Source organism: Orbicella faveolata, unplaced genomic scaffold, assembly GCF_042242905.1.
Source record: "Orbicella faveolata isolate gen_17 unplaced genomic scaffold, um_ofav_v1 contig_13, whole genome shotgun sequence".
Lineage (NCBI taxonomy): Eukaryota > Metazoa > Cnidaria > Anthozoa > Scleractinia > Merulinidae > Orbicella > Orbicella faveolata.
The window spans coordinates 17,664,511-17,734,954 of NW_028301540.1; the positions used below are offsets into that span (position 1 = coordinate 17,664,511).

Genomic DNA, 70,444 nt, shown 5'->3' on the forward strand with positions numbered 1-70,444 from the left:
TTCCTTGGCCCCATGTGTCGCATAGGATGTGACAATAGCAGAATGGTGTAGAAATTTCCCACCACCTTTTGTACTTCTTGTGCACTCGTTTTTGAAAAACAACACATCCGCTCGAACGGTTAGAGCTGTTCGTGAAACACTGATACTTGTTCGAGCTCGAAATCTTCAGGCCGGCGAGGTTTATTAGACGAAGAATCTAAATGATACACGTCCATGTTTATATATATGATTTATAGCCCGCGAACACAAGAGGACCGATAAAAGCTTCTGCGTTACGAAATTTGTTCCTTACAGGAACATTTTGTCTTCCATTCGATTATTTAGACTTTGAAACCAGCATTAACATACAACTTACATCAGTACAATCACGGATGTTACTCGCATGCAAATTTTGTCAAGGCTTGGAGGGTATAACCATTTCTTAAATAATGTGGCCGCTTGGGGAAAGGATTTTAGACAAAATTTTGGCAGTTACTCAAAGTTTGGCCCGGAATTTGGGCTACTGTGAGATCTTATAAGAAAACGCCAGGCGTCGCATAAAGCAGAACCAAGTTCTGTTTTTTCCGATTATTTTCTCTTGGTACTGAATGATTACTGAAAAGGAAAGTTTCACTCTGAAAACGCATCAAATGTTTTCCGTCAATATTACGTCGGAGAAATTTGAAAGAACGTAACAATCATCGGTCATTTTGGATTTATAGGAAAACTCGGGCAGCGTAATCACATCACTATCGTGACGTCGTCGTTTTCGAAAAACTCCGTTTTCGTGAAGACATTAGGGAATTTACGAAACCACGACGGCAACGGCAATGGGAACGTCACTGAACAACAGAATTAATGAGCAGTACAATGGCTGTGCAGGTGCGTTATAATTCTTGGTACATTTCTTTGCCGTCCTCTGTAAAACAACAACGTGAAATGACCAAATTTTGCGTTGTCTGGAGAACGTGAACCACGACGGCTAGTTTTTTAAATTTTTATTTCAAATTTATCGCTGTGTTCCTGATTTAGTTCTGCGGTAGTTTTGACAGTGATAAACAAAGTAAATGACTTAAGAGTATCGCGAGATTCGTAGGTAAAATATAACTTCATTTTTTAAACGACGTTGTCCTCGGCGTGGGCGTCGTGGTTTCGTAAACTCCCTAATTAGGAAACTTAAAGCCACGATGACGACGGCAACGAGAACGTCACCAAACAAAAAGTTTAATGAACAGAGTAATAGCTGTAAACGAGCGTTATAAATCTTTGTACATTTCTTTGCCGTCCTCTGCAAAACAAGAACGTGAAATGACCAAGTTCTGCGCCGTCTACGGAACGTGGACGACGACGGCTGATTTTTCGAATTTCCATTTGGAACTGAACGCCGTCGTTACATATTTAGCTTAAGCACGTTTTTAGAGCCATTGGCGTACCTAACAGATCTAGACAATCGCGAATTTCGTTTGTAAAATGTAAATTCATTTTTTACTAGGCGTCGTCGTCGTCGTTGCTTAAACTCCCTAGTGAATACAGTAGGCCTAACGGTAGAAATAAAGTTGCGTTTTCAAATTTCTCCGGCGAAGAGTGTGAACGTGACCTAATACTAAAATAGAAAGCAGTTTCCGTGTTTCTGTTGTGTTTGGTATATTCGTTTGGTTCTACTGACTAAGGTATTCTTCTTATCATTTTAGCCAGACGAAATTGCTTTCTTTTCTGGTCCAAGTCAGGGTAAAAAAACAGCGACGTATGAGGACGTGAGGGCCGAGTTGGTCAGTTTGCTATAGACAGCTGTTAGTTTAAGTTCCTTTTGGTTCCCGAGGACTGAAGTTTTCAACTAATCCAAATTTCATAAAAGTGAAAGTTAAATGCCATTTCTTCGTTAAACGGGATAGCCAATAACAATTTGCCATCATAATTTATTGACTATACATGCGCGATTACATAATGTGGGCAGCTGAAGATCAACTTCGACTTTTGAATACATGTAGCAAAATAATATTTATCTAAATAGGCAATGTGATTTCCTTAAAAAGAATTCATATTAAAGAAACGATTCTGTGGCATATTAATCGGCACAGAATAACAGACGAAATTTATAACTCAGAACAACATCAGTTTACCATTCCAAATATACGAACTACCAAAACTAATAAACGTTTTAATTTTATCTGACACCTCTTTGACAAATTTGATTGCTGAAAATAAAGAAGCCTTGTTATATGGTACTCTGTGATTGTAGATTATCTGGGCTGTTCTCAGCAATTTTGAGATCACGCAAAATATTTGTCTTTTTCTAACGTTAACCGCCCGATACCTTTTTTCAAGAAAGAAAAGGCACCTTACAAATGGAATTAAATTTCACTTTTCGGGAACAAAGACCGCAATAAAAATAATATTCACACAGAGTGTGAATTTTAATATAGTTGGAATGAGTTGTTTGCCTTAAATGTTTGCTGTTCGAAGATTCAGACCCTTAAGGTGACAATTTAGCTATAAAATACTCCAATGTTAACAAGGGAATGAGCTTATCTGCTGAAGCATCTGTTGGTTTCGCTGCCATCTAAGTCATTAAATTGGTAGTTGTTATACTAAACAGGATCACTGCAATGCAGCCAAACGCTTCTGAGAGATATTCCAGGTATACAGGACTCATAGCCTTTAGCGCGGGCTTCATGTCGTAAATTACATCTCATGCATGGGGAAAAATTCAAACATCGACCAAGAAGACTGACAGCAGGTTCAGTCAAGGAAATATTTTATCTTCAAGTTTGTTTGAGGATTTTCTTTAATTTGATGGTGAATGATCACGAATGATAATTCTGCCAACTCTATTAACTATGGTCAGATTGATGAACCAAATATCTGTTACGAGAACACCAAGCCAGAGTATATGGCACAGACGTTTTTCTTATTATACATAACCGTAGCTACCGTGCTTGGAAATACTGCCATATGCTGTTCAATTTACCACAATCAACGTCTTCATCGTTTCTCAAACTATCTCGTCGTGTCGCTGGCTTTATCGGATTTAATGGTTGCGTTCTTCCCGCTTCCGATGCGAATCCGTCAAAGTTTACACAATACAAACTGGTGTTTGAATGAAAGCACTAGCGCATTGTGGATCTGGACAGACTTAGCATGCCGCTGCACTTGTTTTGGAAACATGGCACTGGTATCAGTTGACCGGTTTGTAGCAACAAGATATCCATTGAAATATCATTGAATTGTAGCCCAGCGAGGAGGCCAGTTGATGCTTATGTACATCTGGTTTCATGGCGCCGTTATAGCTTCACTTGGACTTAATAACTGGACAAGTTCAACCATTCCAGCTTTTGCTATCGACAATCCTTTAGGATGCCGCAAGACCCCCGATCCAACCTATTACACATTTGCGACATACATACATACATACATACATACATACATACATACATACATACATACATACATACATACATACATACATACATACATACATACATACATACATACATACATATACTTTATTTAACCTCGAATTTACAGAGTAGCTTGTCAGCTAATATCTTCGAGAGAAATAAATATTAGAAAGAAAAAGTAAATAGATAAAATAAAATAAAATGAAATACAATTATAATTCTATATCATTTATATCATTTATACACTTCTTTCCTTTATTCATCATTGGAGCATCATATTCTTATGTTTTTGCCATCTCCTGGAAACATTGGAAATCTTCAAACCGCAGGACGTTACCAGAGTCTCCATCTCTTGCTCAAGGAGACATTGCCAGCAAACGCTTTACCTTGACTCGGGAAATCAGAGCTGCTAAAACATTGGCCATTGTTATCAGCGCTTTGATGTGCTGTTGGCTTCCATTCTTTGTTATTCTGATGGCTTTATTTTGGTGTTCCACTTGTTTCACTTGAATAATACCATTCGTAAACATAACATTTATTCACATTCTTCCTAACATTAGTGGTGCCCTTAATCCTTTTATTTTCTTTATCTTTAGTCGCCGGCTGCGGAAAGCTTTCTGTAAATTTTGCGCTCATGCGAAGAAGAGAATAGTGTGTTTAACTGAGGCTTTCTGTCAATAGGGTGGGTTTTCATACGCGCGGAAGTGCGGGACACTCAAAGTGGATTCAGGTGTATTCCGGTAAGAATTTGCAGTGTTCTGGGGTGAAGGAAACAGTTACATCACTTTTTATGGGTTCAAGTGACATCCCTTTCAAATTTGAGGCAAAAAGTGGCCTTAAAGTTAGAGGAAGGGTAATATGTCTACGATAGGACGTTAGTAATGTGTGAGTGAATTTGAGAGTGATTGCTATACTCTTTTATCATTATTATTATTATTATTACTATTATTATTATTATCGCGATCAATAACGGTCTTCACAAAACTGATTGATGGTCAAATGTTACGTTGTTCAGTCGCTTTAATGAAGAAACCGCTCTTCAAACCTTCGCCAATAATTTAACAGAACCAAGGGTACTGACTGGCAAACAGCCATTATAGCAAATTTTGACAAAAACGTACGTTTCTCAGTTTTATTTCTCGTTGCTTTTCCAGCCACAGTTAGGCGTCCTCAGTTATGTGAACTGAGCAGACCGATACAACTATCCGGAATCCTTCACTTTGCTTTTTAAATTCCTCTGGGGTTTGAAGGAAATACATTCTGGCAGTTGTGCAGCCAAATAAGGACATCGTGAAAGTCAGTGGTTTATTGGGGTATACAATAATTAAATCACTTTTAGTGAAGAGACTCAGATACATCATCACTCTCATTGGTTAAACAGTTGATTACACAGCTCTTTCAAACTTCATTGGAAAACCACTGCTACTGATTCGCGGCACATCACTATGATCCCATACTAACTACCATGAAAAAGATATATATTACAAGAGCTCAGCAAAGACGAACTGTGTAAACAATGTGCCATTTATAACAATGGACAATACCGTGTTTTGGTTTATATATTTTGCAGTTTCTGAGCTTAAAACAGTATTGAAAGGTATTCAGGCAAAGATCTGCTTTCGTAAGAATAGCATGGTCAAATAAAGTCTCTTGAGTCTGAAAAATACAACCAAAGTCCATTTGTGTTGCCAGACTGAGTCGACCAAACGCTATGTACATGTTAGTGTTGAAGGTTGTTCCCTTCAAATGAAATACATCATAATGAACGTCACCAAACTGACACCCAGGCTACCCCACCCAATGCTGATCGCGTGACCAGCATCCCAGAGTGAAAAAGCAGTTGTGTCTTCATGGTGAGACATTGAATTACATCCACTCCACTGACAGCAAGTGAAACAGCGCTTCTCGTGAGCTGCGTGGGGGGAAATGAAAACAAGGAAGCTTAGGATTTGAATAGAATAGAAAACACACTAGAAAGGTATTCAAAAGTTCTATAACTAGTAGTAATCGTAGATTAACGAGTGCGTTCGAGTATTGGTGGGTTTGGTATGTTATAAAAGCAAAAATTCTAGAAATAGCATTTTGTGCCTGAGCTGTTAGGTAGGCCTGAATTTGGCCTCCCTCCAGCAGGAGCGAAAACAAATGAATTGATCGCAAAGCACGTCCATACGGGAGGGTTTGTCCTCGTTTATACATGTATTACGTAATATTAGTTACGACCGGTCAGTAGAAAACGCGGACTGCAGTTGAAAGACCGCATTTAGTCCGCAATCCGCCTTTTATACCTGAGTCCGTGTTTTATACCCAGTCCGTAATGCTTAAATAAATAAATAAATAAATAAACATTTATATAGCGCCATTTTCCACTAATTGTCCATGGCGCTTTACAATACTTTAAAATTAAAATCCTAGTTTAAAATCCTAAAATTAAAATCCTAATCCTTTAAAAACCTAAAATCCTAAATCCTAAAAGTTAAAATCCTAAGAATTAAATACGCTATATAATACAATTAGGCTACAAATAAAAAGTAAAAACTACAAATCAAACGCACGCTTAAAAAGATAAGTCTTAAGGTTAGCCTTAAAAACTGCCTCTGATGATGAAAGTCTGATCTGGAAGGTTAATTTGTTCCAGAGCCTTGGTGCCGCCACGGAAAAAACCCTTTCACCATACGTTTTAAGATTTGCTCTAGGCTCATCAAGCAACCTGTTGTTTGAAAATCGACCAGAAATGCGACCAGAAATGTTAAATCGCAGTAGGTCTTTAATTGAATCAGGGGCCAGTCCATTCAGAGCTTTGTAAGTTAACAACAATATTTAGCTTAGTCCCCATTTTATACCTAAGTCCATCTTTTTTACCCAGTCTGCAGTCTGCAGTCCGCAGTCCGCAGTCCGCAGTCCGCAGTCCGCAGTCCGCAGTCCGCAGTCCGCAGTCCGCAGTCCGCAGTCCGCAGTCCGCAGTCCGCAGTCCGCAGTCCGCAGTCCGCAGTCCGCAGTCCGCAGTCCGCAGTCCGCAGTCCGCAGTCCGCAGTCCGCAGTCCGCAGTCCGCAGTCCGCAGTCCGCAGTCCGCAGTCCGCAGTCCGCAGTCCGCAGTCCGCAGTCCGCAGTCCGCAGTCCGCAGTCCGCAGTCCGCAGTCCGCAGTCCGCAGTCCGCAGTCCGCAGTCCGCAGTCCGCAGTCCGCAGTCCGCAGTCCGCAGTCCGCAGTCCGCAGTCCGCAGTCCGCAGTCCGCAGTCCGCAGTCCGCAGTCCGCAGTCCGCAGTCCGCGGTCTGCGGTCTGCAGTCTGCAGTCTGCAGTCAGCAGTCCGCAGTCCCGCAGTCGGTATTTTATAGTGGCCGTGTAAATCGACACAAACGATGCCTGTTCCGTCGGTATGCGAGACGACGTACTTTTATTACCAAAGCTAGGACAATTATTCTGTTTACGAACACGACTTTGAATCGCTCGGCTTTGGGGGAACAGCTGCAGGGCATTTTCACTTCCGAAACAATGAAAGGGAGGACATGTGAGTGTACCAAAGCAATCCAGTGGGAGTTGAACTCTTTTCCCATGTAAACACTTTCGTTGGGTTTATGTTACATAATTTCCGCACAGAAATCTAGGCCAGCGAAGTGAAACTACACATTTCCCCCTTTGATTTATTCAGCAGAAAGCAGCGTTGGTTTTGGTCGAATAAAAAAGAGAAGAGGGTACACAACACGCAGCCAAACTACAGCTTTCTGTTCGTACGAAAAGTAGCACACATTTCGTTAAGACATGTCTGCAAGGTTTTTAAATGCCATTAACACTGACTTCGAACTTTAAATAAACAACTTATCCGCTACAGTCCACAATAAGCTGCTTCGACACTCGAAAGTCCGCAATACTGCACAACACTCGAAAGAAAGCACATGGACGAACACGGAGATGGCGTTATTCGCCCTGAAGAATTTTTTTGGGTGGTGGCCAAATTGGTGTCCACAGAAAGATACATACAGAAAACTCGAATATCTCCGCATTACCAGATTAGAACTGCGTTAATTCTCTCGAACACAAATAGTTTCTCTCCTTATAAAATTAAGCAAACAAACAAATAATCAAGTCCGTTTTTCAGGTGGCTCAACACAGTTTCTAACACTTAGATGTTGATGGGTCGTTGTAACCACTCTTTATCACTTGATGCTACCATCATGGTTTCAAAAATTTGCCCAATCATTGGTGAACACGTTGTTCTCATTTTCGTGACACAATAGGTTACCATAACAACAGTAACAGGAAATTTTCGAAAATTTAAGGTGGCTCTGAACCCTACCTAGAATTTTTTTTAAACTTTGTTAAAAGTTGCAACTTGTCATGCTTATCAAAAGTTGATAATATAAAACAATTTCACCTTGCCGTTTTTGAATTATAGGCCCCTTAAGCTGTAATTAAGGGCGTTTTTAGGAGGTCATATTGTTGCTATGGTAGCCTATTGCGTCATGAAAATGATAACAACGTGTTAACCAATGACCGGGCAGTTTTTTGAAACCATGATTGTAGCATCAAGTAATAAAGAGTGACTTGACTTATCGTCTGCCTTCGACACCATAGACCATAGTGTCCTTATGGATAGGTTATACACCCGGTTTGGTCTGAGAGGTACTGCCCTGGCTTGGATCAAATCGTATCTGACAAATCGCTCGCAGGCGGTTGTTATCAAAGATGTTCACTCTTTTTCGGCTAAGTTAATCTGCGGTGTTCCTCAGGGTTCGGTGCTGGGCCCGCTGCTGTTCTCCCTCTACGTCACGCCCATTGAAGATAAGATCATCGCCCATGGCCTCCAGTCCATGATATTTGCGGACGACACGCAAATGTACTTGGTTATGCAACGATCTGAACAATCATCTTGTTTGAGTAAGCTAGAGCTTTGTGCACAGGATATCTTATCTTGGATGGCAGATAATAAATTATTATGCAACTCATCAAAAACTGAAATTTTGCATTTTTTCATCTCGTTATCTTCAGCGTCAACCTATAGCCGCGGTGAATATTGCTGGTTCTGAGATCAAGACAAGCGTGAATGCCCGGGATCTTGGGTCACTCTCGACCAGTGCTTAACGATGTCCACGCATGTAAGCAATCTTTGCAAATCTGCTTCATTTGCTCTAAAGCGTATTGGAAATATTCGTCAGTATCTTGACCAACCAAGTACAGAAAAATTCGTTCACGCTTTTGTGTCCTCTAAACTGGACTACTGTAACAGTCTCTTGTATGGTCTCCCTGACAAGGAAATCTCGAAAATTCAACGTGTTCAGAACTCGGCCGCCCGGCTGGTTACAAAAACAAGGAGAGCGGATCACATCACGCCAATCCTCCGCAAACTTCACTGGCTGCCCGTGCGCAAGCGTTTCATTTTTAAGATTTTACTTTTTACTTACAAAATTTTAAACGGTTTAGCACCCTGTTACTTGGCGGAACTTATTAATCTTCGTCAACCGATAAGGTGTCTTCGTTCAAATAATGATCACCTGCGACTGCACATACCGGTGTTTAGGACAAAGACCTACGGGGGACGCGCTTTTTCATCTTGTGCGCCAACACTGTGGAATAGCCTCCCACTTGATGTGAGAAGTGCCCCATCAGTGGATACGTTTAAAACTAAGCTTAAAACGTTTTTGTTTAATAATGATCTTTAGTATTTCTATAATGAATTTTAGTATCTTATGATGAATTTTAGTATTTAATGAATTTTAGTATTTTATCATCCATTGTAATTTAATATGTTTTCCTTATATTGGTTTCGTTATCGTTTTTCTCATTTTTATTCTGTAAGAGCATTGAGATTTTTTAATGTAATGCGTTAGAAATAAATTATTATTAATTATTAATTATTATTATTAAAGAGTGGTTATAACGACCCATCAAAATCTAAGTCCTGGAAACTGTTTTGAGCCACCTTGAGGGCCGATTAACTGATCTTTTCGAGCCATTGCTAAGGGGAATTTATTCTCATATAACCCCATCATTTTTAGTTAGTTCAGAGTTATTTCATATGTTTTAACTTTTTCATGATCAGGCCACACCCTTGGTCATGTGACTAATCCTGAAAAAATGCAAAGGCTCCCAGGCAAAGTGCTTTATCGGGAATTTTTCATTGACTTAATATTTTAAATTTAATCATCATTACGCTAGGCATAGATTTTGTTTCATTTCTAAAAGGTCAGATTTTGAGAGAATTTCAAAATATTGAAAAATTCGTAATTTTCTGAAAAAAGCATGATTTCGAAAAAGGAATGCATAGCTATGTTTCCAACGTCGGCTTTAATCGAAACTCGTCGAAAAAGGCTGGATTTAATGAAAAACTACGTTTCCTTTAAAGAAACCAGTAGTGCGCCCGATGTATATTGAAAGTTACCCTATCAGCAAGTGCGCAATTTTCACTACCAGCGCACTTCGGTAAGATCAAACAAAGCGACACGGAGGTAGTATTTCTCTTTCTTTTGTTCTTGTTTTTCTGTTTATCTCTTATTTTGTCTTTGCTTGTACTTTTTTTCCTTTGCATTTGTGGAACACAACGAGAGAACATCTAAAATGTAAGCGAATTTGCTAGTTATGCTCAGGCTGACGTAAGTAACCAGAAAGTGAATTTTCACCTCCTTAGCAACGCGCGCGAGCGCGCGTACGAATCGTGATAGACTATTATTAATTGTTACACGTTCAACTGAGTTCGTTCTTTAGTATGAGAGACAGTCAACAAGACGTACGGAGCAGGCGGGACTTCCAGCCAAACCAGAAGGCTAAACTAGGCTGGATAGGAAGAAAATGAACTTCCAATCTTCTTGTCTCAGTCCTTCTCTGTCTGCAGATTAGTCTGAGATAAACGAAATGCCACACGGATTTGCCTAGATATTGAGCTCTGTCAGTTGAAAAATGGCTCTAGCTCACCAACGAGCACGGGTACCCCAATTATTTTTCCAGTCATTGTAATCAACTAATCATAAGCTTTGCGTGAGAAAAGACTGATTTAATTTCTATTGCTGAAAATTGAATAAATAAGAAAAATAGCAGATACACTGTGGTCTTTTCTATTTTGCAGTCGGTAACCACGTCAAGAAATTTGGTTCAAATTTTTAATCAAGGATTTAGCTTTCCGTCTGAATCAAACTTAAAACGTTTATTTGTGTCCGACACATTGTATTGACTGTAGGTTAATGCGTGTTCTTATGAGTCCGGGCTCACAAAGATGTTACAATTACTGGGAATGCGCTCTTATGATAAGCATTAAAAAATGCCAAAATGGGGCATTTTCAATGCCTCATTGCTCCTTAATGAGCATGGGCACCCCCCTTTTTTATTTCAAAATTGAAGTTATCATATGACAAATATTCAGTGGACAAAGTTTGAACAAAAATCTATTGTCACTTTTATTTCAGAGGAATTACCTTAAGTGTTTCGCGAAATTGAAGTGGAGTTGACCTCGATTGTTCGAATTAGCACTATGGCCAACTTGAAGGCTGAATTTCATGAGCATTTGACTCGTCCAGGCATTAAAAATGACCAGCAGATGAGCATTTGTTTGCTGGAAAGTGACCTGTCTCACGTTAATGTGGTAAGCTTTGATGAGAATGTGTCTTATTCGACGACCTTGATGAACTCATTTGAGCGAAACGAACACTTTTCAATGAACGAAACCAGGACAAACATCTGCACCATTATATAATATTGTAATTTCATTTTTATAATTTAGTAACATCTAAACCTGGGGCCAGCCGAAATATTGTTTTAAATATACGACCTTGTGCCAGCCTTGCAGGAGTCATTGACTAGCTTATTATCGTTTTACTTTTCAAGTTTGGCTGATTAGATCTCCTGTGAGATCCATCGTTCAATCAAGCTGGACCTTCGTTCAGAGCTTTGCAGTTTATAGTACTTACGTTTTTTCTTGTTGAGTAGTCCACGTTCAACCGACATCGAGTTAAGTTTAGATTAAAGTTGTGCTCTCTACACTTGTCTTGTTTATTTTAGTATATTGATCTGAACTCTGAGTGGGATGTGAAACGCACACAAACTTGGAAGAAAATTCCCAAATACTTGATTTTGATAAGCTTAAACGATTTTTACTCTGTCTTGTGTTTACACTTTTGCTTCCTGATTGAAAAGATAACGAAGGGAAAGAAACCCCCTGTAGCTCGTAGGAGCACATGTTTATGGGTGGACCTTTTTTGGATCAACACTGAAAATGCTTGCAGAAGAGGCTACTTATTTTGATATATTTTACGTGCAATATATAGCTATAGAGACAAGCAGTTCCACATTGGAAAAGAAGTGCTGTCTCATAAGAAACTTTACCTTTAGCGTTGAGTGAAATGCAATGAAAAAGGTCTGTAAGCTCGTACGACTTGAATACGTGCAAATTTTCCCGTTGTGTGTGTTTGTGTGTTGGGGGGGGGGGAGGGGGGAGAGTAGTCTATTAATTTTTTTGGCAGCAGTGTCCTGTGTGACTCAAGAACTCTTAGCCTTTACCACTCCATGTTCAGCTGTAATTTTACCACCCTAGCTATTCTGTAATATGTGTGCAACGAAAGCCAACGAAAAAAGCCTACGCTTTCTGAGATAAGTGCGACCTTGCGTGGTACGAACCCCGCTTGTTTTAACAACCTTTAAAAATACACCAATAATTGCAAGTTCGTCAACATGTTTCATCTTAATTACTTACTTAATCACTTAAGGGCCCATTAACCGATCTTTTCGAGCCGTTGCTAGGGAAAATTTATTCTCATATAACCTCGTCATTTTTAGTTCCTCCGGAGTTATTTCATGGGTTTTAACTTTTTCATGATCAGCAACACTAGTGATGACGTCATCAGGCCACGCCCATGGTCATGTGACTAATACTGAAAAGACGCAAAGGCTCCCAGGCAAACTACTTTATCGAAATTCTTTTCATTGATTTAATATTTTAATTTAAATCCTCATTACGCTATGCATAGATTTTGTTTCATTTCTAAAAGATCAGATTTTGAGAGAATTTCAAAATATTAAAAAGTTCGTAATTTTCTGAAAAAAGCCTGATTTTGAAAAAGGAATGCATAGCTATGTTTCTAACGTTGGCTTTAATCAAAATCCGTCAAAAAAGGCTTGATTTAAGGAAAAACCACGTTTCCTTTAGCATTTAAAGAAACCGGAAGTGCGCCCGATATATCTTGGAAGTAACCCTATCAGCGCGTGCGCAATTTACACTACCAGCACACTTCGGTAAGATCAAACAAAGCCACACGGAGTTAGTTTTTCTCTTTCTATTGCTCTTGTTTTTCTGTCTTTCTCTTATTTTGTCTTTGCTTGTACTTTTTTTACTTTGAATTTTGTGAAACACAAAGAAAAACATCTAAAATGTAAGCGAATTTGGAAGTTATTGGAAGTTGTTGAGCTCAGGCTGACGTAAGTAACCGGAAGTGAAATTTCACCTCCTTAGCAACGCGCGCGAGCGCGCGCATAAATCGGTTAATGGGCCCTTAATCCACGAGTTTGACCATAGTCTGCTTTGATTCTTTTTGCAGTGCGTTTCCTAGACGAAAAATTTATGCAGTCGACACATGTCAATTTAGTATTTTGCGCAGTATGTTAAACGTTTTTTATTGCTGCTTTTATGCCTGAGGTGCTTGTCTTTTCTTCACCTAGGATAATTAAGAGAATATGTATCCATCCATAGACTTTTCATGGAGGCCACGCCATTCCTAATTTTTTGCAGTGGAATCAGTTCCGGTCCCGGGAACATTTGCGGCTCGAGGATCATTTGCGGGCCTGTACAGATCGCAATATTAATGACGTAACCCTCCAGTGCCTGTTCTCTTTTCCCCCTCAATTTACTGGTATCCATTTACGCTCCTTTGTGGAAAAATATTTAACAATAATTCCACGAGCGCGCGTTGGATATGAGTTGACTATAATCATCTTCATATCCAACAAGCGCGTGTGGAATAATTGTTTTTATTAAAAACGCCCCAAAATTCTAGAAAACTAGATTGAAATAAAAATAAACACGCCCAAAAAATTCACGCGTACGCTTGCCATATTTGTAGAGCATGATATAACGGCTCATAACCCATGATGGCTAAACCAGTGAAAGCTCTCGAATTGCATTACTCAATGATCCAGTTTCTAATAATAAATTGTGATTGTTAAGTGTCTAGTCCAAGAGCACAACGGTATTGCAAATAGCTCTCAGAAACACAAGGCAATCGCACCATTAATCATGACTATAATAATAATAATGTGTAAAACGTTACCAAACGTGTGTCGTCTTTACACCAAATACATAGAATGTTCTGAGAAATCTAATTCTCATTTCTCAAGGGGGATCTCGCGGATGATTGTTGAATGAAATGTTTCTCTCACTGAGCGCTCGACCTGTAATGACATCACCGTGGTAAATTTATCAGTGCACAGTAGAAACTAGAATGTAAGGCAACTTCTCCCCTATTACTCGTCTTAAGGTTTTTCTCGATTAAGGTGAATGCAGTTTCCATTGTGTTATGTCTACAGTGAATGAAAATAACACTTAAAGAACATGAGATAGATTTCAAGTCAGCGGGTAGATTCCCCAAAAACCAAACTTTCACAACAGGTATTAATCACAAGCGGGTTACCTGTTAAACTTTCACGATTGCTTGACTTAGCTTTGACTTGTATAAAACGTTACGAGCAATACTGAGTCCAAAGCTGTTTATTTACGCTTGCTTTTTTACAAACAGATTCAGGAATCAGTAGTTTATGCAAAGGTTCCACGCCTCCTACTTAGAGAAAAGATTGCTTCGCATAATCCTGACAGACAAAGTCACTAAAGTGAAAAACTCACAGAAAGTGTTTAATGATTTAACCGACACCATTGAACTTTGTTTAATGTTTATGGTTGGATTGTTTTCAGGTTCACTGATGCTTTTGTCCACTTAACCTTTAACCAGACCTATGAATTATCAGCAGTGTATTATTCTTGTACTCGCTTGCGCCATTGTCGTAATCGTGCGGTCCGCGCCTGACTGGGGCCCACTTCCCTATGAATATTTTCAAGAATTCTACAACAATTATGGCGAACATCTTCAAAATAATATCGATCACATGCGACATGTACACGAGGCACATCACGAAAATCAACACAGGCTGCACGAAAACTACCAGGAAGACTTTTATGACGTCAATGAACAGCAACAAGAAGGTACAGAGAGTGATCACGAAGCGCTTGAACGATCACACGAGGATTAGAGGTCTGCAGGCGTCAAAAAGAAAAGTGTACTCCCGAAAAGGGGGAATAAAAGTATGGCACGTATGAATTTAGTGTTATAGAATTCTTTTCCTTGCTTAAGCCTGAATTTTTAGTTTCTTAATTTTTGTAATTCGGTTTTATCTTTAAAGAGAAGAATAGAAAAGAATAGAAAACAACATTTTGAAGTATATAAAACCTGCAAAAGCCTACTAAGTTAACATTTTTTTTTATACACAATCACCTCTCTGTTTAAAGATAACGTCTCTGTCTTTGTTTTTCAGTAAATCCACGGATCAGAGACAATGAAGCCAGGTCATTCCTAAGAAAAATAACTATCTTACGATAAACAAGAGAAAAGGATAGATCCCTCTCAATTTTGCTTATTTGAAAATAAAGTGTATACAGCTAGTGACTCACAAATTGCAAGTACAGCTATACAACTGAGTGAAATAAAGACGAATGTTTTTTAAAACTGAAATGAAGGATGCATTGTTTTCAGTTTCCTTTATAGCAATGATTTATCAATAAGTGAACTAGCTAGGCAAAAAGTGCTCAATGTTTTTAAAGCAGAGTTTGATGTAGTATACGGAGAAATCAAAGAGGATACATACCGTAAATGATCTAACAAACGCCAGGGGCGTTTATTAAATGTTTGTGGTGTAAGCGGGGAGGGGGGCTTTAAATAGATATGAGGCGCTTATTTCAAGTTAACCGTAACAACTGGCAAAATCCAAATAAAAGTTCACAGTTTATATATCAACGCGGCGAAAACAGTGTCAACGTGTTTGCCGACTGTTTTTGTGTTGTTCACTCACACCAACTTGAGTTTGCCGTGTAAAGGCCGCTTAAATTTGAAGATGGCATTTCTCAAGGGAATTATAATTAGTGGTTGAAAGGTGGCTGACAGCGGTTTCCACCCTTTATCGAGCGCGTCTATTTTAATAGATCAACAGTGCATTCTTTTCCAGTTGATGCAACATTGGCGTTACACATCAAAGGAAAGACAGGATCTTCTATTGCATTGCAATAATGGCGAAACATTGGAGAACGAGTAATGATAATAAATGATAAAAATTCAGGTCACCAGATTCGTTTATGAGTTATAAACACTTAACAATATAGCGTTTTTAACGAGTTATGCTGTTACAACGGTAACTTCAACTTTTGCTTCATGACAGGGACCATAACTTGTTTACCCCGGAAATAATTGGGCATCTGTTTGCCTCTAATATTATGGCATCGACTGAGAGAGGGTGTGTTCTGTCGCACTTTGTAATAATCATCGCACTTTGTAATACCTGTCGCACTTTGTAATAAAACTGTCGCACTTTGTAATACCTGTCGACAGGTATTACAAAGTGCGATGATTATTACAAAGTGCGACAGAACAGGGTGCGATCATTGATTCATCAAAAAAAGAAGTGCTTAAAATGCTGGAAACCCTTGTGAGGCTTCTTAGCCTCGTCACGTGTTACGTTCTTGTCGGAGTCTTGAAGGCGTTTCAGTTGTGGGAGTATTACAAATTAATTTGTCGCTATTTCGAAATCTGTCAAAATATGATATGTGAGTCATTTAGCACAGGCATATCAAGAGATGTTGTGATGTGCGATCATGCAAGGCTGGCTCGAAATTCACGGCCAGCTATTTAAACCCGCCTTTGTTGTACAAACGAATAAAGTGATGTGGCCAAAAACGACTCGATGTGTAAAAGAGTTTTCGGTGATATATGAAATAATAATAATTACACATGTGCAGATGTTCATTATGGAAATTTGGAGTTTTAATGATACGAAAGTGTCGTTATTAATTAATAGCCCGAAAGTTAAAGTTAACTAAACTTCTGGCAAATCGTCTGTTTGTTATCTATTCAACAAGGATTGTCGTAAGTCGCTAACTTCTAGAAAGGTTCTTATTTTGTTCGCCTTTTTTTAAATAACAATTGGGCCTCAATGTAAACTATTGGTTTCCAGTAATTGTGTTCATCCATTAAAGAGTTTATATTGTCGCGTTGCATATGTTAAGAAAGTCGAAGAAATTCCCATTACAAGATAGCTTAATTTGTTTTGTTCTTTCATTTTTTCTATCACTTCAATGTTTGTTATTCAGAATGCCTCGCTGAAATGCTTCAAAGTCTTTTTTAACGACAGAAGTTCTTAAAATGGCTGGGCTCTTCTAGCTTTCTAAAGAATTTATATTGGAGAAGCCATTCAACAGACCAATTAACATGTCTAGATAGCAGCAGACATGTAAAGATTTTAAGGAAAACGACCACTTTTTTAAGTTTAAAAGACATGTTTCGACAGAACTTCTGTCATCTTCAGTTGAATGAATGATTACAAAGCAAGTTGAATAATAAGTAGGCAAAAATGCTAATTAAGACAAATAGTAACAACAGAACGTGAAAAGGTGTAAATTAAAAGGATAATTTTAGATTTACATGGTGTAATTGCTGATTGAGGCAAGGTAGTTCTTTTTGAATATGGATAGCCTCCTTTATCTTGAGTTGAAAGCTGGTAGTGGCGTGATCTAAAATATGAAAGCAGTCTATTGAACACAATGAGCGACAACGTTCAGAATTCTGAAGATGTTTGAAGATGTGAGAGGCCCTATCAACGGCTAAGTGCTCACGTACGCGTGTGGAAAAATGTCGGGAGGTTTCGCCGGCATAACAGGCATTACAGCCCGCACATGTAAACTTATAAACTACACGTGAACGAAGCCCGCCGGGAATAGGGTCTTTCACACCAAAAAGGTCACCTATCTTAAAGGAAGAAAAAACTAATTTGATGTCTAAATCATTACAATAGCGCTTGATTAAGTGTCGAATCTTCTTCTGAGTGATGACAGAAAAATGGCCTATGTACGGCAGCTTAAAGTAAAACGTGGGCGAGGTGGTAAGGGGGTAGCCCCGGGGACAATGATTGCTATGAGCCCCAGTGATGTAACGGTTAACCACTTTTTCAATTAAATGGGCAGGGAAAAGGTTCTTTTTGAGAATTTCAGTAAGCTTGGTTATATCCTCGTGTAACCCCAACCAAGTGTTGTTGATCTTGTAGGCCCTGTCAACAAGAGTCCTAATGAGACCTACTTTGTATGAGTACGAGGTGAAGCTAAAATAATTAGTTAATAACCCAGTAAAGGTTTTCTTACGGTAAACCCTAGTTAGGAAGGAATTAGTGTCACTATTATCAATAAGAACATCTAGAAAGGGTAATTTGCGATTAAGTTCTTTTTCCATAGTAAACCTTATGTTGGGGTGCCTAGAGTTAATGTAGTCAAAAAATATAACAGCATCGTGCTCCGAGTGAAATAAACAAAAAGTGTCGTCAACATACCTACGATAAAATAAAATTTTAGAGCATAGGGCCTCTCACATCTTCAAACATCTTCAGAATTCTGAACGTTGTCGCTCATTGTGTTCAATAGACTGCTTTCATATTTTAGATCACGCCACTACCAGCTTTCAACTCAAGATAAAGGAGGCTATCCATATTCAAAAAGAACTACCTTGCCTCAATCAGCAATTACACCATGTAAATCTAAAATTATCCTTTTAATTTACACCTTTTCACGTTCTGTTGTTACTATTTGTCTTAATTAGCATTTTTGCCTACTTATTATTCAACTTGCTTTGTAATCATTCATTCAACTGAAGATGACAGAAGTTCTGTCGAAACATGTCTTTTAAACTTAAAAAAGTGGTCGTTTTCCTTAAAACCAATTAACATATTATTTGCAGGTGCCATACGTCCATGAGTTTTTGTCGACCTTGAGTCTAAGACGAAAGCCTGTAGATGACCACAAGAATTTTCAAATGACAGATCTTCATATAATACCGAGTCAAAATAATGCCGCTAACATACACTAATACAATTGATCAAATTATTAGTGCATCTTGCATTTTTCGAGCACGCTAGCTTTTAGAAATTTTTAACAGGATATGGTACAGCGAAAGCAACCTGCAAGCGAGGACTTGAAAATATGCAAGATAACTCTATATACGTTTTCTGACTTTTCTTGCACTGAGAACTTTTTGTAACAAAAAAGTCAAACTTCTTCTCTTTACTCAGGTCGTGGTCTTAATTTGTGCTAAGGAAAATTGATCTTCAATTTAAATGTGAAACCGAAATGGCGCTTAAGTGAGTGAAAGATTTTATCTACTTGAAAGATCTTGTTAGTCAAGTTATAGCTGTTGGTAGACTGTCGTAGATCACGCAAATAACAAACGAGGCACAGCTGGGATATCGACTTCACCATCTGCTCAAAGCGCATGCGTTCTTGAAACCTGAAAGCTATGACTCAGAAAGGGAATCGCAATATCAGTGAACGTTTGTCGTCACGCTCAATTCAGAAAGAGAGAAAAATTCAGTGCAGTATAAACTCAGTTTAGGACTAATTTGCGTGGTATTTAGCAAGTTTAATTTTCGGTAATATCAATAACAACCTCACTTGTCGATTTATAACGTTCTGCCCTCTACTCAATAAAACTGAATCGCGCTTCCTAAGCACGCCACTTTCTCGATTTTTGATAAGGGACGCGAGCAGATGTTTACCAAGCACTTGTTATACGCTTTCCAATGCATTAATTGTTTTCAAAGACAAAGGGAATTTATTGATAACCACGCAAACTAACAGTGTTTAAATGGTGTCATCAGTCTTTTCAAATGTTTAATGTTTCTGTTTTCAAGAAATTATTACAAGCTTATGAAGCAAAGAAATCAGAGATGAATACGCATTGTTGAATTTAAGGCGATTGTTTAAGTTGCCAGGTTATGGTCCGTTTTAGCATTCTTCATCTGTAAACCAGTCGGCGTGTCTACTCCAGCCACTTCTTAACATCTGAAGGGCTTTCCGCTCTCTACAATAAGGAGGCGAGAATATTGAAAGTATTAAAATTTGTCAGTTTATATTCCCATCATATTCCCATAGCGATTTTTAGCGCGGCTAAGAGATTATCTAAGGATCTAAGAATTCGATGCAAATTAACCTAAAATATAAAATTTACAACCTGTTGATTCTTATATTAACTGCTTGGAAGAACTTGTTAAGAGTGAGTCTTCAATGTGTTTTATCAAAAACGCTTGTTAAACAAATCTGTTTTCAAAAGGATAGTTCCATGTTTAGAATATGCAGAAAATAGCGTGTTGATGTACTCAAACTTTGTGTTTGGTTTTCGTACGATTTGCCACCATTTCGGAGTCAAAACTTGGAAAAGTCCAAGTAAAAAACAGCTTAAAGTCTTCACCTTCTTGTGAATAAGCGCTCGTCTTCCAAAATGAGGCAGCCATACAGACTGAGTGGGAGGACTTTCAACATCTTCATACTACAAAAGACAAAGATTAAACACAGTCAGATATCTCAGGCATATATACATCGTTTATCTCATATATCGCTTAGCCTACTTTACTTACATTTGGTTTGTTGATATCTACTCAAACTTTTGTTTGGTTTTCGTTTGGTTTGCCATTTGAAGACAAAAACTAAATTTAAGTAGTCCAAGAACAGGAAAACAGCTAAAATCCTCACCTCCTCATGACCAGGTACTTCCCTTCCAACATCTTCATACTGCAATGACAAAGATTAAGCACAGTCAGATATCACAGGCATACACAGCAGTTACAAACGGTCCTGTTTCATGCAAAATACCTTGAAGATTCGTTCGTAGGGAAACCGTCTTTTACCAAAGTTGTCCGGCTTTCTGAACTTTGAACATTTTCGTTGTGCCTCGCTTGGTTGGTTGCACATCAGTAACACTGTAACGCACACCGCACAAAACACAATCCCTTGAGTGTTCATGATGAGTGAAGACTTGCTTGTGTGCCGGCTTAGTTCTGGAGTGAATGGTTTTTGTGTCGCTCTGGTGAGTTTTATAACCTGCATCAACAGGTGATTCCTAACCCATCTATGTTCATTAAAGACAATTACTTTAATGTCCATCATAAAACCCTTTAAACTGTTTAAATTATGCAAGCGGCAGGTCTTTGTGACATAGACATTAAAAGACTATCAAATACAATGTTGAGAAAAACTCCATGTCTTAAACATCTTAAGACTGATTGGAAAAATAATAATAATAAAACTAAACGAACTCAAACCATTAATAACATTTCTCATGGGGTGGTAATTTATGTTTAGTATGGATCATTGCTTAATAAACACTGTAGAGGTGTTATTATGTGCTGTATTCCTTTATACTCCAGGACCTCAATCACGCTTTTTTTAACCTGTCTCGAATCGGACAATATACAAATGTGGCTTGTTTGACTGAGCTAATAAAGCTATCTTCCACGAGAAACTGAAAGCGAAAAGCAAGCCATAAGTTGTCGACAAAGCTCATTTTTTCAACAACTAATTACAATTCCGAGTCAGTCCTATGCATTTAAGGTTACCGTATACCTTCAGGGGTGTCTCGCGTCCAAGCGATGCAGCGCGTCCGGTTTAAGCTGTAGATACCTAAGCCCCTATATTAAATTAAAGCTTATAGAGCTGGCTATCAAACCATACCAAAACTTTTGAAATAAAATGAATTGCCAATTTTTTCACGGCCACTAAATACAAGCGTCCTAATCACCTTTTGGAAGCTACAAGTCAAAGCGAATTTTGTTTTTCGCCAATTTATATTTTTCCTCGGTTTCAGGACAAAAAGCGCTAAAAAAGCGTGTCTGCGTTTTTCCATATTCAATTGTAGTAAAAAGTTACAGAACATTTTCGAAATAGGATTTAAAAAAATGTGAAGTGATCGTACAAAAATCGCTCTCGGAGAAAAAATATTTCGAAATAAACAATTCGCAGACACGTGTTTGTTTTTTATATGTTAATCTAGCTACTGTCCAAATTTGAGGGCAAACAAACAAATTCCGTTTGAGTTGTAACTCTGTAAAGTGTCTGCTTCAAGCGAAAAAATTTATCCGAGAAAACAGCGCTAAGAAAAATATCTTGCTTCGCAAACAAACCCCGCCCACAAACGCCTTCAACTGGGTTCTCAGATCACTGAGCCAATCAGTGCTTGGAAAATTTACTACCAATTAACTCGCGGTGAAATTTACGCGTGAATCTGCAAAAAAACCTAGCCGTTTCGCAATGCGCTCAAGGCGGAGAGATAATTTTTCTGCAGCTGGGTTTTTCTTGAAGCTGGTTTGGCAAAATGGGGAAGACGAAAAAGGATACGAACGCTAGCGTAGCTGGGCGACGAGAACAAACAAAAGAAAGCGCGGCAGAGCAAATGTGCATGGATAATATTCCAGTGGATCTCGATGAGTTAGACGATTCATCGGTATCGATCTCAACAAAAGAGTCACTGTAAACATCGCTGTTATCGCTGTCGAGTTCCCAAATTTTGTACAACCTTTCTCTTCTCTTGACTCGATCTTTTTGCCCGCTTGATACGTCCGTCGCTTCACCCGCGAGGCCAACTTTCGCTTCTTCACTCATTGATGTATTTTCATTCATTCTTCGCTTTTTCGAACTGGTAAACGGACTTTTCCGTGGTCCATGTTTACTTATAACTTAACAGAATTGCATCTAATACGAAAAATGCTTGGATTAACAATGCTGATTAACTGAGTAGCCAGCCAATTCGTGGTATCCATATCGGTAATACTCCCGCGAAAGGTAGTCTCGGTTGATTGCATACACGTTATAGGGCTGTCAATCAAGAGGGAACTTTTACTTCCGGCCATGACGTAAAACATCCATTTCTCCGCCAATATTAGGTTTTTTTCAATTTTGTTTTCAGAAATTAGAGATTACTCTTCGACCATTAGTTTGAACCAAAAATCCAAATTTGAAGAAAATTGCCGATCTGAAGGTATACTGTAACCTTAAATGAATAATTGATAGCCGATAGAATGATATAAAAAACGACATTTTGTTCAACACGTAATACTCAAATTTCTAATTCTTAACCAGTTGAATAAAATAAAAACGAACAACGGAAAAGCTCCATTTTTATGACTCCTCGTATATAACGGACCCATTTTAAAGCTTCATGTTTCAGGCCTGTTCCTGCTGCTTGGTTTACATTGTGTCTTCCGTTTAAAATAAAATATTTCTTGTTTGTGTTATGTTATCATTCGTCTTTGGGATTCAGCTGTAATGAAATTATGAACAAAAATATATCGTGGTCTTCGAAATAGCACTCAAAGATATCAATAAGTCTGTAAGGAATTAGAAAGTTAACCAGGATATTTATAAGCCAGGTCCATTTAAGACCAGAATAAAAGAGAGTGAGGTACTAGAGATGACGTTCATGACCTTCCTTTCTTTCAACAGGTAAGCTCACCGTTATCATGGTAACTACGTGTTTGAAGCCAATATCAACGAAGCTCCTAAGGAACGGACCACCACAAACGATATGGAAATGGAGGGATATAAGAAAAAATTGGGCAAAGGAAAATCGCGCGCGCGCATACAGAAACACACACATATAGGAAAAAAGCAAAGCTAGAGCCTAAAGGCGCATTTAAACGACATTCGTTTTGGGCACGACACTCCAAAATTTTGACACACGGGCCGATAGTTTTGGGCACGGCCTGCTTGATTTACGCGGCAAAACATGTTCAAGTTTTTTCAATATTGATTTCTGAACGGCACCCCTGAAACAAGAACGGGACTCTCAAATTTGTGAGTATTTGCACTTCTATGAGAGCGGTACACGTATGATTTCAGGCGCGCTTTCGCGGGCTGTGCGAAAAAAAAAAAGGCATATCCTCGAGTACAGAAAGCAATTGTATGGCTTATTGTTTTGAGAAAGCGAAAACGCTTGTCGTAATCGAGGGACGAAAGAAGGTCGTTCGTTGCGCCACTCTTATATGCATTAAAGCGGCGACAATACAGCCGGCTGCAAGCTATTTTGACCTGTCTAAATCCTCCACGCTTAAGAGGGGTATGGGTGCATCACACAGAGTCAGCCCATCACCGGAAGTTGCATGGAAGCGAGACCTAAGGGCCAAGGTGGAAAATATGGTGGCTAATATAAGCATTTAAGTCACAAGTGTTGCGCTGCAGCATTGTGTAACAATCCCTCTGATAACCGGAAAGATCTAAGTTTTCACGCTTTTCCGAACGATCGAATTCTAAGGAAAACATGGGAAATAAAGATGAAACGTGGCGACAAAAAATTCGCTTCCAACAGAGCCTTCTATTGTTGTTCGGAGCACTTTGTCGAGACGGACTACAGAAAGAGTTTGACGGGTGCAAGGGGAAATTTTGTTAAAAGATGCCGTTTCTTCCATTTTTACGTGGTCAGATCGTAACGATGAAGTGAGTCAGAGGTCTGAGAGAGCAAAGGGACAAAACGACTAAGCCATTCCCCGGTCCTTTGGATATGGTAACCGAGAGCACGACTGGTACGTTTGAAGCAATGACCGCGTCCAAAAATAATCCCCAGGAAGAGATTTAGTTGCTGAGATTTGTGATCTGAGACAAAGACTCTCTCTATCAAAATTTGGCTTGGAACAATTTGCATCCAGTGACGATGACATCTTCTTTTACACAGGATTTCAGAGTTACAATGCTTTGATTGCATTTTGGACTTTCGTTAAACCATGCTCCGAGTCTCTGCTTAGCTGGAGTAGGGCACGTGCCAACGTGAACAGAAATCTTGCTGACACTGCGTTTCCTTAGTTACAAGGCCAGACAAAAGAAAAGCAACGAAAACGAGAAATACAGCCCGTTGATCAGTTTTGGATGCATTCTCGTCCCCAGAGGCCGCACTCCTTTTGGTCAGCACCAAGAATCTCGACCTCTGGATAGGTCCAGTGAGATTCCGGTTCTGATTGGCTTTGCAAAAACAATAGAATGAGAATGGAACCAATCAGATTTGTCAGACGACTCTGAGAATGCGCAGAGTGACGGGAAGTCCGTGAATCGCGGACTTCCGGTGTTGGACCCGGCCAGAGGTCGCGATTCTTGGTGCTGACCAAAAGGAGCGCGGTCTCTGGGGACGAGAATGTTATAGATGTTTCTGACAAGAGTAAGGCTTGGATTATTCGAGCGTGACCTTGCACACAGATTTGATGTGTCTATAAGTACTGTCTCTGATGTGGTTGTCACACGGGCAAACATTCTTTACATATTACTGGGAAGTTTGCCTGTGTGGCCTTCAAAAGAAAAGATAAAGGAACACTTGCCAGATTCATTCAAGGGGAAATATGAAAATGTGCGGGGAATTTTAGATTGCACAGAGTTAAAATGTGAACTGCCAAAGGAATATCAGAGGCATTCAGAAATGGATTCAGGTTATATAAATCTCACGACACATTCCGGCCTGGTTTGCATCTCACCCAGTGGTTGGATAACATTTGTCAGTCACCTATATCCAGGAAGAATCTTTTACAAAGAAATTGTCGGGGAAAGCGATTTCTGCACAATTTCAAGCACAAGACAGAGATTTAGTTGCTGAGATTTGTGATCTGAGACAAAGGTTTACGGTCACTTCGTTCCATGGTCACTTCGTTCCAATCACTTCGTTCCATCAAAGAGTCACTTCGTTCCACCAAATAGTCACTTCGTTGCAAAGAATAGTCACTTCGTTCCAGAGGCAAACTAAGCTATTAAACTTTTAATCTCAATAGATTTTTCCGAAAATTCGAAGTTAACGAATGCTTGGTCTGTTTTGAATCTTCGTGTACGAACGCATGACGAGCTTTGACCCGCAAAAAAAAATATGCAAATTAGGCTGAGTGTGGATTCAATCCACACTCAACTAATTAAGTCCAGTAACACGAGCCCGTGGTTCGCACATCTCTTCATCGCAGCGTGAAAGAGAACTGATAACTTACGACATTTCTGATGACATTTTATTCACAATAATGACGTGTGAAAAACTTAACACAACCGTTTGGCTTCATGCCCGTATAGCTGGCCAGCCTCAAATAGCCTAAAGACACGTAAACATCCACGCAATCAGCGAGAGACTTGACAAAGTGCCCTCTGGACTTGAAAGAAATAAAAACTTATCTCACCAAAATATATATACAAAATAGACATAATTTTAAATATAATGAACTAGAACCGACTTAAACTGACGTAGAACGTTAAAGAACCGAATTAAAACGCCGTGAAACTGGCTAAAGGTTCTGATTAGTCTGATGGGCTGAGCCCGGCATGTTTCGTCAGCATAAAACCCACGAAACTTATCGAATCGCGTAAGGCTAGAAACACTATTTTCAAAATCTTTATAAATATACAAATTATTTTACGTATTATGAACTAGAACCGACTAATTAGTTCCGCTGGGCATAATATTTATTCAACATTGAGCCCGGCGTGTTTCGTTAGCTTGAAACCCACAAAAACGTTTCGGATCGCATGAGGCTACATGTAAGTGACCTTAAGGTGGGAACTGCTTGATCCTACACGGATAAAAAGGAAACGGCGAACACCAAAGTTAATGTCTAGTTGCCCGAGAAAACAAAAAGAATCTAAAACTAGTGTCAACAGTGCAGCAAAAGTTCCTCCAAACTTGGCCGCTTAGCTGGATTGTCTAAAATAGCTTGCTTTGCTGCTTTCAGCGAAAGCGCTGTTGCAGTTGGCAACAAATTTAAAATGGCAAGAGCAATCCTTCCAATACTAAACACATCGGACTGTACACTCTGTCGGCTTTCTCCGCGGACGATTTCCGGTGCGATGTGAGGATATGAACGCCGGTACTGCTCTTGTGCAGACGCAGACAAGGACATTAGTGCTTTAGGATTGGAAATGAAACGCGCTTTCCCGAAATCAATGATTACTGGATTCCAATCTTTCCCACGTTTTTCGAGTACAATATTGTTTGACTTTAAGTCGTTGTGCAAAATGTCCTTGCTGTGGACATGGCTAAGGGCCTCGATAATGCCTCTTAAGATGCGAAGCCAGCATGGCTTGTCCAGCTCCACTCTTTTCATGGCCTTGTAAAGCGTTAAACTTTGTATCTTGTCCCCATGGAACTGAGTTACAAGACGAAATGGCGTTGACTTCGTGATAACTCCAAAAAGCAAGGGGAGTCCACGGTGGTCACCCAAGTGACTTATCATTCGGGCCTCGTTTAGAACCTCGCGTTTCACATCTTTGTCGGGCCTTGATCGTCTTGACTTGAATTCCTTCACTGCCACTAAAATTCCTCTGTAGTGGGCAAGATGGCATGTGCCGAAGGTACCAGAGCCCAAGAACTTGTTGGCATTGACTATCTCCGTGGGATTAATTTGTTTGATTAATTCATCTGACGTTTGTTTCACGTTGGCGAATTCTTCATGTCCAGCAGCTTTATCCATCCGTACCTGGACTTGCTCCTGTTGCTCTAGAGGACGGCTTACCGATGGCTTATCGGGCTGAATGAGGGCAGCTGCAGGATTGGGTTCCCCGGCTTCACCAACAGCGACAGGACTTTTTTCTGACGCGGCTTGCTCGACTGCGTGCTTGAGGCGTTTTTCTTCCGCCTTTTTGTTTCGCCACCGCTTCTTTGCTTCAATTCTAAGAGCTTTGAATTTGCTTTTATCCTTCATGTTCTTTCTCTTGTTTCTTGCCATTTTTCGCACTGAAAATATCTTATACTGATGGAACAGATCTAATCTGGTTGCGAAATCCAGATCTCGCGTGGGACGTTTCGCTTCCGGTTAATCGAGTTAAAAAATAGCAATATTTTGCATTACGTCACCTTCTATCATTTTGCCACGCAGTGCAGAGAGTTATGTCTGTTTAGTTGATGAGCCGGAAATGTGAACAACAGAAGAAATTTGACGTCAAATGTACCTGTGACCAGTAAATACCGCCATTCATTGAGAAGCCCTTCCGGTCAGGAGGTTAATTATTCAACAACATTTAAAACTTAAAAACATGGTGAAAGCGGTGTACAAGACGCATTGCGATCTTTGCTCCGGCTCTTTCAATACTACAAATGCTCTTCAACGACACAGACTTGTCAAGCACCGTGGAGCGCGATCGGTTTCCTTTTTGCCGTTTTATAAAGCACAAGAAGTCGTGCAGCTTCCTTCAAACAAATTGAAAGGACGTAGGTCTACAGCCTATAAACTGTGGATAGCAGGCATCGTGGAAAGCATAAACTCCTGCTTGCATCCCAAAGCCAAAGGTAAGTGTTATCTTTCCTGAATGTTTACATAAAACCCTAGTAAAGTCAATTGAAAGCGTTTGTGGAAAATGCCGTCATCTCGCGGATGTTGTTCATAAAAGGCTCATTGTTCTAGCGCTCGCGAACGAATAAATGGACGACATTGTAAGAATATTACGGTTGCACCGACATCCCCTATGTTAAAGGAGCTACGTCACGGTTTGCGCATATTGAAAAGTTTAGCCTCAATTTTTCAAATTCGTCGTTTGTAATCCGTGTCAATCTTCTCTATCCTTAGCCATCCTTGTTCCTTTATGGTTTATCATTATCTCTTTGGTGTTTTTCTATCTTATTAAACTGTTATTTTCAGATTTACTACCATTTAAAGGTAATTTTGTATGTGGCCAAAATAACTCAGAATACCGTGACTGAGCTCCTTTAACATTTTAAAGATGGGCAAGGAATCAACGCAACATTTGAGCGTGCTACATCCACAGAATACCAATGAAATAAAGCCAATAATGTTCTTGCAGACCCACATTTGCTTAGCAAGCGTAAAGAACGATTACCAAAAAACATAACTGTTACCTACTCCCCCCATGTCACTCCCTTACTCTAAGAATCTAATTTGTGGTTATTAGGAAAATGGTGTCGAGTGGAAAGATACGACGTACCACTAAATTACTTTGAAGCTTTGCTTGCGGATATGCCCAACGCATTCCCTAACAGTGTAAGAGATAAGCGGCACTTGCGCCCACCGGTATGGAAGGAAACCTGTCAAGTATTACACTACAGAGATTACCACATACGTGATGTAGTAGCCGCCCTAGAGCAGAAAAGTGGTTTAACGCTCAATTTAAAAAAGTCTTACCTTGGAGACAAGGAGATTACTGACTGTACCCAGGAACAAACAGGAAGAGACGCTCTTGCGGCGGCCAAAGCAAAGGCTCACGGTCGAACGGCAAACCAAACACCGACGCAGCAAATCCAAATTGTTGTTGGGTATGGCGAAGGAAGAGCAACGCGCGAATTTGAACTGATATGGTGGCCAGAAATGTTCTCGTCATCTAAACATGGAAAACTAACCCTTCGATTTTATGTTTCCAAAGTAATTATTTGATAAACTTGTTTGCAATTTGATGGCAATGTGCTGGTTTATTCTCCAGCTTAGTAGACAGCTGCGGGTATTTTTTTACAATGTTATGTGACGAATAAATTTGAAAGTACAACGAAACTCTCAATAATGTACATTTTTCGCTGACCGTTTCTCTGAATATATACATGTATGATAATAGAAAGCTTTTTTCAACTGCAATGTTTACGATAAACCAGTTAAGTGGAAGGACTACTAGAAAAACAGAATGGCTTCAAATAAAAACAAGAGAAAAACTACATTATGGCTTTAGATAACGACACTCCAAATACAACTGACTATCCAAGAAAGACAGAAATATGTTCAATCTGTTTCAGATAACATCAGGTGAACTGGGACTAGGCAAGAACGAAAGAAAGAATAGTTTCAAGTTTAAGCAAGAGTAAGAAATAGTTATCATGATTACATTCTGCCCTCAGATAACAACAGCCCAAATGCAACTGACTACCCAAGAAAGACAGAACTAGGTTCTGCCCTCAGATAACAACAGTTGAATTTGAACTGACTACCCAAGAAAGACAGAATTATTTCTTGTTAGTACAAGGGAAAAAATTACATTCTGTCCTCAGATAACAACAGCCCAAATGCAACTGACTACCCAAGAAAGACAGAACTAGGTTCTGCCCTCAGATAACAACAGTTGAATTTGAACTGACTACCCAAGAAAGACAGAATTATTTCTTGTTAGTACAAGGGAAAAAATTACATTCTGTCCTCAGATAACAACAGCTCAAATGCAACTGACTACCCAAGAAAGACAGAACTAGGTTCTGCCCTCAGATAACAACAGTTGAATTTGAACTGACTACCCAAGAAAGACAGAATTATTTCTTGTTAGTACAAGGGAAAAAATTACATTCTGTCCTCAGATAACAACAGCCCAAATGCAACTGACTACCCAAGAAAGACAGAACTAGGTTCTGCCCTCAGATAACAACAGTTGAATTTGAACTGACTACCCAAGAAAGGCAGAATTATTTCATGTTCGTAATAGGAAAAAAATTAAATTCTGCCCTCAGATAACAACAGTTGAATTGGAACTAAAGTTCGTTTACGAAAAATTTACATTCTGCTTTCAGATAATAGCTCAAACTGGATTCTCTACACCCACCAACAGTTTAGTAATGCTGAGGGTAAAAGAAAGCTACACTCTCCAATTAAGAATTTGTAACATTAGGTTTTTCCGGTGTATGTCCATCTCGCTAAATCTCCACTGGAACTTGTTAATGCAGGAAGACCCTCTGTAAATAAAATCGTTTGCTGCCATAATGACTCCAATCCCACAGCTTCCAGTGCCAATCATTCTGGGATCTACTGGTTCTTGTGATGGCATTCCAAAACGTTTAAAATGTGTGCAATGTTGCCAGAACTTCGTTTGTAGGGTAGGGTGGGATGGATGCATTTCAAAGAACAAGTCTAACAGCTCTTTGATTGAAGAAAGTGCTGTAGGAGGGGCAGCACGCGCTAGGCCATCATCAAAGTACATCTCCATATTTGCCACATCAACAACACTTAAGCCCCAGTGGTTTGGCAGATGAACTGGTACTAATATTTGCTGTAAGTTGTCAAACAAAAGTAAGTCAGATGCTACGTCTGCAACCCGTGTTCGCTTGAAACTCCTGTCACTTGACTTCATCCAGTCGTAGAATTCAGAAGGGAAGTACAGGGTGTCATCATTCCCATTTTCTCTGGCTTCTTCCAAATACTTTCCAATACAGATGTCTATGACAAAGCTATCGATGTACCTCTCTCCTGTTAGTTCAGAAAAAGAGGTGACATCGATGCTTTTCCTTCCAAATCTTAATATTGGTGTGGTAGCTGAATGATGCCATAGAGCATCTTGAATTAGGACCAGATCTGCCACTGAGCACTTCAACTGGGAGAGCCAATTTGCTTCAGATGATACTTTCCATTTAGTACCTGCCAGGGAGCAGAACTTCCTTAGAACGGACAAGCCATCTTCTGAAAACTGCCCTGTTCCAACAATGCTTATACCAGATGGATGCATTCCTTTTCTTCTCTGATCAACAAGCAGCTTCTGTGCCTTCTCAATGACATTTTCACAGGGGCGTTCCTTTAGAGTGTAAGGATCTGAAGCTGACATCTCACCGTAGACTGGCTGCAGAACCGAGGCTGAACTTCTGGACACTGGTGGTAACAAGGTGAATAGGGCTGCCTCTTCAGCTCTTGTTTTAGCTTTAGCTATAGCAACACGAAGATCCGACCCCGAATCAAAGGAACGCTCTTCCGTCACAGAGTCATCCTTCTTTACATTTATGGGCGTCTGCTCACTTTGTTTCATTTCAAAACTCACGTCCATAGGTGTTGGCTGACTTATGTCTGTGGGGCTGCCATTGTGCAAGCAAGTACTAAGATTAACTGCTGGAGGGTGCTTTGATAACTTTGTAGGGGCATTAGGCTGTAAGTCTGTATTCAGATAAGCTCCTGGGATACAAAAGTCATCATTGGTGCCTTCTGGGAGTGGTCGTTCATTTTCCCTGCTGTCTGACACATGCTTGGCATATTCGCGTTCCCAGTAAACATGATCATACTCACGGAGCCTCGATATCACATCATTGGTCACATGGGTTCCATGGTCTTTGTTGTAACTGTATGAAAGAAAGTCACTGCCAAACATTTGGTTGAACAGGCCATTCATCGTTAGTATCCATTTCTTTGTCTCCTCCGACCATGTTGTTGTACTAATACTCTTCCACCCGCACCCACGGTAGCAGAACTTTTTCTTGCCTAAAGAAGCAGAGAGGACGATTTTACATTAGTTAATTAAGGAAAGATATTCCCTACTAACTGTCTGTCTTGATCAATCGTGTTCTTGTCACACAGACATCAGTGAGATACCAATATGCTAAATTTAATAGGCTGTGCCTAAGCACCCAACTGCGTTGCATGTGGATAATCTAATAAAGAGAGGTTAATAAATGGAAAACCATGCAATTTACTTAATAATTTATGATAAACACTGAGCTTCAACCTGCACTCTGATAAGCATTTCATGAATTTTATTCATTTTATTTTAGCTTCTCAGACCTCCTGTTAGTCATGAAAACTACTCAGTAAAATTTCTTTTCCTGAGGATGCAGAGACAGGAACTGTAGAAAAAAGGAAAGACCCTCTTCCTCTAGTTGTCACCATGTTAACTAAAAGATGACTATTATATAACAAAGACACATCAATAATCGTTCAGTTGATCAATTTCCAATTTGGTTTGGTTAGGTAAAGGTTTCTCAACATTAATAACACAGGCGTAACAAAGGCATAAATTCCAATACATCTCCTCGGGCTGTTATTTTTTCACTTTTGTCTAAACATTAAAAGAGTAACACCTGCTACATCCAGCAAAGTGGGCATTAACTAAGAACTGCATGTTGTGGTTTCCAAGAGAGAAAGTAAAAAAAAATGTAACATGCTACAACTTGATTACATGTAAGTCTGCAATTAATTAATTGGTTTATTGACTAGTAACTTGCCTGAATAAATGCAGTCGCTTGCTTGATGGAATGCATATCGTAGGGACAGAAGCATGGTTGCATACCAGTGGGTGAGTATTTGATTCACTGAAAGATATTCAGTAAATCACTTTCTAGACACAATAATAGAACTGCACTAGCCCACACATGAAAACTGTAATATTACTGTAATATTACTTAAGTGAAACATTTGGCCGGAACACACAGACTGAAGAGTGTGCATGCAGCAGTTGTCCTTATTGTATTTTAAGAACCCTTTTAGATTTATTCAGTTTCTATTACAACACTTACAAGATTGGCCTGGTCCAGAGGAATCATGATTGGTAGCCTTGGAATATAGCTGTCTATGCAACTTGTGTGACGACTCAAATCCTTGACCAGAATATTTGTACATTAAACGAAAATGTCTAAGAAGCATCGCACTGTGGTCCACAACAAGATGTCCATAGTCACCAGTGCCCAAGTGTTGGCCAAATAACTTCTTTAGTAAGAAGCCCCATTCTTTGCACTGAAAAAAGCACAAACAAGATAAAAAACGATCATTGATATATTTATGGTAAATGAGTATATTTTGTAAGTCAAGGTTTAAAAAAACAAAGTATACCTTTATGTCATGGATGTCTATAAGTTCTTCATCTTCTGGTTTAAACACTTTGTCCCGCATGGTCAAAGCAATTCCTCGCCAATCACAGCATACCTGAATTATAAATGTGTGATTCATAAAATAAAAATAAAAGTGTAATACATATTTGATAGGTCATTTAAGAGCAAAACTGATTATTGATTAAATTTATCAAACTTTCACAGAAGCATCAACACAGTTGAATACCTGATAACGTTCCATTAAATTTGTTAGCAAAAACATTTATGTGATGTTACAGCTAGTTTGATAAGAATCTCAATCTAGCTTGATAATTAAGGTTGCACTATGGTATTACTGAAAGGGAAAAAATTCAATTTATACCACAGGGAAGATCTATTTCTATAGGTGTCTCTATTATGGCCACCTTTTCATACAGATTTGTTAGCTTAAAAAATAACTTATCATGTACCTTGCTGAAGAACTCAATCTGAAGCTCTCCCGCAAGCTTGGAGAAGTTATCACTGACATCTGCTTGTGGCTTTTTCTCGGATCTTTTCCTCTTTTTCTGTTTTGGCCCCTGAAGTGTTCCTTGACATTGATCTAGTGCTAAGAACTTTTCCTCCACTTCTACAAGTTTATTAGCCCAGTATTCTTTATGCTCCTCCAGAAATGATTTAAGTTCTAAAACAAAAAAACAAACACAACATAGCTTAAAACAACAACACCAACAGATGAGGCAAGTTACAAATCAGGTACCTGGCACTGACACCTTAAAAATGGATGTAGTTAAAATTACCTGTTTTGTCTACAAGATTGACTCTTTCCTGTTTAGACCCATGATCACGCATAAATACTCCATTCTCAAGAATATCTGCTATGAACTACAAAATGTACAAATATAAGTATGATATTGATTTTACTTTAGCCTTCTTCATTTAATTGCCTAACATGTGGTAACTACAAAATGAAAAAAGGAGCAAAATAGTTGTCAGTATACAAGATTCCTTGCCCTCAAAACTACATGGATTTAATTCATACATCGTCTGAACTTGCCTTGGCCAATCATTTGAATATTTGACTTAGCGATACCAACACTGGACCAGATTGAACAGTCTAGTTTTCCCAGGTTATATAGTTTTGTCTAGGGATCCTTCTTGATTATGAGGAAAATAACATGTCAACTATAAAGATTATAATGAGTTCAGAAACAGCTGTCTTCCTTTTTCTTATGCTACATGTTAGTACTTACTGATTTCCTTTGCTCAAAGAAGGTAACATAGCTCAAGCCACTTGCTTTGCTGAGCCAGCACATTCCTCATAATATGCCTTCAGTTTCTCGAGTGGCAAGGATGTCTCCACAATCTCTTCAAAGTTTTTCAGAATTTCCCTTTCAGTAGATCCTGGCATGAAAATAATGTAAATAAAAATGGTTAAACAATAGACCAATTTCGAGATATTAATATTCAACCTGAAACAATAGACCTCTATTGTTTTAGGCTGAATTGTAATATATAGAAATTGGTCCATTGAGCCTCCTTGAACACTGTGATTGTTAGTAAATATAATGATACTGCATCAATTACGAGTAACTTGGAATATACATGTTCAATATTCATCTTAAACATTTCCTTGGGCCTGCAATCAACACTTAAAAACGGAAACGCAAAGCATGTAATTCATAGTCTGATAATTCATGTCAGGCCAATTATTATGTGTACCTGAGAATGACGCTACTTGTATGTTGTGCTTTTCTATTGCAGTCTGCTGCCCTTTTCTTTCTTTAATGGTGATGCGTGGAAATCCTCTACAGTTTTCAGGACCATAATTAGACAGGACTTCATTCAACCTTTCAAGGCTTCCAATGTGATACGCAAACAAACCAAGAGAACCCAAAAGCTGTTCACAATTTCGCATTTCGCAATGCAAGGAGCAGAGATTTATGTTACATAAATCTTCCTCCAGAAGAAAATTTAAGTCATCACGAAGACCTGAACTCCTTCAAAAAAAGTAACAAAAATTAAAAAAAAAAAAAAAATAATAATAGTAATAATAATTATAATGATAATGATAATGATAATAATAATTTTTTAAATTTTTTTTTCATTTGCCAAACAAACAAAACAAGAATAGAATTTGAATACAATGATTAATAAATAACACTAATTAATATACAAGATTACAAAGAAGATACAAAACCACAATTTATATATTAAAGGATACAAAGCAAAATGGGGCTTGTGCGCTTAGGTGAGGGAACCTATTAAAAACTGCCGGGCTCGTAAACTTCGGTTCCCTCTCAAGAAACACCAGATAAATAATAAAATTAAGAAACCTGTCAGATAGAGACATTGGTTTCCAGACAAGAGTTCCAACACCTTTGAGGCTATATTTGCCAAAAAAGATTTGGCAGTCAGTTACATTGTTCTTTTCCTGTCTGGGATTTCCATTTTTTTTTAATTTTTTTTTTTTCAGATTCCAAGTGTGGTGGTATTTGGCAATACCAGGACTGATTGCAGTTGAAGCCCTAAGTAACACTCAATCTTGCTAGTAAATTAACCCTATTTGAACTCCCACACAAAATCTGTATCTAAACATAGTTATTATAATAACATTTGTTTTCTTTTTCAAGCTTCCAACAGTTAGAGGCAAAAGTCATTTTTATGTTGTTGTTTTTTTTCATTGGACATCTGATTACATTTCAAAAAAGAAAGAATTCAGAATAAAATTACCTTCCAATGTTTGCTTTTGATCGTAAGCAGTCTACGCAAGCTTCATCTGGATCAGCTCCATGGGATGTGCATGCCTTTAATAAACAAAGATAATTACAGTACATGGATAGTTGTGAAGCTCTAGCGTCTTGTTCTGCACACATAAAGTTGTCTACAGGTGATAACGCGTGGCTGCACTAGTAAATGCTATTGAAAATATTTCATGGTTATGTTGAAAAAAAGACTACACCAAATGTACATGAAACAGCTTTAATAATATTTCTAGAAATGTGACAAATGCGATACAGTGTTAATCTTGTTCGGGTAATTATTATTATTAGTACTATGCTTGCACAAGGAAGATTTAAGTTTCTATAGCACTAATGCAGCATCCTACATCAATACTTATGGCCATGTATCATAATGGCTGGTTGTCTCTTAACTAAGATCATCTTCTTTAGATGTCCAACGCATAAAGATACTTTGTTCATGTTGTTGCAGACTTCTTATGTCAAAATTGTATGGACTGATGATGATGTGATCATCATCATCATCATCATCAGGATTTTGGCAAAGTAAAACTTTCTGGATGCTGTACAGTTTAAAAATAGCACCACAGTCTGCAACAACAAAATCTGTGAGCAGAAAAAGAGAAAATCAAACTATTTCAACCCATTTTTGAGGAATTTTAAAAGCTGGACTGGGAGTCAGTGATTTTCACATTATAATGACATCAAACATTTATATTTACCCTTATGGCATCACAAAAGCTGCAAAATTCGGAACCATAGCCTTTTCCACCAAGAACAAAGTCTTCGTTATTTTTTTTGTTCAGAAGAAGACACAGTGCTTTGTAATCTAGTGTCACTACAACAAAATTAGAACATTTATTACAATTTTCTCCCATCGTAAGGATCAATTGCTATTTTAAAGAATGATTAAAGACTATTGAGCTTAATCATTTTGTTTCAAATGTAAACTGAAGAAATCCAGAAAATAATAAGCTCATATATTCCAAAGCATACTAATGAGAAACAACAAGAACAACAGGAATACTCAAGCCATAATGTTAAATATACTAACTTATCAAGCAAGATCTGAAAAATACCTGTGAACTTGACACTGTATCTTTTGCCATCTACCACAATGCCATGCTTTTTAATGTGGTTCTTTTGGGAATTGAGATTCCTAATAAGCTGTTTTAAGTTTCCTCTAAATATGAAACAAGAAATTGTATAAGATCATATCTAGTATGTAACTATTCTAATCATAAAGCACCAATAAAAAAAAGCAGTAGGATCAATTAAAAAAAAATTAATTTAAAAATGATTTGGGTTGATTGTTAGTTTCAATATAATTAACTTGGCCTGCCACGACTAGCCTTTTTTTAACTACAGACCAAGAAAACAACCCTGTAACTAATAATGTCAGTATAAATAAATGTTCCTGTTGTTATTTGTTAATTAATTAATTTTTTTTTTAATCATATTCAGGACTTCAAAATTAATTCAACATGATCTGGCATTTTAATGATTTTCAACCACTTAGGAAATTTCTTTGTAAAGTATAGTAATATTAGGATTATTGTGCATGTACTTCACTGAGTAATTTGTAGTACTAAGTTCCCAACCTAGCCGAACCTTTCATAAAAATTTGCAAGGCTGAGACCTTTTATTAAACCTGTTGACAGCTGATCTAGACAAATTACAGAGTTAGCCCAGTTTTGCTGGTACATTAGATACTTGGAAATATATTTCAATATTACAAATACATAATAAACATATCATTAAATGTAGACTCAAGATCTTACTTAAATTTCAAAGTTACAAAAGCTTGATGTTCTTCATATGTACAGTTTAGTATGTGTCTATGTCATTTAAACACAAAATTACTACTTACCTTTTCTCTTTACAATTTGCGATGGCAAGTGGGTAGATAGACAGTGCACTCTCTGAGCTCTTGTTGGAAAAATCGATAGGAGCAACACCAACAGCCACCTGATCTTTCCCTTTGGGTCAAAAAGAAACAATAGCCAGGTCCAAGCTTAGATATAAATAATCAATGCAATGCAATGTAATTTTTAAAAAAAAGCCTAAGTGACGGAAATAATTACCCAAACGCACAGCTAGCTTTGGCTGAAAACCACAGTTGGCAACAGATTTGACAATGTTACACCCAATAATCCCATCTTAAAGAGGTTACAGTACATAATGGGATATGCACAGTGGTCACTGAAAATTTGCATGGAAGTTGGAATTCATGTCAAATTACAAACAAAGTTTCAGTTAAAAGTAAATAGGAGCCTAATATTCCAAAGACAAATTAACACGCAGAAAATGTAACATTAATGGTCATTGAATACCTCCAAGGGGACGACCATCAAGCTTGATATTGAATTCCATGCCTTCTGTGTCAGAGGAGAACAGGCGTTGTTCTCTTATAGCCCAAACAAGCACTCCACTCAAGTCAACATCACAGGCATCAAAGTCTGTGTCCATCTTGGTGATCTTCAGGGTCTTCCTCACCACAGAGAAGACAAGTTTTTTCACTGCCTTGATTTCATTTTTAGTAAGAAGTACAGGAGTGTCCTCAACTCTCTTAAGAAAAATAAAGGGTAATAAAAAATAGGTCAGCCTAAACAATAAACAATGACAGTCTATTGCTTTGGTTGCAATAAGTGCTTAATACTGCTGCTCAAATACCAATTCAACTTGATTGGCTGAAGTACCACAATTAATGCTTGTTTTGTTTTGTTTGTCTAAAATTGATTGTTTTTTTGTTGGTAATTGTTTTAATTACTTTGCTTTTTAGCTTTGTTTTGTTTTGATTTTTGTGTGTGTGTTTTTTTTCTTTTTTTTTTTTAATAGTCTGTAACTCAAAGACTCAATTTTTCAACAGGAATCTAACCTATGGTCTATGGCATTCCTAGCCCAGTGGAGAAATTATTATCACTTGTATGTTTGACAGCAAATAAACAAACTAGGTAGTTATTTTCAAATTAGCCAGAGACATTGAACACATAATCAAGAAAATATGGTAACAGAAGGCAGGTTTTAGGATCAAGGCTAGAATGTAGGAGGAGGGGTGCTCCCTTATATGGGATGGTATGGTAACTTTATTCATCTATTGTAAATCCTTCAGCGAAGATTACAAAATAAAGAGATCAACTAATCATCCCTAACTAAACTAGTAACCAGTGAATGATCGGTGTATTTAGAAAAATCATAATAGAATTTGGAATAAACTTACCCCACTCTTCCCGAGCTGAGTTAAATTCAACAACGTCTGCCACGCTGAATCTGGAAGCCTGGTTTGGAGCTTAAAATACAAAAGTGCCCAGTCTGGGACTCTCATGCTCTCAATGATCCTTTGATAAGTGGAGGATGATAACAGTTCTGAAAGGCCTCTCTTTGAACCCTTAGCATCCATGACCATGTCCACAACTTCAGATATGGTATCCCTCACATGTTCTTTCTCCGAGTCATTTCCAAATAGGAAAGTGTTCCCTAGCACACAAGAGATGGAATCACGATACTTCTCGCTTACATCGTTTAGGGATGACATCACTTCTCTACACTGGCTGGCTATTCTTCTCTTTTTGGTTGTTGATCCCAGTGGACTATTCTTAGTATCTTCAATGGAAGCTGGTGATGATGTGGGGGAGGTTCCAGCAGACGATGGTGTCGAACTACACGATATCGTGGACTCTAGAGATGGTGAATCGCGTGTCCATGAATGTGCCGGATTTCTTTCGTTAATCTGAGACTCGAGTTCAATAATCTTCGAATGAAGTGTTTTTAACTCGGCCTCTAGCGACTCGATTTCCAGTTGCCTCTGAGCAAGCAAATCAACTACTCGTGTTTTCCCGCCAGAATTAATGTCTTTCACGTTCGATGGTTCCAAGTCAAAGGTAATTGAATTTACCAGTTTTAAGACAGACTGGAAGAAAGGCGAACTGATTAGACCGTCAGGTGGAATTTCCCTCTGTCTTAGAAGTCCGGCACACAGTCCAAATGAAGATGCTACGAACATATTACGTGGCTGTCTGTTCCATCTCGCGGAATTGGCGGGCTTGAGTTCGCGCGTTACGACGAGCTTGACTTCGTCGGGAAAATTGGTAAATATACTATTTCGAGAAAAGTCCGATGGCTTCACTCCACCACACAACTCTTTAGTAAGCACATACCATACTTTCTGCGGATCAAGAGAGTCGCTTGTAACTCTGGCGAGCGAAGACCACTCGAACTTCGATGCTGCCGGCGCCGGCGGAGACGGATCTTCCTCCATGCCGGTGAAGCCAATGACATCGAAATAAAATACATGGTGCTTTAGCAATTTGAAATTGCCGCCAACGTAGATTATTACCAGTTTAGTAAACATTTAACCAATCATTGTCAAAGAGTCACGGTGCGCTAATAATTTCGAACCGTAGTATGGATTATTTAGCATTGTGTTAGAACTGAGAAAATAATCAGCCGGCAAACAACTCATAATGTTCTGTCGACAGATACGCGAAGGCTTAATTGACAACTCTTTACACTCCGCAGATCAGGAGGCGGATCATTTTCTTGCATCCCGCTGAGAACTTTTTTCGCGGTCAAAGCTCCTCATGTACTCCGCGGCACAGCTAATAAATGTGGCATCGACGTACCAAGACTTTGAACGGGCAAGGAACTCGAACTGCTGATCGGTGGCGAAAACTAGGTGTCTCCGACTCCGCACTCTGATGTCAGCAAGCAGGAACTCTGATGGGATATGGTCTGCAGCAATTTCAAATTCCAAGTCCTGGGGATCTTTTTGGTCTGATGCGAAGGTTAAAACACTTTCACTGGGATATTTCTATCGAATCGACACCACTTTGTATCGAATCGACATGGAGTTTAGTAGCTTTGTAAAATTTGTAAAATTTCCCCTTGGAACGAAGTGACTATTCTTTGGAACGAATTGACTCTTTGATGGAACGAAGTGACTTGGAACGAAGTGACCGGATACCGAGACAAAGACTCTCTCTATCAAAATTTGGCTTGGAACAATTTGCATCCAGTGACGATGACTTCTTCTTTTACACAGGATTTCTGTCAACTAATTGAAACAGAGGATCAGTACCTTGCAGACAAGGGTTTTGAAATCCATGACCTGATAGCCCTCAGAGGAGGGAGACTGTACATTCCTCCCAAGAGGTTTTCTGCCATTGACCAGTTCACAGAAAACCGATGTTTCGAAACCATGAGTATAGCTAATGTTCGTATTCATCTTGAAAGAGCAATTAAGCGAATAAAGACGGCATATATTTAATCAAGTTCTACCTCTTTCAACTTAGGGGTCCATAAATCAGATATGGACTGTTAACTCTACCTTATACAGTAAACACCCACATATAAGAACCTAGATTTTTCCAAGTTAGGCTAAATAGGTTCTTATAAGAATGGTATTTACAGTAGCTTTAGGCTATCTAGGTTCTTAAATTGGTTCTTATTTCCACAACTACTCAATGATACGTGTGGTAAGACTGATTTCCTTTGATGAGGATGCTGATACCTGTATATTTCAATCATCGTCAGTTAATGAAGAGGAGATAAGTCGATGACATGATTCGTAGCACAACTAAGGCTTTAATTAAACTGGTATGACGATAACAGAACGAGCGAACTTTCAGACACGAGTAGAACAGAACGAGGGCCGAGGCCACGCATGCCTATAACTAGTGTACCGCTGTCCGGTACTGGCCTGGCGTCCTTTTCTTCTGCTCTCAAACTATATAAAAAGGGGACGAGTTCCTTGGGTACATTGCAAATATCGAGTTAGATCCAAATAAGTAACAGTAACGGATATAAAATTTATAAAGAAAATAAATCGAGTTTTTTGAACCAAGGGGTTGCATAGTTGGAGTTCATAACACAGAGTCAAAAGCTTAGAGTTTATTGTGTCCATAACCTAATTACGGTCCATAACAAAGTCATCATATCGTGCGGGACGGCGTCGCACGCGTGTGGATCTGCGGGGAGAGGAACGGGTATCAGAGTCATTGCCTGTGATGGGGGAGTCTAAAACTGGATCAGGAGGATTGTCTTGGCAGGGGTCGTATGGGTCAGCAGGAAGGTTCACATCAGGAACCTCCTGAGTAGCAGGTGTAGATATTGCACTTGGCATGACGGGTGGAGATGGAGGGGAAGGTACTGGTTGCGCGGGAAGAGCTTCGTCGGATAAGGAGTCAGTATCACTGTTGACTGCTGATGATCGGAAGTCTCTTACTTTGGATGGGACCCTGTAGCAATCAGATGTCTCCACGCGGTAAGATGTGCTTCGAAGTTGAGAGCCAACAAACTTTCTGATGTTGCAGAAAGAGCCGGTTACTTCTACGACCAAATGGCGATCGCGAGCTCTTGTCTTGTTACGATCAAAGAAGAGGTAGACTAAATCAACGACGGTGATGTGATTAGCCGGGCGGCGCCTCGTGATGGGGGCCTTTGCCTTCTCGCTGTAGGTGTGGTTGGCGATACGTTGTTCGTTCTGCTTAACGATGATGCTTTGGTCGGGCAGTGGTATTTGATGGTTTGAGAATTGATCCCGCTGTGTCCACATCTCTCTAGAGGAAAGGCCACGTGAGCGGATGCGCGCGTTGAGGTTGGCTGTGGCTATTGCTAGTGTCAAAAGGGGCACGGGGCCTCCAAGGGGGTCGTGTCCGAGTAATTCGTTTTCGATCTGTTGAACCGCTCTCTCGGCCACAGGATTCTTGTTGCGATTTTTGGCATGTCCGAGGTCTATGGTGATTCTGTGATGCTTTAGTTGTTGATCTTCTGTCAGTGCCTTGAATCCTGGGGCAGGATCAGTGCGTACGACGACTGGCGGTCTGTCTAGTGGACGCATTTGGACACATAGGCGGATAATAGCGTCACGTAGGGTGTGGCGTTGCTCATCCTCTTCTAGAGTCGTGGCTGTGAAAGAAGTCACGCATTCACGTAGCACTAGTATGAGCTGTCTCGATCGTTTGATAATGTCTGCGGCGAACGAAACACCAACGGTCTCGGGTGGAAGGGAGGTTGACTGATTTTCGCGCGCTTTCGGAGTTTGACGCAAGGCGGTACACTGGTGGCAAGCTTGAGTCACTCGGCCTATGGCTTTGTCTATATCTAGAGCATACAGATAGCGTTTTGTGACAGCCTTGAGTTGATGACTTGATGGGTGACTGAGCTGGATTTGTAACGCGGTTAAGAGTTCTCTAGTACCTGCCGGGGAACAACAATGTATTCACGGGTGGGAGCGAGAGGCTCCTTACGCTTAACAACGAGTAAGCCGTCCTTGGCAATGGTAGCGATATGAGGTACCTTTTAACGTCCCCCATGTTAGTGAGCTTTTTCGAAGGACGCGTTCCCTGTTGTGGATGCGCGTAGGTTCGTCGCAAATCAGGACATTCCGACTGTGTGGCCAACCAGGCAGTGCGACTGGTGAACGGGAGGTGCCCATTGCCACTGAATATGTCTTGGATTGACGTGCGTCTGATATCAGAATCTTGGGTGAGTCTTGTGAAGGCGCAGACTTGGCAGGCCTCATCCTCACACGGAGCTGCATTGCGACGGGCAAAATCTGAAGGTAGTATCGCGGAGCCAGATACATATCTTACAGAAGCCTGGTAACGGCTCACGGTAGAGAGAGAGGTAGATACGCGGGGGTTTGCTGAGAACTCTCCTCTGCAGAGTTGTTCATACGCCTGTACGCAAGGTATGCTGTCGGTCAATATGCAGGCCTTATGATGCTACTGTATCAGGTATGGGCTGAAGTGTTTGGTGGCAACGGCGATTGCTAGGGCCTCCACCTCACATGGTAACCACGTTAATTGTGAGCCTCGCAGTTTGGCGATAAAAAAACCTGCTAGGCTTAACTTGTCATTACGGGTGACGTACAGTGTGGCGCCTATTCCAGGTTTTCAAAGTGCTCCGTCTGTTACCATCCACAGTTGATCACTCGGGATGGGGAGCGAGATGGTATGAGCAGTAGAAAGGGCTGCCTGGGCCTTGTGGAATGTCGCACGGAGGTCGTCTGTCCACTGAATAGTCTCCCTAGATTTACGGCCAGCGAAAGTGTCGTCAAGTTTTGCAAGGAGTGTAGAGCATCCTGGGATGACGCGGGAGAGTACCTTGAAAGCTCCGATGAGTGACCTCTTTCGGGTGACAATGTCGGGTTCGAGGCACGAGGCAAGAGCGTCGATACGGTGCGGGCTAGCACTTAAAGTGCCAGAGTTCCAAACCCAGCCTAGTATCGTTGTGGACTGAAGGTTGACGATCGTTTTGGATGTGTAAAGGCGAAGATCACACTTGTGCAGGGCCTGTAGAACTTTCTTCCAGTTCAATAGGAGTTCACCCGGAGAGTTTCCGCCACATTTTGCTCGAAGCCTTGATTCAGTTGGGACTGGAGTTCATCTCCTAATAATTTCCCAGTGATTGGAATGTGGGCAAATACAAGGCACTATATTCTTTGTACAAGCAAGGCATTATTAAATCACGACATTTCTGGAACAAACTCTGATTACTGTGACCCAACAGTGTGATAGCATCTGTATTGAAGGTCAGAAGTACCTCCATATTTGAGGTGATATTAGAGTTTTTCGAGTCAGCAAGTGTAGCCATAATTTTGCTGGCTGAGCCAGTCAAGATAGCCCCAACTTTCGTGACTGCCTTTTGAATGGCCGCTACGCGGAGATCCCTCCGTTTAGCCTGATGAGTAAGCTTGTCCCAAATTTCAGGGTTCACTGTTGGTACAGTGACCTTGTCACAGTTTGATGCGCGGCCATATTTGTCAAGTTTCTCCTTGTACTTCCCGTCACCAAGTTTAGCTGAGAAACGTTTGTTGACAAATTTTGCCAGTTTGGCGGTTACGGCCTCAGACGTCTTTTCTTCGGCATCATAGTTCTGACTAATGTTGCCGAAAAAGCTTGTCGAGGGGTCCTCGACCCCGCTTAAAATTTTCGGTGGCGCCGGCTCTTGTTGAGCACGAGTGGCCTGAAGCGATGTGCTAGAATCTGCTGAGTCCGCCGATTCATCCCCAGACGTCTCATCGCTGAGCTCATCGCAACGAGCAGTCGTGACTTTTGTCTTTTAGCATTAGAAGGCGATGCTGTGTCAGCATGCATTCTCTTCAATGCATTTCCCATTGAGGAAATGTTTCCCACCATCGCCGCCATGGTCTGATTCATGTTGGCGATCATAGCGGCAAGCGAATCGCTTGAGTTCTTAGTCTTCTCGGTGTTTTCTGCTGCGTTGGTCGATTCCATGTCGTCTCTTAAAAGGGCGTCTTCATCGCGGCAGTAATATTAGTCTTGTTCCGTGGGCATTGTCGGATAAAAGGACACCATTTCTCTAACTTTCTTACTCCTCGACTCAGTTGTTTTCTTGGTGTTTTTCGTTTGAGCTTTTTACTCAATTTCATCCAGTTGCTCGTTGTCTAGGTCCGAGTTTTGACTAGAAAAAAGCTGAAAATTTGGGACTTCAAAACCTCCAAACGTCAATCGTTCACTACAGAACTACAAAGTGAGCAAGTGCAAACTCATCCACAAATATTCGCGCCAAGTGTAACATTGAAATGGTATCCTCAGGATCTCATTGGCCGAGCGAAGTTGTTTGACATCTCTGCAGCCAATCAGAATCAGGGCGGCAAATACATTTTCAGCCCGCGCATTCCCGTTTGGCCCGCAAAATGGCGTGTTTTACAAAGGGCAGTTTGTCATTTGGCCGCGCGTATTGATAATAATGTGCCTTAAAATGTTCGGATTATGTTTACTATGGCAAGTGTCCTGAGAAATGTGTCGGTCACTTCGCCAACGCTTCACCGATACTTGGCTGATACTGCGCCGATACTTCACCTACGTTCAGCTCCAGCTGTATTAACAGTCTACTGTGTACCATACGCTGGAGAATAAAAAGCGCGAGTTGGACTTTCTCAGGGGAGCGCGAGAGAGAAAACTGATGAGGCAAGAATTGGTTTTAACCAGAAGCCATTGTCTAACTTGATGTCAATTTATCGTGATAATGTCATGAAGTCGTAGCATGCTGACAGAAAAAATTCGGAAAGAGCGTCTGTGTGTCAGCATTGATAATCATGTTCGAGGCCACGTAATTTTTTCCGGAATGTGTGTAAAATAACCTGATTGGTTGATCGATCGATTGTGTTCTAATGAAGTGTCACGGTTGTTAATTGTTGAACTCAGTGATTTGCGTTTTACTGGAGGTGATCAGCTTTTTACTACGGCAAGATTATTCCGCGAGGACATGAACGGTCTCGTGCAAAGATCACATGCAGAGTACAAGTTCCTCTGTTCTCGTCAGGGGCGAGTCAGCTATTTTGGGTTTTATTATGCAAGGAACACGATTGTCAACGGCAAAAAAAGTAGATGCTTTCTACGATGTTTGTTTTCGAAGAGGGCGGATGTGATACAGATTATTTAACAATTATTCTAAGAGCGCGTGTTAGATATGAGATGGTAGATAGCTACGCCATATGGGACAGAAGGGAAATCCCTGATTACTGGAATCAGGGTGTCATCATTAAGATACCAAAGAAAGGAGCTCTGTCTGAATGTAGCAACTGGCGTGGCATTACATTATTATCCACTCCTAGTAAGATCTTAGCGAAAGTCATCATGAAGCGCCTATCATAAGCTGTGGACCTTAAACTCTGCGAGGAACAGGCAGGTTTCAGGGGAAGAAGGGGTTGTATTAATGATATTTTCACGCTGATTTAACAGAGTACCGAATGGCAGCGAACTCTCTATGTGAACTTTGTAGATTTTGCACAGGCCTTCGACAGCGTACACCGGCACAGCCTCTGGAAGATATTATGAGCGTATGGAATCCCCTCCCAACTTACTGAGATCATCAAAAGCTTCTATGACAACTTTACCTGCTGTGTTGGTGATGGTGACATCTTATTTGAAGTCCACACTGGTGTCAGACAGGGTTTTGTCATGTCCACAATGCTTTTCAACCTTGTTGTGGGCTGGATCATGCAGCGCACCACTGGGGATCAGATCAGAGACATCAGATGGACACCCTTTTCCTACTTGGAAGACCTGGATTACGCTGATGATCCAGCCTTACTATCACACACCCACACGCACATTCAAGAGAAGACACAGCGCCTTAAGAGTAAATGTCAGTAAAAATCAAAGAAAATTCTAAAAATGTGGCCACGGTCGAAAAATCGATTTTGCTCATAATTTGCCAGTTTGAAGGCCTAGGTAAGTAACTGAAGGAAATCAAGTTAGTTTTTTGAAATATCCAATATAACGGCAGAAATTCACGAAAAACGGTTATCGCACCGAAAGCTTAGATTTCACTTCGCGATAATCCGAAATTTTACACTTTTCAGCTTCTTGCTTAACAGTCGTTTACATCGCTGTGCAACGTTCTCAACTTTAAATGTATACATTGATTCTTCCTTAATCAAGAGATAGTGATTGTTTTTATTTCTTGTGTTTTCTGGCCGAACTGAGCCCCGATTAAGTAGACATACTTTTCTAATTAAAACAAAACTCAAAAGTTATGCAAATTCAGTGAGGAAAAACGCTGACCGGTAGTGCTTCAAATTGTCTGATATTCTAGCAAAAGACAGTTTAGTCAATGAATTGTAGGCCTACAGTTTCATTTTTGTGGGATCTACCAGCAATTTTGCATGAACGCCGATCAAAAATCGAGAAAATTGCAATTCAGCCCCTTTGAAATTTGCAATGTAACGCAATACGCTAAAATAGGTAAGACCATTTTTGTTGGCTTGAGACAGGACAATCAAAGCCTATGAAGGTCTTTTACATTTGAAAAGCTTTAAAAGTAGTATTTAACTTACAAAAAAAAATCGCCGACAAGAGTTTAAAAAAAAAGCGAAAAAGAAACACCAAACTTTTAAATCGCACTCTCCATCTTCTCGCTGCCCAGTGTCACGCTCGAGCGATTTTTCAAGGGAAACAAATTTGAAACCATTTTTTCACCGTTCAAAATGAGTCAAATTTTAATAACAAGATCTTTGTTGTTGATGTGCGAAATCATGCATTAACAAGAGAAGATTGCCCAGTTAATCTGCCGAACGAAGTAAAAAAGGTCCCAATAGTATATACATATTGGAACGATGTTAGGGATTACAAGCTTTATGCCGTCGCCAGCCAGTAGGAGGCTATCTATTCCCACGAAAGTGGAATACGGTGGAATTTGTGCCGGCACGCAGTTACGGTCATACCGCTCATACAGTGTAACAAGAATATCAAAAGCCACTAAAAGTCCTTCAGATTTTATCGCATTGAGACATACATGAAGAATATTTTTGGCGAATGTGTGCGTTTCGAGAAACCGAGAAACTTCTTGGAATCGACAATCTCATTGATTAGGTCAGGAGTCCATGACCGGCTCCTGATTAGGTACAGGTCCAGAAGTTGATTCATGTCACTCAAGGATCTGTGGAAATTGCACACACGGCAAATGGAAATTTATTTAAGTCCGTGAATTTACTAGAAGATTCAGAACAGTTCTTCCCTGTGGGCTCAGAGAACCAGAAACTCTCCTCAATGATAACAACACATATTCCTCCTTGACTTGCACCTACTGGCTTGTACTTTAAAATCAGTCTGACCTGATAAAAAGCAACACGCCAGTCCTTGTGCTAAAAATTTTCATCATTGAAGGAAGTCGAGGTAAGCAAATACTTTAGGAATAATAAATAAATAATTTCCGTAGTTTTAACGGTCACACCCTCAATGACTATCCAGAAGCAAGGTAGTCCTGCTCTCGCCCTCTCCTTGTCACGCAACGTCGAGAGGGAGGGTTCCTCTCTCTCGGCTCTCTCCCGACGTTTCGTGACAGAGAAAGGGCCAGAACTGGACTAGAAGCAAGGAAAAAAAATTGACGCGCGCAAGAATGTCACCAATGTTGCACGCAATTTGCTTAATTACGTTTGGCCACCTTGTTGCAGCATCCAACATCTTACAGGATACTTGTGTTTTCGAATTATTTCTTGTTAATTTATTTGAACTGAAAAGCTTGTTAAACCAGGGTCGAAGAAAGGCTCGTCAACTGAATGAGGCAGTAGTTGGTGGTATAAAACGATCCACAAGACTACATGATAAAGCATGATAAAGAGTAGGTAGCACTAATTTTTTCAGAAGTGTAAACCACAACGTAGGTTAAAGATATACCGACATGTCATTGGCTACAAAAATGCTTCATGCTTCAGTGCTAAATAGCAATGAAAACCAACCGTGGCGTCACAAATTTGGTTTGTAAACAAGGCAATTTTTATCAGGAGTTTTCTCTCATCCCCACCCCAGCGTTATCAATGCAATTCAACTCTTTTCTCTTCCTTTCTCGCCCTGCAAGTTGATCATGAAACTGATACTGACGTCTCTTTTTCCACCCCGATCAATGAGCTGAATGCAAAGGTAGGCTTTTTGTACTGGACGAAGCTGCAAAGGAAAGCAAACTGATAACTGAATATCGCATAATTTGAAAAAGCGATTGAAGGTTGAGTTCTGGAGAAAGCTCCATCATCTTCTACAGATTTGACGCAGCTTCCAAGTCCGTCACGTACTCGCTGCATAGTAGCACCGTGGATTGCAGTGTAAAGCTCTAGTACGCGTTGTTATTTGAGAAAGCTGAACAGCGCGTTTTAGCCGTCCCGAATATCCTTGCTCCTGCAGATTCGAATTTCTTCTGGGAGGAGTTATCTAAACGCAAAGGGAATCTAAGAGCAACTGGTGGGGAAATACTTTGAACGCTTCAAACACTCCGTCACTTATCCCGAAGCTACATAAATTACTTGACCTTCGCCACAGATTGTCATTTCCAAGAATGTAGCATCGGCCAAGTGTATCATGCGTGACACAAAACAGGGAGAGTTAGGGAGCGATTAAGTTTGGTTCTACTCGTGTTTTTTAGCTATTACAGGCAATTTCTAAGTTAAATATTATTTCTAAAGCGTTTCAAACGTTAAAGACATTAATAGGCTTTGATTGTCCTGTCTCAAGCCAACAAAAGATTTTTACCTATTCTAGCGTGTTTCGTTACATTGCAAATTTCAAAGGGGCTGAATTGCGATTTTCTCGATTTTTGATCGGCGTTCATGCAAAATTGCTGGTAGATCCCACAAAAATGAATCCGTAAGCCTAAAATTCATCGACTGAACTGTCTTCTGCTAGAATATCAGACGATTTGAAGCACTACCGGTCAGCGTTTTTCCTCACTGAATTTGCATAACTTTTGAGTTTTGATTAATTAGATGAGTATGTCTACTTAATCGGGGCTCAGTTCGGCCAGAAAACACAAGAAATAAAAATAATCACTATCTTGTGATTAAGGAAGAATCAATGTATACATTTAAAGTTGAGAACGTTGCACAGCGATGTAAACGACTGTGTAGCAAAAAGCTGAAAAGTGTAAAATTTCGGATTATCGCGAAGTGAAATCTAAGCTTTCGGTGCGATAACCGTTTTTCGTGAATTTCTGCCGTTATATTGGATATTTCAAAAAACTAACTTGATTTCCTTCAGTTACTTACCTAGGCCTTCAAACTGGCAAATTATGAGCAAAATCGATTTTTCGACCGTGCCCACGATTTCTTTGATTTTTAGTGGCAATTACTCTTAACACCTTTGCAAAGCAAGTTGGCCTCAACATCAGCAGCAAGAAGACCGAAATTATGGCACTGAATACTACCAACAAACGACCAGTCCAGATTGATAATGAAGAACTTCTTTACAAAGACAGATTTACCTAACTCGGCCGCATCATCAGTAGAGATGGAGGAACTGAGCTGGACATCTAAAGCCGTCTCAACAAGGTCAGAAACTCGCTCAACATGATGAATAAGGTATGGTGCTCCTCCACTTACAGTACTCGTACCAAGCTGAAACTCTATCACAGCTGTGTCCTCACAACTCTCCCGTATGGTTCAGAATGTTGGTACTTCACAGAGAAGGATTTATCAAAACTCTCCACATTTCACACCAAGAGTCTTCGGCGTATCCTACGCATCTTCTGGCCTAATATGATCTCAAATAAAGATCTCTTTGAACGATGTAGAACTGAGCCAATGGCTACCATCCTGATGAGGAGACGCTGGAGGTGGATTGGCCATGCCACCCGTCAAGAAGCTTCCTTTGCGAAAACTGCTTTACATTGGACGCCAGAAGGGAAACGCAATAGGGGTCGCCCCAAGATCACGTGGCGACGGACAGTGGAGAAAGAAATCAAAGAGATGGGGAAGACCTGGGGAGGCATCAAGCTTATGGCAAGGGACCGGCAGATGTGGAGGGAGTACGTTGCTGCCCTACATGCCACCTAGGCGTAAGGGGCATGAGTGAGTGAGTGAGATAGCTACGCCGAGTTGGCTATAATCATCTCTTAAAATTCATCAAATTTTTCACTCGCAGGCGATTGGTCTAAACGCGTCACGTGACTGAATATTACCAAAACCGGGGGAATATCCGAGTGATATTCCCCAGTTTTTAAAACCGCGCGTGTTGCGAAAAATATTTGAAGAATAATAAACACAATAGCCCCCATTTTGTGCGAAAATATGCTCGGATATTTGTCCTTGGACGTTATCTGTTTCTCAAAGCTCACAGTTTTCCTTGAGCTTCGCCCTCGGAAAACTGTTCGCTTCTCGGAACAGATGACGTCCGCAGACAAATAATTAAAATTAATGCGGATATATTATGAGTTCAATGAAGATAATTGGCAGATGTTTTATTCTCAATTAGTTTAATTTGATTTTGATGAAAGGTTGTTAATGACTATTTTGTATCCTCACACTGTTACTCAGAGTAGGACTAATGCTTGTTCGTGTGCTTCTCTGAGGTCCCTCTCGCCATCCTCGAGCTCTAGCTCTGATTATTGCCAAGGATTATTCAGCCGGGATGATCGAGCGTCAAATGTTTCCTACAGAAAATTCACGAATAGCAAATATATTACTCAGTGAACTATTAAAAACTCACTTTTCTCCTATAATCACAGACTTTTGGACGCATCTTCAAGTTTGTAGCTGGCCTCCCGACCCAGGCTATGGTTGGCCCGGCCCAAAGACAACATTTTACGAAACAACCGACAACTGAAATGGAAAAGCATGGTAAACTAGGAAAGCCACAGTTAAACAGCCTTACTCTTCAGTTCTTCCACGGGGTTAAGAAGAATACTTAAATATACTGATAAATATCGCCAAATTAAGGAAACCATTCCACTGTTTGCGAACAATTGAAACCATGTCTTCAGAACAATAACAGTTATTGCTTTTAAAAAGAATCAATCAGGGTAAACTACTTTGAAAGTGAAGAATGATCATCGCAGTTAATTTTCCAATTTAAGCAATTGGAAAGAAGAAGCCTGAAAAAAAATCTGGGCTTCAACGGGATTCGAACCCGTGACCTCCTCGATACCGGTGCGATGCTCTACCAACTGAGCTATGAAGCCACACATTGGGAGCGAGGTCAATTAGTTGAGTTCATATCTTCCCGTGAGGAGTGAAATGATGTGAAGTTTATATGAAATAGTTCATATATGAACTGCGGTTGTAGATGAAAGTGAAGAATGATCATCGCAGTTAATTTTCCAATTTAAGCAATTGGAAAGAAGAAGCCTGAAAAAAAAAAAAAAATCAGGGCCTCAACGGGATTCGAACCCGTGACCTCCGCGATACCGGTGCGATGCTCTACCAACTGAGCTATGAAGCCACACATTGACCTCGCTCCCAATGTGTGGCTTCATAGCCCAGTTGGTAGAGCATCGCACCGGTATCGCGGAGGTCACGGGTTCGAATCCCGTTGAAGCCCTGATTTTTTTTCAGGGTTCTTCTTTCCAATTGCTTAAATTGGAAAATTAACTGCGATGATCATTCTTCACTTTCATCTACAACCACAGTTCATATATGAACTATTTCATATAAACTTCACATCGTAAACTACTTTGTACCTTAATTACTTGCCCGAAGCATGCTAAAATAAGGGCATATTTCAACCAAAAGGAATGAATAAAATAAACTTGTTTCAAAGTCTTTACCTCAACCCTATGCCTCCTTCTTCCTTCTGGGGGTTTGTTGTACCGCGGCGGAGAAGCCGCTCTGACATTACCAGAGATTTTCTGTTTCGCCTCTCTTCTCCCTTCAGGAATTTTGCGAAAAGAAGCATCACTTGGCACAACAGATCCAGAAAGAACCAATGTTACAGCGATTAGAAATATGACACATGGGTGTGTACAGTCCATGGCTGAGTCGGGGTGAGTCACTGCTCTACTGTGCTTTTACATCTCCTTTTTAAGGTTCTCGATGTATATTATAATTATTTTTGGTGACATAAAAGTACATTTCATGTGCAGTTTCAGCTGTTTTCAATTTGAAAAGTTTACCAAACATGGTGAGATCAATATCAACTAATTAGGAATGCCGTCTATTAATTAGGAAAAAGCATTATCATTGTGCACAAGTTAATTGCAGCTGGAATATACCAATTATTAAGTCATTTCACCGAACATCTGTTGGCTTTGTTACTATTTTCGAAAAAATAAAAAGGACAATTCGCCCATAAAAGGTCATTTATTTAACAATCGCAGAGCTGTCAATTTTTAGGAATTTCTTTTGGAAAAGTGGATTAAAATAACCCAAAGGACACTTAAAACCCTTAAACTGGAATAAATCACCATTTTTCGTACAACTCTACATTTTCGGCATGCAAATATTTGCTGATAGTCTTTCTCACGACCTCTTGAGCTTCTCTCTAGTCACCACTTTTTTTCTCTCATTTTCTACCAAAGAAGTTCGTAACTGACCGGTGAAGGAATCGCATATTCGAACCCGGATTTTACAAGACTTCAGTAATGTCTTTTGCGTGACTCTGACATAATTTCTCGACACTTGACGTAGTAGATAAATTAGGCTGAGTGGGCTGCCGGCTAATTATAGGAAAAGCCATTTTTTCTAATTACTGAGGCCCGCCTCGGCGGCGTAATTTACCTGGATTTGCATTGCGTGTTTCAGAAAGGTAGAACTGTAAGGATAAAACTCGATTCAGTTCAGGGAAACAGTCTAATGAAGCGAAATACCGGAATTATGTCCAAATATTAGTGAACTTTAAAATGCTACAAGTTAGGTTATTGTCTAGGTACCGGCCTCCAAAGGAAAAAAAATTTATCCTGCGTTAATAGACTAAATGGAGCCGAGAATTAACGCCAAAAGAAACTTATAGTTAATCTTTATTTAAACTGAAGTAATGGGCAAATGTAGTCTTTCTCTTCCTGTGTAAATTAAAAGCAGTACGGTTATTAATTGTTCCTTGGCCCCATGTGTCGCATAGGATGTGACAATAGCAGAATGGTGTAGAAATTGCCCACCACATTTTGTACTTTCTGTGCACTCGTTTTTGAAAAACAATACATCCGCTCGAACGGTTAGAGCTGTTCGTGAAACAGTGATACTTGTTCGAGCTCGAAATCTTCAGGCCGGCGAGGTTTATTAGACGAAGAATCTAAATGATACACGTCCATGTTTATATATATGATTTATAGCCCGCGAACACAAGAGGACCGATAAAAGCTTCTGCGTTACGAAATTTGTTCCTTACAGGAACATTTTGTCTTCCATTCGATTATTTAGACTTTGAAACCAGCATTAACATACAACTTACATCAGTACAATCACGGATGTTACTCGCATGCAAATTTTGTCAAGGCTTGGAGGGTATAACCATTTCTTAAATAATGTGGCCGCTTGGGGAAAGGATTTTAGACAAAATTTTGGCAGTTACTCAAAGTTTGGCCCGGAATTTGGGCTGCTGTGAGATCTTATAAGAAAACGCCAGGCGTCGCATAAAGCAGAACCAAGTTCTGTTTTTTCCGATTATTTTCTCTTGGTACTGAATGATTACTGAAAAGGAAAGTTTCACTCTGAAAACGCATCAAATGTTTTCCGTCAATATTACGTCGGAGAAATTTGAAAGAACGTAACAATCATCGGTCATTCGTATCAAGAAAACCGGCTCAACATTGATAACAATAGGCATTGTTATAAGACCTAAAATTGGTCTTATATGGTCATTTTGAACAATGGCGGTATAAGCTTCCAAATGCCCGCGGGAGTTTTTGAAATTTCCGATTACCATACGAGCGCGAAATTTAAACGATCGGAAAGACTGAATGGAAGACAAATTCTCCCGAGGGGAGATGGTATTGGTATAATCCTGTCGGTACAAATAGTTGCGGTGGGGTGGCTGGTAGGGTGACGGCAGTACACATGTATTTAAAAGTGAAAGTAAAAGCTGCCGACAAGTAAGGCATCTTTTTGCTTTAAAATTGCTCTAACCTGATAAACTCACCACGCGTGGGAGTGAAAGTGAAGTTCGCATTTGGCTAGATTGCGAACAGGCTCTCTTTCGCTCTAAAACCCATAAGATCAGTGTAGGATGAACGCGAAAATAGCGAGCGCGATAATCGAGCGGCAAAGCTGCTCGCTTCGCGCTCCCGCTGTTTCCGCGTTCGACCCACGGATTGAAAAGCAGGAGGAGAGACTGCTTTCAGTCGAGCATTCGGCCACAGATTAATAGCTCTTAACAGCGCTTCGCCCACCCCCAAGTGCAGCTTAATTGTTCTGCCGAAAGTTTTCCGAATAACGGCGACGATTTTGGTTTGGCTTCGGACGAAGTCCCTCAGGGTTACCAAGAACAAAAGGCTATTCAGTTTTGCTTAACGTGTGATGTTGAGCCGGAACAATAGACCATTCCTTGATACGTTTGGATTTATAGGAAAACTCGGGCAGCGTAATCACATCACTATCGTGACGTCGTCGTTTTCGAAAAACTCCGTTTTCGTGAAGACATTAGGGAATTTACGAAACCACGACGGCAACGGCAATGGGAACGTCACTGAACAAAAGAATTATTGAGCAGTACAATGGCTGTGCAGGTGCGTTATAATTCTTGGTACATTTCTTTGCCGTCCTCTGTAAAACAACAACGTGAAATGACCAAATTTTGCGTTGTCTAGAGAACGTGAACCACGACGGCTAGTTTTTTAAATTTTTATTTCAAATTTATCGCTGTGTTCCTGATTTAGTTCTGCGGTAGTTTTGACAGTGATAAACAAAGTAAAGAGAGATTCGTAGGTAAAATATAACTTCATTTTTTAAACGACGTTGTCCTCGGCGTGGGCGTCGTGGTTTCGTAAACTCCCTAATTAGGAAACTTAAAGCCACGACGACGACGGCAACGAGAACGTCACCAAACAAAAAGTTTAATGAACAGAGTAATAGCTGTAAACGAGCGTTATAAATCTTTGTACATTTCTTTGCCGTCCTCTGCAAAACAAGAACGTGAAATGACCAAGTTCTGCGCCGTCTACGGAACGTGGACGACGACGGCTGATTTTTCGAATTTCCATTTGGAACTGAACGCCGTCGTTACATATTTAGCTTAAGCACGTTTTTAGAGCCATTGGCGTACCTAACAGATCTAGACAATCGCGAATTTCGTTTGTAAAATGTAAATTCATTTTTTACTAGGCGTCGTCGTCGTCGTTGCTTAAACTCCCTAGTGAATACAGTAGGCCTAACGGTAGAAATAAAGCTGCGTTTTCAAATTTCTCCGGCGAAGAGTGTGAACGTGACCTAATACTAAAATAGAAAGCAGTTTCCGTGTTTCTATTGTGTTTGGTATTTTCGTTTGGTTCTACTGACTAAGGTATTCTTCTTATCATTTTAGCCAGACGAAATTGCTTTCTTTTCTGGTCCAAATCAGGGTAAAAAAACAGCGACGTATGAGGACGTGAGGGCCGAGTTGGTCAGTTTGCTATAGACAGCTGTTAGTTTAAGTTCCTTTTGGTTCCCGAGGACTGAAGTTTTCAACTAATCCAAATTTCATAAAAGTGAAAGTTAAATGCCATTTCTTCGTTAAACGGGATAGCCAATAACAATTTGCCATCATAATTTATTGACTATACATGCGCGATTACATAATGTGGGCAGCTGAAGATCAACTTCGACTTTTGAATAGCAAAATAATATTTATCTAAATAGGCAATGTGATTTCCTTAAAAAGAATTCATATTGAAGAAACGATTCTGTGGCATATTAATCGGCACAGAATAACAGACGAAATTTATAACTCAGAACAACATCAGTTTACCATTCCAAATATACGAACTACCAAAACTAATAAACTTGCGTTTTAATTTTATCTGACACCTCTTTGACAAATTTGATTGCTGAAAATAAAGAAGCCTTGTTATATTGTACTCTGTGATTGTAGATTATCTGGGCTGTTCTCAGCAATTTTGAGATCACGTAAAATATTTGTCTTTTTCTAACGTTAACCGCCCGATACCTTTTTTCAAGAAAGAAAAGGCACCTTACAAATGTAATTAAATTTCACTTTTCGGGAACAAAGACCGCAATAAAAATAATATTCACACAGAGTGTGAATTTTAATATAGTTGGAATGAGTTGTTTGCCTTAAATGTTTGCTGTTCGAAGATTCAGACCCTTAAGGTGACAATTTAACTATAAAATACTCCAATGCTAAGAAGGGAATGAGCTTATCTGCTGAAGCATCTGTCGGTTTCGCTGCCATCTAAGTCATTAGATTGGTAGTTGTTATACTAAACAGGATCACTGCAATGCAGCCAAACGCTTCTGAGAGATATTCCAGGTATACAGGACTCATAGCCTTTAGCGCGGGCTTCATGTCGTAAATTACATCTCATGCATGGGGAAAAATTCAAACATCGACCAAGAAGACTGACAGCAGGTTCAGTCAAGGAAATATTTTATCTTCAAGTTTGTTTGAGGATTTTCTTTAATTTGATGGTGAATGATCACGAATGATAATTCTGCCAACTCTATTAACTATGGTCAGATTGATGAACCAAATATCTGTTACGAGAACACCAAGCCAGAGTATATGGCACAGACGTTTTTCTTATTATACATAACCGTAGCTACCGTGCTTGGAAATACTGCCATATGCTGTTCAATTTACCACAATCAACGTCTTCATCGTTTCTCAAACTATCTCGTCGTGTCGCTGGCTTTATCGGATTTAATGGTTGCGTTCTTCCCGCTTCCGATGCGAATCCGTCAAAGTTTACACAATACAAAAGCACTAGCGCATTGTGGATCTGGACAGACTTAGCATGCCGCTGCACTTGTTTTGGAAACATGGCACTGGTATCAGTTGACCGGTTTGTAGCAACAAGATATCCATTGAAATATCATCGAATTGTAGCCCAGCGAGGAGGCCAGTTGATGCTTATGTACATCTGGTTTCATGGCGCCGTTATAGCTTCACTTGGACTTAATAACTGGACAAGTTCAACCATTCCAGCTTTTGCTATCGACAATCCTTTAGGATGCCGCAAGACCCCCGATCCAACCTATTACACATTTGCGACATACATATATACATACATACATACATACATACATACATACATACATACATACATACATATACTTTATTTAACCTCGAATTTACAGAGTAGCTTGTCAGCTAATATCTTCGAGAGAAATAAATATTAGAAAGAAATAGTAAATAGATAAAATAAAATAAAATAAAATGAAATACAATTATAATTCTATATCATTTATATCATTTATACACTTCTTTCCTTTATTCATCATTGGAGCATCATATTCTTATGTTTTTGCCATCTCCTGGAAACATTGGAAATCTTCAAACCGCAGGACGTTACCACGGAGTCTCCATCTCTTGCTCAAGGAGACATTGCCAGCAAACGCTTTACCTTGACTCGGGAAATCAGAGCTGCTAAAACATTGGCCATTGTTATCAGCGCTTTGATGTGCTGTCGGCTTCCATTCTTTGTTATTCTGATGGATTTATTTTGGTGTTCCACTTGTTTCACTTGAATAACACCATTCGTAAACATAACATTTATTCACATTCTTCCTAACATTAGCGGTGCCCTTAATCCTTTTATTTTCTTTATCTTTAGTCGCCGGCTGCGGAAAGCTTTCTGTAAATTTTGCGCTCATGCGAAGAAGAGAATAGTGTGTTTAACTGAGGCTTTCTGTCAATAGGGTGGGTTTTCATACGCGCGGAAGTGCGGGACACTCAAAGTGGATTCAGGTGTATTCCGGTAAGAATTTGCAGTGTTCTGGGGTGAAGGAAACAATTACATCACTTTTTATGGGTTCAAGTGACATCCCTTTCAAATTTGAGGCAAAAAGTGGCCTTAAAGTTAGAGGAAGGGTAATATGTCTACGATAGGACGTTAGTAATGTGTGAGTGAATTTGAGAGTGATTGCTATACTCTTTTATCATTATTATTATTATTATTACTATTATTATTATTATCGCGATCAATAACGGTCTTCACAAAACTGATTGATGGTCAAATGTTACGTTGTTCAGTCGCTTTAATGAAGAAACCGCTCTTCAAACCTTCGCCAATAATTTAACAGAACCGAGGGTACTGACTGGCAAACAGCCATTATAGCAAATTTTGACAAAAACGTACGTTTCTCAGTTTTATTTCTCGTTGCTTTTCCAGCCACAGTTAGGCGTCCTCAGTTATGTGAACTGAGCAGACCGATACAACTATCCAGAATCCTTCACTTTGCTTTTTAAATTCCTCTGGGGTTTGAAGGAAATACATTCTGGCAGTTGTGCAGCCAAATGACGACATCGTGAAAGTCAGTGGTTTATTGGGGTATACAATAATTAAATCACTTTTAGTGAAGAGATTTTAGTGAAGAGACTCAGATACATCATCACTCTCATTGGTTAAACTGTTGATTACACAGCTCTTTCAAACTTCATTGGAAAACCACTGCTACTGATTCGCGGCACATCACTATGATCCCATACTAACTACCATGAAAAAGATATATATTACAAGAGCTCAGCAAAGACGAACTGTGTAAACAATGTGCCATTTATAACAATGGACAATACCGTGTTTTGGTTTATATATTTTACAGTTTCTGAGCTTGAAACAGTATTGAAAGGTATTCAGGCAAAGATCTGCTTTCGTAAGAATAGCATGGTCAAATAAAGTCTCTTGAGTCTGAAAAATACAACCAAAGTCCATTTGTGTTGCCAGACTGAGTCGACCAAACGCTATGTACATGTTAGTGTTGAAGGTTGTTCCCTTCAAATGAAATACATCATAATGAACGTCACCAAACTGACACCCAGGCTACCCCACCCAATGCTGATCGCGTGACCAGCATCCCAGAGTGAAAAAGCAGTTGTGTCTTCATGGTGAGACATTGAATTACATCCACTCCACTGACAGCAAGTGAAACAGCGCTTCTCGTGAGCTGCGGGGGGGAAATGAAAACAAGGAAGCTTAGGATTTGAATAGAATAGAAAACACACTAGAAAGGTATTCAAAAGTTCTATAACTAGTAGTAATCGTAGATTAACGAGTGCGTTCGAGTATTGGTGGGTTTGGTATGTTATAAAAGCAAAAATTCTAGAAATAGCATTTTGTGCCTGAGCTGTTAGGTAGGCCTGAATTTGGCCTCCCTCCAGCAGGAGCGAAAACAAATGAATTGATCACAAAGCACGTGCATACGGGAGGGTTTGTTCTCGTTTATACATGTATTACGTAATATTAGTTACGACCGGTCAGTAGAAAACACGGACTGCAGTTGGAAGACCGCATTTAGTCCGCAATCCGCCTTTTATACCTGAGTCCGTGTTTTATACCCAGTCCGTAATACTTAAATAAATAAATAAATAAATAAATAAACATTTATATAGCGCCATTTTCCACTAATTGTCCATGGCGCTTTACAATACTTTAAAATTAAAATCCTAGTTTAAAATCCTAAAATTAAAATCCTAATCCTTTAAAAACCTAAAATCCTAAATCCTAAAAGTTAAAATCCTAAGAATTAAATACGCTATATAATACAATTAGGCTACAAATAAAAAGTAAAAACTACAAATCAAACGCACGCTTAAAAAGATAAGTCTTAAGGTTAGCCTTAAAAACTGCCTCTGATGATGAAAGTCTGATCTGGAAGGGTAATTTGTTCCAGAGCCTTGGTGCCGCCACGGAAAAAGCCCTTTCACCATACGTTTTAAGATTTGCTCTAGGCTCATCAAGCAACCTGTTGTTTGAAGATCGACCAGAAATGCGACCAGAAATGTTAAATCGCAGTAGGTCTTTAATGTAATCAGGGGCCAGTCCATTCAGAGCTTTGTAAGTTAACAACAATATTTAGCTTAGTCCCCGTTTTATACCTAAGTCCATCTTTTTTACCCAGTCCGCAGTCCGCAGTCCGCAGTCCGCAGTCCGCAGTCCGCAGTCCGCAGTCCGCAGTCCGCAGTCCGCAGTCCGCAGTCCGCAGTCCGCAGTCCGCAGTCCGCAGTCCGCAGTCCGCAGTCCACAGTCCGCAGTCCGCAGTCCGCAGTCCGCAGTCCGCAGTCCGCAGTCCGCAGTCCACAGTCCGCAGTCCGCAGTCCGCGGTCTGCGGTCCGCGGTCTGCGGTCCGCGGTCCACAGTCTGCAGTCTGCGGTCTGCAGTCCGCAGTCCCGCAGTCGGTATTTTATAGTGGCCGTGTAAATCGACACAAACGATGCCTGTTCCGTCGGTATGCGAGACGACGTACTTTTATTACCAAAGCTAGGACAATTATTCTGTTTACGAACACGACTTTGAATCGCTCGGCTTTGGGGGAACAGCTGCAGGGCATTTTCACTTCCGAAACAATGAAAGGGAGGACATGTGAGTGTACCAAAGCAATCCAGTGGGAGTTGAACTCTTTTCCCATGTAAACACTTTCGTTGGGTTTATGTTACATAATTTCCGCACAGAAATCTAGGCCAGCGAAGTGAAACTACACATTTCCCCCTTTGATTTATTCAGCAGAAAGCAGCGTTGGTTTTGGTCGAATAAAAAAGAGAAGAGGGTACACAACACGCAGCCAAACTACAGCTTTCTGTTCGTACGAAAAGTCGTACACATTTCGTTAAGACATGTCTGCAAGGTTTTTAAATTCCATTAACACTGACTTCGAACTTTAAATAAACAACTTATCCGCTACAGCCACAATAAGCTGCTTCGACACTCGAAAGTCCGCAATACTGCACAACACTCGAAAGAAAGCACATGGACGAACACGGAGATGGCGTTATTCGCCCCTGAAGAATTTTTTTTGGGAGCGGCCAAATTGGTGTCCACAGAAAGATGCATACACAAAACTCGAATATCTCCGCATTACCAGATTAGAACTACGTTAATTCTCTCGAACACAAATAGTTTCTCTCCTTATAAAATTAAGCAAACAAACAAATAATCAAGTCCGTTTTTCAGGTGGCTCAACACAGTTTCTAACACTTAGATGTTGATGGGTCGTTGTAACCACTCTTTATCACTTGGTGCTACCATCATGGTTTCAAAAATTTGCCCAATCATTGGTGAACACGTTGTTCTCATTTTCGTGACACAATAGGTTACCATAACAACAGTAACAGGAAATTTTCGAAAATTTAAGGTGGCTCTGAACCCTACCTAGAATTTTTTTTAAACTTTGTTAAAAGTTGCAACTTATCATGCTTATCAAAAGTTGATAATATAAAACAATTTCACCTTGCCGTTTTTGAATTATAGGCCCCTTAAGCTGTAATTAAGGGTGTTTTTAGGAGGTCATATTGTTGCTATGGTAGCCTATTGCGTCATGAAAATGATAACAACGTGTTAACCAATGACTGGGCAGTTTTTTGAAACCATGATTGTAGCAGCAAGTGATAAAGAGTGACTTGACTTATCGTCTGCCTTCGACACCATAGACCATAGTGTCCTTATGGATAGGTTATACACCCGGTTTGGTCTGAGAGGTACTGCCCTGGCTTGGATCAAATCGTATCTGACAAATCGCTCGCAGGCGGTTGTTATCAAAGATGTTCACTCTTTTTCCGCTAAGTTAATCTGCGGTGTTCCTCAGGGTTCGGTGCTGGGTCCGCTGCTGTTCTCCCTCTACGTCACGCCCATTGAAGATAAGATCATCGCTCATGGCCTCCAGTCCATGATATTTGCGGACGACACGCAAATGTACTTGGTTATGCAACGATCTGAACAATCATCTTGTTTGAGTAAGCTAGAGCTTTGTGCACAGGATATCTTATCTTGGATGGCAGATAATAAATTATTATGCAACTCATCAAAAACTGAAATTTTGCATTTTTTCATCTCGTTATCTTCAGCGTCAACCTATAGCCGCGGTGAATATTGCTGGTTCTGAGATCAAGACAAGCGTGAATGCCCGGGATCTTGGGGTCACTCTCGACCAGTGCTTAACGATGTCCATGCATGTAAGCAATCTTTGCAAATCTGCTTCATTTGCTCTAAAGCGTATTGGAAATATTCGTCAGTATCTTGACCAACCAAGTACAGAAAAATTCGTTCACGCTTTTGTGTCCTCTAAACTGGACTACTGTAACAGTCTCTTGTATGGTCTCCCTGACAAGGAAATCTCGAAAATTCAACGTGTTCAGAACTCGGCCGCCCGGCTGGTTACAAAAACAAGGAGAGCGGATCACATCACGCCAATCCTCCGCAAACTTCACTGGCTGCCCGTGCGCAAGCGTTTCATTTTTAAGATTTTACTTTTTACTTACAAAATTTTAAACGGTTTAGCACCCTGTTACTTGGCGGAACTTATTAATCTTCGTCAACCGATAAGGTGTCTTCGTTCAAATAATGATCACCTGCGACTGCACATACCGGTGTTTAGGACAAAGACCTACGGGGGACGCGCTTTTTCATCTTGTGCGCCAACACTGTGGAACAGCCTCCCACTTGATGTGAGAAGTGCCCCATCAGTGGATACGTTTAAAACTAAGCTTAAAACGTTTTTGTTTAATAATGATCTTTAGTATTTCTATAATGAATTTTAGTATCTTATGATGAATTTTAGTATTTAATGAATTTTAGTATTTTATCATCCATTGTAATTTAATATGTTTTCCTTATATTGGTTTCGTTATCGTTTTTCTCATTTTTATTCTGTAAGAGCATTGAGATTTTTTAATGTAATGCGTTAGAAATAAATTATTATTAATTATTAATTATTATTATTATTAAAGAGTGGTTATAACGACCCATCAAAATCTAAGTGCTGGAAACTGTTTTGAGCCACCTTGAGGGCCGATTAACTGATCTTTTCGAGCCATTGCTAAGGGGAATTTATTCTCATATAACCCCATCACTTTTAGTTAGTTCAGAGTTATTTCATATGTTTTAACTTTTTCATGATCAGGCCACACCCTTGGTCATGTGACTAATCCTGAAAAAATGCAAAGGCTCCCAGGCAAAGTGCTTTATCGGGAATTTTTCATTGACTTAATATTTTAAATTTAATCATCATTACGCTAGGCATAGATTTTGTTTCATTTCTAAAAGGTCAGATTTTGAGAGAATTTCAAAATATTGAAAAATTCGTAATTTTCTGAAAAAAGCATGATTTCGAAAAAGGAATGCATAGCTATGTTTCCAACGTCGGCTTTAATCGAAACTCGTCGAAAAAAGGCTGGATTTAATGAAAAACTGCGTTTCCGTTAAAGAAACCAGTAGTGCGCCCGATGTATATTGAAAGTTACCCTATCAGCAAGTGCGCAATTTTCACTACCAGCGCACTTCGGTAAGATCAAACAAAGCGACACGGAGGTAGTATTTCTCTTTCTTTTGTTCTTGTTTTTCTGTTTATCTCTTATTTTGTCTTTGCTTGTACTTTTTTTCCTTTGCATTTGTGGAACACAACGAGAGAACATCTAAAATGTAAGCGAATTTGCTAGTTATGGAGTTGTTTTTATTTTCCGCGCTCAGGCTGACGTAAGTAACCAGAAAGTGAATTTTCACCTCCTTAGCAACGCGCGCGAGCGCGCTTACGAATCGTGATAGACTATTATTAATTGTTACACGTTCAACTGAGTTCGTTCTTTAGTATGAGAGACAGTCAACAAGACGTACGGAGCAGGCGAGACTTCCAGCCAAACCAGAAGGCTAAACTAGGCTGGATAGGAAGAAAATGAACTTCCAATCTTCTTGTCTCAGTCCTTCTCTGTCTGCAGATTAGTCTGAGATAAACGAAATGCCAAACATTTAACGTTTTGGAGGCGGCGTGGCCGAATGGTTTAGGGGGGTGGATGTGAAATTTGGAGGTCTCTGGTTCAAATCGTTGATAGTATTGAATTTAACCCCTCGGCCTCGCTTTGTAAATAGCCAACTGGTTTACCTCCCACCAACTGACATTCTTTTAAAAATATTTTTGGTCTATTTTCAACATTTGTTTGTTTGCTTACAGTGTCCTCAATTAGCACAACATTGCTAATTTGATGCTTAAACAAAGACATTCGATTTATTTCACTTAGTTTAACAGAAAATCCCATTTATAAGCTGTGAAAGTGAATTCAAGTTTGTCGCTCATCACAGGAATGTCCAATGTACAGGCTACAATACATGACAACTTTGTCTGGTTCAGTCACAAGTCAGCGTAAGCTGGGCTCATAAGTGGTATATTTCATAGTAATTTATCTAACATTCTCAAACTCATTAATAATTCATCAAGTTTAAACAAAGGAAATCATGTCCGTGAAGTTGTTTAGATATCTGATCTTAATTAGCATAGATTCTTACGATTTTATTTCTTCGTTTTCTCCCTAGTTTTAGTCTCGATTGAGAAGATATATCAAAAACTCAAGACAGTATTTGACCACATTTCCAAACACCTCGACGTTCGTCAAAAATACTCCGCTGCGCGTCGTATTTTCAACTCTCTTCTCGGTGTTTGGAAATGTGGTCAAACACGGCCTTTCGTGTTTGATATATTACATCTAAGACATACCTTTACAAGGTTTTGCTCTGGCCTTTTTACACTCTTTGTGATTTGCGCAGCCCATATGATAGTGAACTATCTTATCTCTTTTGGTACTCTTCGTGAAGCAGATATTAGATAAACCATTGTCGCATCTCTTTAGCGTGCGTTTGTGAACACATTCTTCGTACGAGGAGTTCTTCGGACAGTGGTGGCACATGGGATACATTTCATGGGCGGGGTGCTTGACGCTACCGTGTTGATACGAGAGGTCTGGGTCATCATCCTGCGGACTTTCCGAGGGATGTTTCCCCTCCGCTGAGGAGAACATGAAAACTCATTTCAACATGCATTTTGTTGTATTGCAGTCCGAAGCTTGTCGCATTTCTGCAATACTGGTCTTTAACTCTTACTTTAAATCAATAACAAAATCAGCGCACATGCATGATGAATACACCCTGTCGTTTTCTAAAAAACAAGACTTCACGTACTACCTCCTATACCTGTTGAATATACGAAAACTCTCAGTGGTGAAAGGAATTTTGCCATTGCGAAAAAAGTTATTCTTCTGTCAAATCGGCAGCTATTACGTATAGGTCAAGTGAGCCATACCATTCCCAAAACTAGCGCAAATAGTAAATCGCGTAGATAGTATACCTAGATTACATTTTGTTTGTTTGTTTGTTGTCTATACCTCTGAAGCTAGCAATAACTTACAGAAAAGGTTTATAACTCAGTAAAGTAAGCTGCCTGATTGATAACTATTCGCGAGGTCAAGAAAGCGTGGTCCACTATGAAATGGTGCAAGAATTATGTCAGCTCTGTAATTGTGTTTGTTTTACTTCTTAATAGTAAGTCTTTTGTTTTTGACCATCGAAAGTGTCAGTCCAAATTATTTCCCACAAATCTCTGTCTCACCAATTTTCTGTTTAACAAATATCGTGCAACTTATATTCCGAAGAAAAGTTAAAATCATTCTCGTGCCCTTTGATAATTACCTTGAGTGCTATTTGACTTATCATGTTCAGTTGCATTTTTAGACTTCCCCTTGTCGTCTAACTCAACAGTCTGTTGACGTGGAAACAGGAAGAATGAAATGGTATAGGGGTGAGGCTCCTCATCTGTGACGTCACTTCCGGTCGTCCGTTCTGCTTGTTGTGCGTCAACGACTTGTGAAACGAAACAATGAAATGTTACGTCGGGTCTTTTAATCTGTCAATTACGACTGTTGTATTCTTACAAAGTTTACATGGTCCACAATCAGCGTCACAAGTCGTTGGAACACTAGTAACCTGCTTTTCTTTGCTGTGTTTGTATCAGTCACAGAGAAACGAGGAGAACTAGTAACAAACAGCATTGGTTTACATTTTGATTAAAATGCCTGTCCTGTGGGCGAGTGGATACCCTACCTTCCCCTTCCCCTTTCTCCCTCCTCTAGCATCGTGAAAAGAAAAAGAGCGAGAAGCGAGAGCTAGTGTTTCAACAAATTGTCACAGATTTGCACTTGGGAATGTCAGGCGTTTTTACTGGGGTGCTTCTCTCCTAAATTTCAGACAGTATTAAAGCCTGCAGTACAATCATTTTTCGGTTTTTAGCGGTCAATTTCAGCGTTTATTCATATCAGTTAAAACAGGGGGCGAGTCAAAACGACTGTATTACGCAGGCGCCAAGATAGTAGGACAAGGTTCCTTTTTCAATCACTTGTTTTGGCAATTTCGAAGAATCGTACCCATACCTGAAAAACGGAAGATGTTAGAAACTGAAACTTGTAAGAATCAATTTTTCTACCTATCGACTGGGGTAGGTGTGCTATAGGTGACTGCTGTCCCGTGCAAAAGAGAAATTTATGTTCATCCACCTTACATTGGACGGTTTTTACAGCGCTTACAGCTGCCGCATCATCATTTTCATCATTATTACGTTTTATGCAGGGGCGGGGCAGAAGACTTTTCGTATAGGCATCATCCAACAAAAAATGACGTCACATCCGGTTTAAACTGCGCTTCGCGGCTCGTTTCACAAAGCGAGAAAATGGCGTTTCGATTACTCGTGGTTTCCCTCTATTTGTAAACCATCAGTTTCGTTTCATTTTATATTGAGTATGGAAGGATGTTGCAGACACATTACTTCGACTTTTGAAGCAAAAATTTCGGGAAAAGAGAAAAGTTTATTATTGTTTTGAAGCAAAATAACGGAGAGCCTTCCGTCATCGTCGGGCGAATTTTACACATTTGTAAAACTGGTGTTGTTCCGACTTTTGGTTCTTGTTGTTCGTGATTTAGTGATAACAATAAGTGCAATAGCCTATAATGTTAACAACAACCTGGATGAAGTATTGCTGGTCATAGTTTGCACTGTGTACTACGGGAACATAATTAACAGAAGCCGTTTAGCTCCGAAAGTCGCTGTCACCAGAACTTTTGTTAGTCTTGGCTCACGTGTATTGGTAGAAGAGACAAGCTGGATCGCATGCTGAAGGTCAGTATCCCACATTCCTACATCTCTCGTTGAAGATTGTTGTTTTCAGTAAGATACAGTACATATGTATCGGTAGTTTGGGGTCATCAGTCTCTTTCTCTTTGGTGAGTGCTTTTAAAACGCGCAGTAAAAACTTGATTCACGGCATGGAAACTTATGCCTCGCTGGATCGAAATTCGAGCAAGATTTTTGAGTTCTAGTCCTCTTTAAAAGTAATTAAATCAATTATTCAAATCCAAGCCATCAGAGGGAATCTGCCATTGAAGCTGCCCTAAGTTAAGGTCCTGTTCATGGACTTTCCCCTTTGAAAATCGTGGGGGTGTTCTTTGAGGCAACACAAGTCCCATTTGTATGGTCTCGGGTACCCGGGATAACCCTCCCCCTGAGGCAACTTTATCAAGTGTTTGTATGAGAAAATGTAGCCCATGTAGGCCGAGTAAAAGTTGACCCTGCATGATTATTCGTAACTCCTATTGAATAATCAAATGTGCAACTATCCCTCTTTGTTTAAGTTTCCCTCACTCATTTGATCAGAGTGGGTTTTGCTGAGTTAATTTTCTCTTCTTTGATACAAATTGCTGCTTTAAATCTTAAATCTAGGCATTACGTGACACTCGCCATGCTGAGAGTTGTTCCAGTTAGGCGAGCCAAAGTGTTTATGTATACTCAAAGAAAAGTTGTTGGTTACTTTAGCTGCCAAGGTGAGTCAACTTGCCCACCTGAATTGTCTCACCCCCAAGTCTGGTTCGTCATCCTTGTGTAAACGGTTGGTTGAATTTTGCAAAGAAATAAGTGAAAAGTTAGCTCCGCCAGGGTAACTCGGGGAAAGGGTTGTCTCTGGTACACAAGAGCCATTCTATTTTATTTCCATTTTCCCTCTTCCTCTTCCAACTGATTATGCAAAATATACTGTCCAAACTCTTTATGGGTACTGGTGTTTGAGAGTGTCATCTTTATCACTACTGTGGAATGTACCTCACCATAGAGCCACCCCCGTTAACACAGCCGCCTAGTTATTATGGCCACTCTATTCTGGCTCAAACAAAATCTCAGTCGGTCATTTTCTTATTTATTAATTATACAGTCAGATTTTTGAGACCTGTTGGTGACCAGATTAACAGAATTCTGGCACATTGTAGGAGTAATTTATATACAATTTACAGCAAGCAACAAGCATCATTTTGTTAGTGAAGTCCCATGCATATATGTAACTCTTGATTATTTTGAGATTTTATCTTTATTATGTCATCAAGGCAATAATATTTTGATTCCTGCTCCAGCGGTAGGGGGGGGGGGGGGGGGACTCTCCTCTATGTGCTATATACAGCTGTGCAGCCCCAAAGGGTATGGTTATTCAGCTGTTTTGGTCATAAATACTCTAGGGTAAGGCTTTTGCCCTCTTGTCTTTAATTTGTTATGTTTTTTAGAATAAGCTACCTCAATTTTCATCATTATTGATAAGACCATCAACAAAAGTCCTTCAAAACTTATGTTTAGGACAACTGTAGCAGTCGCTACAGTCACAAATGGGGTAGGGAAAATCACAGATTATGGTCATAAATAGGTTAAGAGTTTAACTTTTGTGAAGAGGGCTGCAATGACCCCCACCCAATTTTTCTGGGATGTACAAAACACATTTTCTTAGCAGTTACTACAGTCTTGCTTTAGTGAATCAAAATAGTACTTGCTGCCAAGTACTTTATAAATTAAAGTATAACCCCTCCAGAAGCCTTCACAAAGTACATGTAATACCTGGTGCTAACAATTTTTTTTGCGGCTGATTAAAATTTGGTATTAAATTGTACTGAACTGGTGCAGATTTAATATATTACATGATATTTTGTCACACTTAGTTCACTTATTTTAAGACTACTCAGCAGCAACTAGTACCTCTTGTATGACCATGCAGTAACAGTATATTCCAAACAAAAAAAAAGTACATGTATATGTATTACTATCCTGCCTGGAAGAGTGTGTAGAGAGAGCACACAGTGCAGTGCCCTACTGTATGCCTTTTGTTAGGTATAATAATCTTAAATTTAGAAGACTCATATTGATCTTAGAATTCACAGAAAAGTTGATTTCTTGGCAACTCTCCTTTAGCTGTGTCACTTCATAATAAATTAGCAGTTTGGTATGTTGTAGCATAGAACTTTAATTAATTAAGTTATCACACTGGTATCACAGAGGTCATGGGTTAGAATCCAGTTCACACCTAATTTTTTTCAGGCTATAATTTCACCTTTGCTTAAGTTGTGTATAGTACGTTGCAATGATCAATCATGTCTTTATAAGTTGATCAATGTATATATGTCCCACTGACTTAAACTTCAACATTTTATCTTAAAGTTTGTTTATTTGTTTTATTGTGTGGTTCTAGAAAATGTCCATACCCACCCCAAGGAGATTACTGGAAATTCCAGGGATGGGGAGGGTCTCAAAAGCCAAACTTTTTAAAGAAATTAAAGTATTAATAAAAATTGGAATTTCCATAGGGAGGGATGGGGAGATCTCTGTTTAATAAATACATAAATAATATGTACAGACCCATTATCTGATGTGAAGACTGTGCAACATATCCTGGCCAACGAGTTGCCAAG

General features: G+C 39.7%; 7 protein-coding genes, 3 long non-coding RNA genes and 1 pseudogene across 17 annotated transcripts in view; 5 read left to right on the forward strand and 6 right to left on the reverse strand.

Moving 5' to 3' along the window:
• Window positions 1-13,612: 13,612 nt before the first annotated feature.
• On the forward strand, window positions 13,613-15,074 carry LOC149115412 (uncharacterized). Its single transcript, XR_016205809.1, has 3 exons — window positions 13,613-13,845; window positions 14,261-14,647; window positions 14,878-15,074. It is a non-coding gene; the product is annotated as an uncharacterized LOC149115412 (long non-coding RNA).
• Window positions 15,075-19,239: 4,165 nt separating this feature from the next.
• LOC149115413 (uncharacterized) lies at window positions 19,240-20,536 on the reverse strand. Its single transcript, XM_089284903.1, has 4 exons — window positions 20,243-20,536; window positions 20,123-20,161; window positions 19,842-19,919; window positions 19,240-19,454 (listed from the first exon to the last, which is right to left on the reverse strand). The coding sequence occupies exons 1-4, from the start codon at window positions 20,534-20,536 to the stop codon at window positions 19,413-19,415; spliced, it is 453 nt and encodes a 150-aa protein (XP_089141029.1). The 3' UTR covers window positions 19,240-19,412.
• Window positions 20,537-25,377: 4,841 nt separating this feature from the next.
• LOC110042353 (uncharacterized) lies at window positions 25,378-27,410 on the reverse strand. The gene has a single exon (XM_089284904.1). It carries the CDS (start codon window positions 27,100-27,102, stop codon window positions 26,032-26,034), a length of 1,071 nt encoding a protein of 356 aa, XP_089141030.1. The 5' UTR covers window positions 27,103-27,410; the 3' UTR covers window positions 25,378-26,031.
• LOC149115414 (uncharacterized) lies at window positions 27,399-28,875 on the forward strand. The gene is made up of 2 exons (XM_089284905.1): window positions 27,399-27,662; window positions 28,283-28,875. The coding sequence occupies exons 1-2, from the start codon at window positions 27,410-27,412 to the stop codon at window positions 28,759-28,761; spliced, it is 732 nt and encodes a 243-aa protein (XP_089141031.1). The 5' UTR covers window positions 27,399-27,409; the 3' UTR covers window positions 28,762-28,875.
• LOC110042336 (uncharacterized) lies at window positions 28,777-39,961 on the reverse strand (annotated as a pseudogene). The gene is made up of 14 exons (XR_016206037.1): window positions 38,823-39,961; window positions 37,936-38,170; window positions 37,473-37,581; window positions 36,682-36,785; window positions 36,325-36,440; window positions 35,595-35,668; window positions 34,584-34,861; window positions 34,115-34,265; window positions 33,662-33,746; window positions 33,335-33,546; window positions 32,887-32,979; window positions 32,574-32,790; window positions 32,283-32,369; window positions 28,777-31,542 (listed from the first exon to the last, which is right to left on the reverse strand). The product of XR_016206037.1 is annotated as an uncharacterized LOC110042336 (transcript).
• Window positions 39,962-41,162: 1,201 nt separating this feature from the next.
• Window positions 41,163-43,095, reverse strand: LOC149115415 (uncharacterized). Its single transcript, XM_089284906.1, has one exon. The coding sequence runs from the start codon at window positions 42,438-42,440 to the stop codon at window positions 41,508-41,510; it is 933 nt and encodes a 310-aa protein (XP_089141032.1). The 5' UTR covers window positions 42,441-43,095; the 3' UTR covers window positions 41,163-41,507.
• Window positions 43,096-46,044: 2,949 nt separating this feature from the next.
• On the forward strand, window positions 46,045-46,725 carry LOC149115416 (uncharacterized). Its single transcript, XM_089285686.1, has 2 exons — window positions 46,045-46,183; window positions 46,502-46,725. Exons 1-2 carry the CDS (start codon window positions 46,045-46,047, stop codon window positions 46,723-46,725), a joined length of 363 nt encoding a protein of 120 aa, XP_089141812.1.
• Window positions 46,726-50,289: 3,564 nt separating this feature from the next.
• Window positions 50,290-50,891, forward strand: LOC149115417 (uncharacterized). Its single transcript, XM_089285687.1, has 2 exons — window positions 50,290-50,387; window positions 50,441-50,891. Exons 1-2 carry the CDS (start codon window positions 50,290-50,292, stop codon window positions 50,889-50,891), a joined length of 549 nt encoding a protein of 182 aa, XP_089141813.1.
• A 389-nt stretch (window positions 50,892-51,280) lies between these two features.
• LOC149115418 (uncharacterized) lies at window positions 51,281-52,840 on the reverse strand. Its single transcript, XR_016206038.1, has 2 exons — window positions 52,601-52,840; window positions 51,281-51,487 (listed from the first exon to the last, which is right to left on the reverse strand). It is a non-coding gene; the product is annotated as an uncharacterized LOC149115418 (long non-coding RNA).
• A 6,216-nt stretch (window positions 52,841-59,056) lies between these two features.
• The window catches only part of LOC110056621 (uncharacterized), a 20,485-nt gene continuing 9,097 nt past the window's right edge, over window positions 59,057-70,444 (reverse strand). For all 7 annotated transcript variants that reach the window (XM_020763320.2, XM_089284908.1, XM_020763460.2 and 4 more), the window contains 3 exons: window positions 66,365-66,535; window positions 65,397-65,684; window positions 59,057-59,864 (listed from right to left, as the gene is read on the reverse strand). In XM_020763320.2, the coding sequence (XP_020618979.1) occupies window positions 59,695-59,864; window positions 65,397-65,684; window positions 66,365-66,535 (629 nt within the window). In that variant the 3' untranslated portion in view covers window positions 59,057-59,694. The remainder of the gene's footprint in view (window positions 59,865-65,396; window positions 65,685-66,364; window positions 66,536-70,444) is intronic.
• LOC149115419 (uncharacterized) overlaps window positions 67,307-70,444 on the forward strand; it is a 4,932-nt gene continuing 1,794 nt past the window's right edge. The window contains exons 1-2 of the long non-coding RNA XR_016206039.1: window positions 67,307-67,844; window positions 68,445-68,545. This is a non-coding gene — a long non-coding RNA (uncharacterized LOC149115419). The remainder of the gene's footprint in view (window positions 67,845-68,444; window positions 68,546-70,444) is intronic.

Bases quoted from the DNA above. Each gene is read 5' to 3' on its own strand.
- LOC110042353 (XM_089284904.1), bottom strand. From the start codon at position 27,102: ATGGCAAGAAACAAGAGAAAGAACATGAAGGATAAAAGCAAATTCAAA.
- LOC149115414 (XM_089284905.1), top strand. From the start codon at position 27,410: ATGGTGAAAGCGGTGTACAAGACGCATTGCGATCTTTGCTCCGGCTCT. The intron at 27,663-28,282 runs GTAAGTGTTATC...TGTGGTTATTAG, and splicing joins CTTGCATCCCAAAGCCAAAG to GAAAATGGTGTCGAGTGGAA.
- LOC149115415 (XM_089284906.1), bottom strand. From the start codon at position 42,440: ATGCGTCCACTAGACAGACCGCCAGTCGTCGTACGCACTGATCCTGCC.
- LOC149115417 (XM_089285687.1), top strand. From the start codon at position 50,290: ATGAAGAACTTCTTTACAAAGACAGATTTACCTAACTCGGCCGCATCA. The intron at 50,388-50,440 runs GTCAGAAACTCG...CTCCACTTACAG, and splicing joins TCTAAAGCCGTCTCAACAAG to TACTCGTACCAAGCTGAAAC.
- LOC149115413 (XM_089284903.1), bottom strand. From the start codon at position 20,536: ATGATGGACATTAAAGTAATTGTCTTTAATGAACATAGATGGGTTAGG. The intron at 19,920-20,122 runs GTGAGGATTTTA...TGTCTTTTGTAG, and splicing joins AAGTACCTGGTCATGAGGAG to TATGAAGATGTTGAAAGTCC. The intron at 19,455-19,841 runs GTGAAGACTTTA...TCCTTATTGTAG, and splicing joins GAGCGCTTATTCACAAGAAG to AGAGCGGAAAGCCCTTCAGA.
- LOC149115416 (XM_089285686.1), top strand. From the start codon at position 46,045: ATGGTAGATAGCTACGCCATATGGGACAGAAGGGAAATCCCTGATTAC. The intron at 46,184-46,501 runs GTAAGATCTTAG...TCTTATTTGAAG, and splicing joins TACATTATTATCCACTCCTA to TCCACACTGGTGTCAGACAG.